This window comes from Eurypyga helias, unplaced genomic scaffold (genome assembly GCF_000690775.1).
Source record: "Eurypyga helias isolate BGI_N326 unplaced genomic scaffold, ASM69077v1 scaffold372, whole genome shotgun sequence".
NCBI lineage: Eukaryota > Metazoa > Chordata > Aves > Eurypygiformes > Eurypygidae > Eurypyga > Eurypyga helias.
Window position 1 is genome coordinate 1 of NW_010235045.1, and position 65,900 is coordinate 65,900.

Consider the following 65,900-nt stretch of genomic DNA (forward strand, 5'->3'; position numbering starts at 1 on the left):
CTTTTTGTGTTTGAGCTTGTCCAGGTTCTACTTGTTCATCCACACAGGCTTCCTGGCATTTTTGCCTGACTTCCTCTTTGTTGGGATGCATCACTCCTGAGCTTGGAGGAGGTGATCCGTGAATATCAACCAGGTTTCCTGGGCCCCTCTTCCCTTCAGAGCTTTATCCCATGGTACTCTACTATGCAGATGCCTGGACCCACCTTCTGCATACAGGGCTGCCACCTGCCCCTGCCCCAGGAGAGAGGTCAGGACGCATCCTGCAGCCTGAGGCCTGCACCACAGCCTCTCCCTTCAGCAGCTCTGTCTGGGTGGAGGCATCAGCCATCGCTGGGGTAGGTGGTGCAAACCCCCTTGCCGGAGCTGCAGCCTTTGCTGTCCCCCAAGCTCTTCCTAATTGCACCTCGTGTTTTCATTTCTCTTCAAAGTTTGAGCCTCACTTCAAACAGCTGGTAATGGAGGGAGTAGGGACAAGGCAGAGAGAGAGATGAGACGCTAGGACACCTGCTGATGTAGCTGATCAGCTTCACAAGACCAGTGTAGTAAGCGGTACTCTTCGAAGAGGTGCAGTAATTTACTTGCTCTTGGCACCAGATGGCAGCAGGGGAGGATTTAATAGGTCTCTCGCAAGCCGGGTTCCTCCCTGGGTCTTTTGGAGGATCCAAATACTACGTGTAATAGCAACACTTCCCCTAAAAGTACCTTTAAGTAGGGGGTTTCTGTGATGTGGAATCTCATTTTGTTGCCTCATGAAAATTCGATTTGCTTTGGTGAAAAGAACAACAGGATACTGAGGAGGGTTTTTAAAAAAAAGGCGAGAAAAAAGTCACTGCATGATCTTATAAAGCAAAAAGCAAAAAAGTCCTCTGTCTCCAAGTGCAACTCAGTGTTTCTCTAAGCCCCACATCCCTGCAGATGCAGAACCCCCAGTTACTTCTGTCAGACTTGCTTGTGTGAAATTCTGTTACCTGTGGTATCCTGCCCAAATATTCTGTTCCTTTAAAAACAGTACTCAGCAGGGATTATATTCATAGTCTGTGAGGGTGTGATTCCGACATCTTTGCCCAGAGCACACTGCAATTTCACAGTGAGCAGGATAAACAGAGTTTACTTCAGTTTAGTTCTTTGAATGTGAGAAAAAAATCATAATGGGGAAAGGAATTAATCTCTGTTACAAAATCTGTTGTAATTCTCTGAAAATGTCATGCCATAAGCAGGAAAAAAATTACGTGTATTTGAGAAACAGTTTACACAAACCTCATAAAATCACATTTTAATTATGTATCAGCCATCAGCAATTCACATGAGCCATTTGCTTCAAGAGAGTTTATCAAAACTGAAAATAAACAGCCTGATGGTCAATAATAATATAGCTCCAAAACATATGTAATCAATAGTGAATGATTTCAAAAGAATAAAGCTCCATAAATATCTTATTGTGCAGAAGTTTTGTGAGTAAAGGTGCCTAGGGGGGGTTGTTTTCATTGAAGCTGGTGTGCTGCTTTGTGGATGCCTATTGAATTGTCTTAAAATTTGCAAGGATGTATAAAAGGAATGTGGGGATTGCTTGCTAATGGGAAAGTAATAATGAAAAAGTATCAGCTGTAGTGTAAAACAGTGTATCTGCAAAAAGAAAATAATTCAGAATAGAATTTAGCTGTTAAAAAATAAAGATTGATCAATTCTTTTGAATCTATAAACATAATGCTGCTACTGTGGCTTGATGGGGGCATGGGAGTTCCTTCCTTGTGGCATAATGTTACCTTGTTTTCCTTCCTTTCTGTGGTGGATACCTGCAGCCTTAGATTTGCACGTTCTGTTGTCAAAGTTGTTATTGATACTACATACTGTCTTCAGGGAAAATCAGAGACTTTTTGCATTAAGCTCTATTAAAAAAAAAATCATCTTAAAAGAAACCCTCTGAGCAGCACAGAGGCACAGAATAAGAGCTGAGCTCCCAAACACATAGAAACTATATTACAGAGAAAGGACATAAGTCCCTACATCCTGGTCTCAAGTCAGCACCTGAGACACCTCTTTTTGCTTGGATCATTCTTCTTAAAGTTGTTCTTTGCTACAGAATTGCTTCCATTAGTCAAAAACTATAGTTGTAAAGTAAATCCGGCTAAGGAAGGGCTCACACACTGACAAGTGATTGCTAGCACATCCCTCAGATGGTTTTGGCCTGGATCAGCTATCACTGCTTCAGTGCTTGGACATGATTTGGGGTCTAGCTGGGTCAGAGTTTATTCCTGATTGACAGTTTGGATGTGGTCCTGCTTGTTTGGAAGAAAGCTGTAGGGAAGTGTAGCTATGTTATCACTGTAGCTGAAAGGAGGCTGAACTGTGGAGGTCCAGTTGGCATTAGATCCTGAGAACAGTCCCTGACCATTTACTTTACTAGTGTACAAACTAGGTAAAGGGTCTTTGACTTGGTATGGAGCCAGATGAGATGGCAAATGAGACACAGAATAGCAAGTCCAGTCCATTGCTGCCATGTGAATTCCCGCTGAGAGTTACTGGCAAGGGACAATCACCAGCAGTGACAAAGCCAAGGTAACTGGCATGCCCAGTTTTTTGTAGGAGTAATGGACAATGTGGAAACCGTGGCTGAGGTGGTGGATAGTAACTGGTTACCAGAGAAAAAGGTTTGTGACCATGAACTCTCAGTGGGGCAGGATGGAAAAGATGTATCTCTCTTGCTACAGGCTCCAGGGTGCGACTTCACTGAGATCTTTCTAAAGGAGAAAGAAGGCCTTTGATATCTCATTACCAAAGTAGGTGATCTTCCTACTGACTTCAATAAGGTCCTCAAAGTATGATACCACATTAACAAATGGAGGAAAGTTTGGGAAATCCCTATTGCTTGGTTTATATTCAGTCATCTCTTCATTTGTTGTGACTGTGCTGTTTGTAAGCCTGAGAAGTCTTCTTATTTTCTAAGAAAATGTAAAGTTTTTAGGACTCTGTAATGGTCCTCAATCACAAAATACAAGTTTTTATTTTTGCACTTCCCAGTTTCACTATTTCTTTACCCAAATGGACATTCAAGTGTTTATATATGTAATTTAGACATAGAGGTATGAACCTGATTGTTCAGATGAAAGAAAAAGTTGCCAGCTAACTTAAAAGTGTAAAAATGATCTTCCTGGTTTAGCTGGATTTTTGATAGTTGTCATGCTACCTTTCGTTGTTGCATCCATAGTGGTGTCCATAGACAGTACATAAACCACACTGGTTCTTTAGTTGTTGTTTTGCTTAAGTGTTTTCAATAATATATTATGCTTTTTAAGTTCCAACTACCATTTTATTTATGCTCATTTTGTCATTTTTGGCAGGTCACTGGAATTTTTTTGTAAAACACTGTGTGTGATTTGCTTAGGTTCTTAAAGAAAGAGATTACATGATAAAGACATCAAGACAAGACCTCTTTGTACTGCTACAAAAGCATAAATGGGAGCCTAGAGGTAGACAAGGATTCTCTAGATTTAGAGGAATGGAGATGACTTTGCAAAGTGGCTTTCTATCAGCTGGAAGGCTTTATGGAGGCAGAACAGGGACATTTCCTAAGTGCTGAACCAGATGTCTAGATACATGTTTTTGTATGGTATATACGCCCAATATCATAATCTTTCTGGAAGTCTCACTAAGGCTTTGATGAATAATAGTAATACATGCTTTCTGTCCCTTATACCATTGTGTTCAGTCTGCTGCTTAAGTGTACCTGTCCCTTCAAAGAAACACAGCAGAGCGTTTGGAATGTGCTGATACAGGTCAAAGCTGAGCTTGTTTCAGATTGAAAGGAAAATTACCATGGATTTGTTTCTCTTTAGCGCATGTGCTCACTGCTGACTTCAGGGCTGTCTTTCTCTTAAACTGAGTTCTTCAGCAGCCCTACATGAAATAATTTTCTGTGTTTACATTCTCTGGTGCTGCTAACAAGTCTACAGTTAAAAAAAAAAACAAAACACCCAGGGGACTCTGTAGCCTGCTAGATTTATTAATTATTCTGCACATAGAATTTCCCAGTGCATCTTTCAGGTGCCTGTGTTCCTGATGACTCTTTGGCAGAGTCTCACAGCCCTAGGTAGTTTGTCCTGGCTTTAGGAGAGTAAGCAGAAAGTAACACCGTGGAGGTAAGCTCTGTCCTGTGTTTTAGCTGAACTCAGCTGCCAGTGTGAGGAAGGAGAACCTTGTCATCTCATAGTACTAGTGGCTGTTCTGGAGCATGTCTTGGGCCTTCAGGGAGTAACCTCAGTGTAATTTCCAGTATAAAAACAGGTGAAAGAGACTGGCAATACCTCAGATGGGAACATAGACAACAGAGCCATATGCAACAAAACTATCACAGAAATTGCTATATTTACTATTCAATATATTACTCATTACTTTTTGGAATTATGTTTCTCAGAACTTAGGTGGTTAAGATAAAGTACCCAGTACTTACAGAACCAGAAATGCCAAATGAAGCCAGTATACCTTCTTTATGTGCTGCTATATGTGATTAGTTAGTTCCTGAATGAGAGGTGATACTGTTTGATACTTAGTGTTTTGTTCCAACTGCTTTGTAATATCTCCAGTGCACTTAAAAATAAAAGATTATAAAAGATCATGCAGTGTGGTGAGGCTATCAGTTGTAGCATTGTGAATTTTTGAATGGTCCATCCCAATGTGCAGGAAATCAAATGAAGGTGATCCTAGAGGAATGTAGGGACACTGTCAGAACATACAAGGATGGGCTTAGAAAAGGCAAAACCCACCTGGAGCTGAATCTGGTGAGGGACCTTAAAGGACAACCTGATGGACTTCTACAAGTATATCAGCAGCAAAATGAAGATGAGGGAAAATGTGTGCACACTGGTGAATGGTGCAGGGAATCTCTTTCATAACTTTCTCCTAGACAAGATGATGAAGTACGGGCTAAAAAACTGGACAGTGAGATTGATTGAAGACTGGCTGATGAGCTACCAGGCTCAAACATTTGTGATCAGCAGTGCAGTCCACCTGGAGGCTGGTGACTAGTGGTGCGCCTGCCAGGGAACAGCAAGGGCCAACTGCTCTGAGGCACTGGGAGCCAGCACAGTAACATGGCCCATAGGGCAAGGGCCCCACCAGCCAGGGCCCAGTTCAGAGTACCTGAACAAAGTCACCAGAACAAGCTTGAGGATGGCAGCTGTGTCATTTGATAGGTTTGTGATGACAGGGCAGGTCTGAGATTAAGCTGGGAAGTCAATCTACAGGTCTAGTGATCATGAGGGAGTGATGAGGCAAGTGCAAGGTCAAGCCAGGAAGTCAGGTCAGAGATGAGGGTTAAGATCAAGAGAGTCCATAGCGATGCACAGTTATGAGAGAGCTGGGTACAGATACAACATCATTCAGGCAGGGACCCGAAGTCCAGATAAGAGGTTAGGTGGAGCTCCTGGGCTCATGGGCAGGGCTCTGGGTGTAAGCCCCTGGTGAAGCTCATCAGGGTGATGAAGGCATATAAACACACTTAGGCCTCTGGCAGGACCTTAGGGGTCAACACATGGCCAATTGCATTTAACATGTTAATTACTGACCTAACGAGGTCAGTAGATCAAGGGAAGTGATCCTTACACTCTACTCAGCACTGGTGATGCTGCACCTGGAGTGCTGGGCTCCATGCTACAAAAGAGACATGGAGATACTACAGTAAGGGCTGTGAAGGTGATTGAGGGAGGTGGGGGCTGAGAGAGTTGGGACTGCTCAGCCTGGAAATGCTGAGGAGCAGCAAGGGCTGGCTGCTTCCTGCAGGATGGGGAGTTCTGGGGGACAACACGGTGAGCTGGGCTGTTGCCAGTTAAGGCTTAGTCCCACAGTAACCTAGAAGAATGATTAGGGCAGACCCAGACATCATGGCTGGGTTTATCAGGCATGTTTGTGGTGATGAGGCAGGTCTGAGTTGAAGCCAGGAAGTCAATCCAAAGCTGGATCAACAGGTTCTATGTCTGGGCACAGGAACAACTACAGTGAGTTGGAGACCAGTATTCCTCTCACAAAACTCAAGCATGACCTAAAGCCCCTGGGCTGTGCTGAAATGGGGCTCTAGGCCTATGAGGAGGCCCTAGGTGAGGCTGGTCAGGGCCACTAAGTAAGGCCTGTGGGTGCCCTCAGGGCCCTGACAGGAGGACAGTGTGTGTGTGGTGAACCTTATCAATGTGTATAAATACCTCAGTGGAGGGTGTAAAGAAGGAGTTAAACTTTTTTTCGTGGTGTCCAGGTGCAAACTTTTTTGTGAAGGTGGTCTAGCGCTGAATGTGTTGCCTGCAGAGGAAGGAGACTCCATCCTTGGAGGTTTCCAGATGCACAGGATGTGGTCCTTTGAAGCCTGCTTTTGTTGACTGCTCTGAGCCGGAGGACTGTATTAGATCTCCAGAGGTCCCTTTCAGCCTCAACTGGTCTGTGAGTTTTCTCAAGTCTGTGGTCTGTACTTGTTAACAACAAGCAGAATCTAATTTCTCATTTTGCCGCAGAGCATACAGGGGTTAGAAAAGGTCGCTTCTGGAAGGGGAGAAAGGAAATGGTTTCCAGGTTATTTCTGTTAAAGAGGGAGAGTTCAGGGTCTGTCCAAGCTGTCAGTATTCTCAGGAAAACCACAGTGAGTGAATAGGAGGTCAGAGGCAGGTCCTTGCTATCAAGCAGGGCATTTCCCTGCTGCACTGTTACACAAGGTTTTCTGTGCGATGTGGCTCTGTGTGCGTGTATGCAAAGTACTAAACCTCCCATGAGGCAGATAGCTCACATGCAGTCAGGGGAGTGATGTACGAAGAACAAAATACAACAAATAATTGTACACAGTACAGTGGTGGGGAATACTACCCAACAAGTGGCTTCTGTGGCTGGGCTGGGTAGGAGTAGGAGCTGTACATGATTGTGCAGGGCAGCCAGGTGATTCTTCATGGGCTGCCAGTGTGCTAGTCATGCTCTACCTCTGAACTGCCCTGGAAGTATATTATACTCCAGAGAGCAGAATGGCATGTTTTGAGCCACCTTTGTCTTTTAGACCTTCTCTTTTGCACACATTAGTTGCCATATTCTGTGGCTTATGTCACTGCATGTTAAATAGAGTTACTTGACAGATAGGACACCCAGCTGTAGGGTGTGCTGTGTAGGATCAGCCCAGCTGCTGTTCTGAATCACATGGAATCAATACTAGCCAGGAACAAGAATGCCAGGATTTTGATGTTTGTTCATTACAACCTGCAGGTTTGTTTTTTGCTTATTGCAGTGTTCATAATATCAAGAAATGCAACTCCCTGGTATTTTAGCAGATTCAGGTTTTGATAACACTTCATAGTTATGAGTTCCAAGCACTGCATTTCTTATTTTGAAGTAAAGGGTGGTGGATTAACCTTTCAGATGTGCAGGTGTGCTTTTCTGAAGTGTTTGTTTCTGCTGAGATGTTTTGACATATTATGGTGGTTTCCCCCCCCACCCCCATTGCTAGTATTAACAACAGCATATATCAAAATGTGTAGAATGATAGCTGTGGATATCAATTCTATTTTGCTTTGTCTGATCCTAGTTGAATGGTTGTGTTAATTGACTTATCTCAGTAATGAATCCATGTTAGGATAATAATCAAACTCTTTGCTTAGGTCACAGATGAGTACTTGCACTTAAAAGGTATTTGCCATGCATCTGTTTCCATCAGTGCTGTGTGTATTGAGAAGCTTCTGCATACCTGTAAAGCATGACTAATGATGACATCCAACTGACCTAATTACCACAAGTGTTTTATATTACAGGCTTGGCTGCATTATTTTAATTTTTACAGATGCTAGCAGTTTAGATCTTTGATTAACTGATTAATTAGAAACAGTGAATTTTGAACTGGAACATTGTCTTGATGATACACATTGACAAACTCAAAGGTTCATTTTCCTTGTGGTTTGCTTCCCAAACTTTTGTCAGGTTTTTTCTGTCAGAAATTATGAGGCCAGAACTGTGTAATATGATCAGAGTCTGGCCTCCTAAATAACATGGGTCATAAAGTAACCCCAGCTATTTCATTTGCACTGATGCTTACTTTTCAGGAAAGGGTGCTAGTCTGTGTTAAATATCAACAGCTGATTAACAGCCTGCCACAGCTCTTCCTGAACTGACTCAAACAGATACAAATTTGCACCTCCCTGAATTTGCTGAAAGCTAGTTACTAGCCAGGAAACCTATGTTTTTATTACTACACTAAGTTCGAGAGTTCAGTATCGTGCTTTGGTTGTGTTTGGGTTGTTTTGAGGTTTTGGGGTTTTTTGTTGGTTTTTTTGTTGTTGTTGTATGTGGGGTTTTGGTGGGTGTGTGTTTTTTGTTGTTTTTGCCTTTTTTTTTTTTTTAGTCTGCATTCTTAGGGTTGATATAATTTAGCCATCTAAAAATTAAGCATTTAACCTAAGTTAGGAATTTGGCCTCTCTCAAAGGAGAAAGATGGACACTACTTCAAGGTGATTTATTAAACTTGTCTGAGGATGTTTGTTTCTGTGGAGAGGCACATCCCTTTCTAGTTATTGCACAGTGCACCTCAGTTTTGACACCTACATCCTAGGACTAAATTAAGACTTTTGGTCACAAAATTACTCTTGGACATTATTTCAGCTGATTATCCTCTATGACCCTGTAGGTTTTTTTTTTTTCCAGAGATGGCTTTCCAAGAGATCATCTTTTTTCTAGGCTGTTTTCATATTGTCTCAGCATAGCTTTCACTCTTTGTTCTTATACAGGTATCTTCATATTTAGTCATATTAAACCAGTTATTTGATTTCACCAAGATTTGTATTCGTCACTGTCCTTTTCGATATTTAACAATTCTCCAACCTTTACTCTATCTGCAGTCATTATCCAGTATTATTTTATGTTTTCACCAGGCAGCAGCAAAAAATGTTAATTAGTGTAGGACTGAGAATTGATTCTTGTGTAACCCCATTAGGGTTGCTGTGGCATTAATTTGTAGGTGATTTGCTGGTTCAGTGACATTTATGATAAACGCTGAAGAGTTGGATGTTTGTTCATGATAGCTAGTTAAAAATGCATCCCAGTGATCAAATATTTATAATGAGCTGAAGATTGTCAACTTCATTTCAGAATGAGATTTTCATGTTTCTAGCAAAGGGAACCTTTAAGTAACAGTTGTAGGTCAACCTCACTGTGAAGGTTTTAAGTCAGCCTAAGAGCAAGCCACTTCTCTTGCTAGGAATAAGCATTTCCCTTAAGAAGCTGAGTAAGTTTCATTTAGGGGGAAGAGTAGTCATTTAGAGAGATGAGGTAGGGATCAGTCACAGGTCTTCTGAGCCTTTTACAGTCACTGGGCCTGCTGGACACTGCTCCAGCCAGCACTGCAATATTCTCCTTCCCCTCATTTCCATCTTTGCAGGGTTGAAATACCAGGGAAAGCAATGGGTGTAGGCCTATGGGAGAGCAGACTGGTACCAGAGTGAGACAGGTAGGTGTGGGGATGTCCAAACTGCTAAAGTGCTAAATTTCCATTTCAGTTTCTAGCCTCCATGGTTTATTTTTCCAGGGCGCCTTCTTTACATGAACTGCTCAAGAAAACTTAGATTAAAACTTAGATTTAATTTGTGGCAGGATCGCACTGGCCTAACTTCAGAGAACTGCAGAGTCTGACCTTCTGTTTTCAATGACCTGAGTTCCTGAACACTTTTGAAACTTCCCCATATGTGTTATTATGGAAAAATATTTTTCAGCCAATTTACAAACAGCTAGCTTTACAATAGAACTTTCCCAAGTAAACACAGACAAAAGAAGAGACAAAGAGTAATAGAAGATCCCTTCTTATAGCAGAGGACAGAGTGGTGCTTGCTGATACCTGAGAGGTGGATTTCTTTCCCCTGTTAACAGAAAATTTGCTCACTGCTCTGGCTAAATACAGATTTTAGAATTTTTTCCTACCTGAATTCATCTTAAATTTTTGCATCCTTTCCAATGGATTCTAAAATCTGTTTGGGTTCTTTTTGTGAGATGTCCTCATAAATGTAGGTGTTGTCTGAGGTTCACAGTCTCGTAGTGAGCTGCAAAGCTCCTTTCCCTGCTGTGTGCCTACAAACCTACACAGATGTGCACATTCTTGATGCCGCCCTACCCTGTGGATCCAGGTGAGGGACTGTAAGAGCTGTCTGTATGTTTAATGCAACTCTTCAGTATGGAATGATCTTGAATGGAATGAGCAGTGTAGGGTTGCACATTGTGTGCTGAATCATTCTTACTTTCCTTCTCATTACTTTTCATTTTCAGACTAACCATTTTTTTGTCAGGGTATGGTAACTATGCTTTGGTTTACATATATGCATTTTTGTAACCAAGGCAATGAACCTAATCTGGTTGCTTGCACTTACTCATTCTCATGAAAAATTCTTCGGAATCTCTTCTGAGCTACTCTTAGAAGAAGACTGAAAATCTTCACATGTGATAATAGGTGTGAGAAAGCAAACTCTTTAGACTTGGCAAAATCTCATATGTATTTAATTCATAATTGCCATATCCATGTCCGTGACTATTGCTATTGTTGTGTGGTGATGTTTTGAACTATGTTGACGTACTGTCTGTCATACAGTCAGTCCCAGATGAAGACTGGGACAGTGCATCGAACTAGGCATTGAGCGAACCCTGACAAAAACCCTGACTTTGTTGTCCCTGAAAAAGACAAATAGCTGAGCTGACAAACAGAAACTTAGAAAGCCCTAGGAAAATAGGTTTAATTAGCATAATTTTTCAACAAAATACTTTATTCCAGCACTTTTCCTCCAAAGGATGCATTGTGTTCCGAGATTTGCGTTTGCATTTCAGAATTAGGAAGCTGAGTGTAAGCTGTGATCTCTGCATCCTTAATGAGGCCTAGTTGGATAATGCTGGGAAACTAAGTATGTTTAGCTCTTCCATCTTTTAAAAGGTTCAAGTGGCAGGAGACCTCTTCCTCTTCAGAGAAGTTGCTTTCATTGTTTTATCATATTCTGGGGGATGAGGGAGTATGCAATCACAGAAAGTAAAGTATCAGAGTTTGGCAGTCTGTTTGACCAGGTCATGTGGAGAACTTTGAAAAGGCAGCTTTCATTTCCTACTGCTCAGGATTTTTTCAAATAAGAAAAAGAAGGAAGCAAATGTAATGAAAACATAATTGTGCTTCATTTTATGCCTTGCTGAAAATGCTTTTACTTGGTTATACTACAGAGTTGCCATTGTTTGCTCTAGCAAAATTTTGGGTTCAAAATGCAAAGGATTTCTCTAGGTAAAGTGCAAATGCTGTGTATCTTTTCTCTCCTTTTATTTTTTTTTTTATCATTTAATTGGCAAATGAATAATGACAAAGGATCTGTAAGTGATAACTGAAATAATTCCTAAATAAATGCAAATTAAATAATACAAATACTGGAGGGCAACTCTTTTCTGCAATATGAAGACATTCAATAGACTACATAAGAACTATTTTTCTCTCCATGGTGAAGTAGTAAAGATTGCTTTCATTTTGTATTGTTCCTCAGCAGTGTTTTCAAATACAGTTTTTAATATGGAAGAGAGCATTGCCAGAGCTAGCAGCATATGCTTAGTGTTTGTTTTGTGGACGGGTGCTGTCCTTTTTGCATTTCACTTATTCCATGCTATTTCTTTCCTGCCTTAATTTTGCAAGCAGGTAGAATACTGAAATGCTCAGGACTCCTCCTGCCCTCGAAGAGGGGTGGAAGGCGGAAAGGGTTGTATCATTCTATGTACTTGTGCCAATGACAAACAAAGCCAGTGTCTTGAGTTGGTTGCTGGCAAATTGCAGCATTAGAGTTGCAGGATAAAGAGGACATTTTAAAACACCAGGATTTTATTTTGAGGACAATGTGCATTTCCAGTTTGCCAACATGGGTAGTGTCCATTTAGTTTTTACTACATATTCTAATACACTGAATTAGAGTCGGTGGCAGTAAAATAAAATCTGTCTTGTGTCTCTTTTCATCCAACTCCATGAACTAATCAACCATATTGACTGAAGGGAAAATGTGGAAAGAGTCTTAAGGCAAATTTCCACTTCCCTGGACACAGTTACTCTGTGCCAGACAGAGGCAAGTTTGTGCAACCCAAAAGTTGCTCGACATTAAGTGATTTTTCAAGTCTCTAAAGATGGTGTTAGGTTTGCTCTGATTTTTGAAAGCTCTGCAGACCCATCAGAGCAGTTGGGAGGCAGCTAACTGTAACCGTGTACAGGCAGTTGTGTGCAGATGAGAAGGTTTGGTTGCAGCTGTGGAGGTTCAAGAAGCTGCACACCCTTTGTCTTAGCCTGCTCTGTGAGGAGGGATAATGGCTGTTACGGAAGCTCTGTGCACCCATAAATCCCTTTATGAGGCAGTAATTCCTCTTGTGGTTGCCTACATTGATTTTTAGATCATACACCCCAGATCAGGCTTGAAATAATCAAACCTGTGTCTTGAAAAATCTTGGTATGTTTTGCTTACAGCTTCTTTATTAATTGCTGAGAGATTTACTGTAGCTTAGGAATCAGGTAGCGAGAATTTGAGTTAATTTTACAGCTTTCTTACTCAGTGGAGTGTGATGCCATTATTTCTGCGTTGTGTTATTCTCAGAGTAAGTTTCAGGTCTTTTTACACCTGAGAGGCACTAAGCATCACAGGTGATGTTAGGACTGCACATTTGGCTTGCACTTTAGGGCTGGCAAGAGAAGGATTATACCATCTGGTCTTGAGAAGTGCTTAGCATCTCCAGCAAGACATTGGATAAGTTCCAGTGAAGGTCACTGGAGAATTGATGCTGCCGAACATTGCGGCAGAATTGCCCATTGCATGGCATCTGGTATGCATATAATGTGAACATTATTTGTGGTCTTTTCTAAGCTGTAGAAACTTCTCAGGCTTGCCAGAACACACAAGCCAATGTGTGCTGGTTACAGTGAATGCTAGAATAGCCAGGCCAAACACAGTTTAACCTCCTAGTCTTTCAGAGGTACGCAGAGATTATACAATGTAGTGATGCACGCCCCTGTTGCCGGTCTTATCCCTAGTGCTGTTGAGATATTTCATTAGTACTTGGAGCAGTTTAGCAAACTCCCCACTGTAGAAACAGTATTACATGCAATTTTTTTGCTTGTTTTCTCCTGCAGATGAGTAGCTTGGTTCAAGGTTATTAAAACCATAAAGCTGTCCGGTGAGCATTACTGATCACACAGTGCAAAAGAGTCTTATGTTTGCTACTTTTACCTTTGGCTTTTTTTAACTCATAATCATTGAGTAGAATGAACTGAATATGATTTAAAAACTTATATAGAAGAAAAATTATCTCAGCCCCAAAATTATCATTCACAACAAACTCTTAAAACCAGTTCTTGAATATGAGGGGCAGATTTTTTTTTTTGCTATAGTTCAAGAAAACAGCAGAGGTAGCTATTAGTGGCACTATGGTATGTTTTGTGACATGGGAAAAGGATTAACAAGTGGAGAATTATATTAAAAAGTGATCAAACACAAAGATTTTTGAACACATATTTTGTACATGAAGGTGGCTGAATCACTCACTGGCCCAGTGTAACGTTTTATGTCAAAACATGCAACAGGCAGACACAGGTTTAAGAGTGTCCAGTCACAGGCATAACATGAAGATTCACAGGCAAGAGTCTGGGTCGCTATTGCCATATGTTTAGTTGAATTTTTTTCCCTTTTTCTGTTTTGCTTTGATACTTTGTTTCATTAGCAGCAATAAACTGTTCAATGTTGAAAATTGGATTGGACAAGCGGACGAGGCTTGAGAGAAATGATAGAAAGAGTAGCCACTGTGAACTGTGAAATGTACGTATGAAAAAAAATCTCAAAAATGTATTATTTATAGCTGGATCTACTGCTTGACATGTGGCATTCTTTGTTCAGTGTGAGTATTGCCTCAGTGCCCTAACATGAAGTTATGGGGCACTGTGACTTTGCAGATGTCGTATGTCAGTCGAGATGTGCAAGTGAGATCTTAACCTCTAGCCATCAGAAATTGTCTCATGGTGTTTTAAACAAGAAAAGAGATCATACCAATTCCAGCTGGGCCTAATCCACTTACCCAAATCATCCTGCTAATTGAATTGTGGGTGTTCTTCATTGCTTTCTGCTATAAAAAGGTGTTGCTGAACGCCATCATCTGTTGGTGAATAATACAAGCTCCATGGATGGTTTATGTAATTCAAGGAGAGCAGAACAGGAAATAGTGCCCAGTCCCTGCACAGCCACACCTATCGCTGTAATTAAAATGTCGCTATCCTGACTGCCAAAAGGAACTTTAACACAAAAGATAGTGATAGAAAAGAGAAGAAACGATTTTTTTGTTTCATGTCAAACCCTTAAAAATATTTTTTGCCCTCTGTGGTTTCTCTTCCCCCACCCCCCCGGGAAACTTTTTTATATCTCTCTTATCTTCTGAAAAGTTATAGGGTACACAAGAAGTTGCTGCTCAGCATTTCAGAACCTCATTATGTCTGGAGAGATGCTGAGCTCGGCAGGGTGAATAGAAGGCATTTAGGTAATCAAGCAGAAATACAGTTTAACTATCTCTTAGTTATTTTATCAGTGGGTGGCATTGGCAAGAATCTGGAGCAAGAAGTTTGCAGTGCTAGCTGATTTGAAAAGGGGTTTTTCAGAGTGGTTATACATAGTGGTATAATCAATGGTAGTACACAGTAGGAAGCTGCACCTCTGAAAGTTTAATGCTTTATAAATTTGTCAATTCAAAAAGAAAAAACCAACAAAAAACCGTCCACATACACATCCCATTTCTGCTATAGGGTAACTGATGTGTGACCCTAGAGAAGAAAGTATTTGTTGGTAGATTGAAGATTGAAGATTTGTTGGTAGATTGAGAAGAAGTATTGTTGGTAGATTATTTTTAAAGGAAGAAGTGGGTTAATTTAACTATTTTTTTGTTTGTTTTCTGGATTGTTTTAGAATTCTGTGATTCACAGCTATCCAGCTGTCACAGCTAAGATGCTAATGATCTTTGTCTGGTTTTATTGTTTTGTCTATTGAGAGCATTCAGTGTTTTTCCAAGAGGCATAGAAATATTAATTCTGATTCTTTGTGGATCCATCTGTGAATTTTAGTTCTGATTCTGAATCTGAGGTAATTTTTCTTAAGTCTTGCATAACTCCATAATGAATTTGAGCAAGAAGCCTCATGGAACATCATCTCTTGTGGTTGGTCTGATTGATATGTGAGTATTTCTATGGCATTGACTTTTCCTTTGGAGTGAGTAGTCCACAAGGTTAGTATTTGCCATGGGGTTGATCTGCAGAAGAAAGAACAATTGGTACCAGCAGGCAAATAGTCCATAGGATTGTTATGTGTAGCATACTCGCCCACTGTACTCTGTTCCTTGAGGATTCTCAACATATTATAATTCCCACTGTACAGAGCTGGATGGGTTTTAGGTACAGCTGGATCCTCCCCTGGGTGGTGCAGGGAAATGCATGTTTCTCAACAGCGCTAATAATCCTTCTACCAAAGAACAGCCTCAGAGGGAGATGGTGTTGGTTGTATCAGTGTTGCCTCAGGGCCTACGTTTTACGTGGGGAACATAAAAACTGGGAACAATTGCAAGTGGGATATTGCATATTAACATATTCTCTCACTTGCTTTCCTCTCTCCTGCTGTTTTCTTAATGATCTGTATTGAATGTTGACAGTGGGTTGGTTGCAGTTGTTTTCCACTGCTCACTGCTTGCCCACTAACGAACTTCCTACTGACAGCAATTATGACTTTTTTGCTGGCTATGCTTATAGGCTTTGATCCCAGCATATTCTGCCCTCTTTTCTACTCACTTTGGCTACATAGCACAGGTGAGAAGACACTGAAGAAGCTCATGCGTATGATGCCACATACATGTGTATGTGTGGTGCTGTTCTTAAGCCGATATGCTTTGTTTCTTACTAGGATGTTGTAGTCCAAGCAGTTTTAAACTATATTTACTCGAATATGTTCTGAAAACAGAACAGACCTAGCAATCAGATCTTTGTGTGAGTTTGTCTGCACAGAGTTTGCCTGCAGTGTACACCTACAGAAGTGTGACCACAGTACGTGGCCAGCTGGAAGCCTGCGTGAGGAACACAGAGAAAGGTGTGCTTGTACGGGTACACTTAGCTCAGCTGACGGGGTCTCAGTGACACTGTTTTATGTAGCTTGTCAACCACAGAGGCTAAGGCCACATGTCTGGCTAGGCAAAACTTTGAAGTGCCTTGGCCCCATTCAGGTTAGTGTCAACTGGGCGAGACTGAATCTGGGTTTCACTGCTTGTGTCATCTTTCCCATCTGTAAGTTACCACTTGGGATACCTGCGTTCCTACCTCTCTTGTCATGTGTTAAACATTCATTATGAACTAGCCTTAAAATGTGAATAAAAAGGGTAACAGATACATTAAACCAATGCTTTACTTGAATAGCATCGCTGTGCCATTTTTGGGCAGCTGACTCTCCCCTCTGTATTTGGTATCTCAAGGATTACAAGAAATAAATTCCTTTATAGTTGCATTTGACTTGCGATGTTTTAAATGAGTGGCTGGATTATATACCTCCTTAGTGAAATATTCAGTGCATCTCATTTTGTTGTTGTTGCAGCAGTCACTGAAAAGAAGAGGGAGTAAAGACCTGCCAAAATCAGAAAAAAAGTCGCAGCAGACACCAACAGAGGTATGTTGTAGTAACAGAAGCCTGGATTCTCATATGGAGGCTTCAGGGACACTGAGGAAATTATAGATTTGCATAGATAGATTTGTACTTTTCTTGCTTGTTTGCTTTGCTCTTTGTTTTCCTGTATGCTGTGAAAGAGAGCTCTTACCCCAGATCTGTAGTCAGGCAACACTGTGTCAAGGACCACCTAAACAAACTGCTGGTGCTGCAACAGAACCCACCAGTTTTCATGTACTCCATATTTTAGGCAAAATAATGGGAGCACCGGTGAAACAAGATTATAAGCTCTTTGTGTGCTGATTTAAGGATTTTAACACTGTTAGGTCTGTTAGTGTTGCAAGCCTAGAAAATATACAGATTTTTTACAAGCCCTCAACCCTACAATGTATTTTCTGGGGACTGTGCAAACTTTACTGGCAAGTAGAATGGTCTTTTCCCCTCTTTTAAATTTAAATATTTATTTCCCTATCTTTTCATTTATTGATCAGTGGAAAAAAATGATTGCAGGAAAATCTCTTAGTAGCTATGTAGCTTCGATTGTGAATCTTGTAATTTAAGACCATCCACTGGAGCTCTCCTCTTTTACAAGTTTCTTCAAATGCTTTTCTTTTTTCTAAGGAGGACAATGAAGACCTGAAATGCCAGCTGCAGTTTGTCAAAGAAGAAGCAGCCTTGATGAGGAAGAAAATGGCTAAGATTGATAAAGAGAAAGACAGATTTGAACATGAGCTGCAAAAATATAGATCGTTTTATGGGGATTTGGACAGTCCCTTGCCAAAAGGTGAAGCAGGTGGGCCACCTACCACAAGAGAAGCTGAACTCAAGCTTCGATTGAGACTTGTGGAGGAGGAAGCTAATATTCTTGGGAGGAAAATAGTGGAGCTAGAAGTAGAAAATAGAGGACTGAAAGCAGAGCTTGATGATTTAAGAGGAGATGATTTCTCAGGGACTGCTAACCCTCTCCTGGGAGAGCAGAGTGAATCCCTGTCAGAATTACGACAGCATTTGCAGCTAGTAGAAGATGAAACAGAATTGCTGAGGAGAAATTTAGCTGATGTAGAAGAACAAAACAAGCGCATAACAGCTGAGCTGAACAAATACAAGTACAAGTCTGGGGCCCACGAGAGCTCTAGACACCATGATAATGCCAAGACAGAAGCATTACAGGAGGAGCTGAAAGCTGCACGAATGCAGATCAATGAGCTGAGTGGGAAAGTCATGCAACTCCAGTATGAGAACAGAGTCTTAATGTCCAACATGCAACGCTATGACTTGGCCTCTCATCTTGGGATCCGTGGCAGTCCCAGAGACAGCGATGCGGAAAGTGATGCAGGAAAAAAAGAGAGCGATGATGATTCCCGTCCCCCTCACCGCAAAAGGGAAGGCCCCATAGGTGGGGAAAGTGACTCGGAGGAGGTACGCAACATTCGGTGCCTGACACCCACGAGGTCTTTTTATCCGACACCATCTGGGTGGCAGAAAAGCTTCACTGACAGGCAGCAGATGAAGGACATTCGCTCTGAAGCTGAGCGGCTGGGCAAGACAATAGATCGCTTAATTTCTGACACGAGCACCATCATAACAGAGGCGAGAATTTATGTAGCTAACGGGGACCTCTTTGGACTGATGGATGAGGAAGATGATGGCAGCAGAATACGTGAGCACGAGCTTCTTTACCGGATCAATGCACAGATGAAGGCCTTCAGGAAAGAGCTCCAGGCTTTCATTGACAGACTCGAAGTTCCAAAGTCTTCGGACGATCGAAGTGCAGACGAACCTTTGTCAGTGAGTCAGGTAGACTTTTACTTATTACGGCCTACAGGTAAAAAGGCTCTGCCAAATGAATTAAGCCTCAAATTCGATGGATGGCATATGAAAATTCTTTATTCTAGACAGTGGACAAAAATCACTATTTCTTAAATTATTTTAAACCCTCATTTGGCCATATGAAACCTTGTTCTACCAATGAGCCTGTTTATGAACAGTGAGTAAGTTTGGTCTCCTGGAAATTAAAAGAATTATGTTCTAGGAGGTAAAAGATTTTACTCCTTTCTGGCTTTGCAACTACATTTGCCAGAATTGTGCCTTCATTGCCAGTAAAGGCAGTGCAGGCAGCATTTTTGGCACATAAAATAACATAATTGTTTTCTTTGTGGTTGGGTTCCTGTTCAATGAATAGAAAGAAAATCCTATTGATTTTAAACAGGAGGAAACCTTAAGTTTTGAAAATTATAGAGAATATGACAAACCACAGAGAAAAATAAACCATACAAATTTACTTTACAGAGTCACAGAGCCACACCGTAGTGTGAATATTTGAATTGCTGTATCTGATTGTATCTTGTTGAAGGCCTATGGGTCACTGCTTACACACAGCAGTGTGCAGGATCTTTTCTATAGTTCATTTTTATGCAGAATTGTTCCAGAGAGGTTTTGGGGAGCAAATTCTGTGCTGACTCAAGATCTTTTGCCATGAAAAATGAAAATTACCTACCCTTATCATACAATCCTGTAGCTGACAAATCTTGTTATTGCTCATGGTATTATCCAATGTTTTAGCAAGTCTCTTGCTGTGTTAATTTACTTTGTGCTGTTCTGCTAGTTTACAGTCAAAGTTGTTACCAGGTGAAGCTGAAAGCTATTATTTCTTATTCCTATGCTGACTAATTAGTCTTTTGTTTCCTTGTATCAGAAAGTCACAGACGCAGTGAGTTTAAAGCTAATCAATTACTATACATGTGTTGCATGAAATCAAACAGAAATGGTGTTTAGCATGCTCACTTTCTGATCTAGTAATACCTCTGAGCTTGTAGAGCTCCCATTAGCTTAAAGGCAGAGCACTGCATGGGCTTATACAGATTTAAAGCTAACTAACTAGTATTTTCTCTAAATAGATAACATCATAGTTAAATTGGACATTTCAGGGCTTAACCATGCAGAGCTCCTACTGCAGTCAATGGGAGATGGATACTTGGTCCCTCCACAAGCATAGTCTGATTCACTGTTTATTTTGTTGAAACTTTGGACTTGCTATTCCATTAATTGACTGTTCTCTTTGTCTTTGTATTTACTTTCCCAGATGTTCCAGCCTATCATTTTACTTATTCTCATCCTTGTATTATTTTCATCCCTTTCATACACAACAATATTTAAACTTGTCTTCCTTTTTACACTGTTTTTTGTACTGTAAGCCATTCATCATTTACTGTTCATTGTAGTATTATTTTCAGTTTGTTTATTTTGTCCACCCTCCAAGATAAGAAGTGCAAGAGACATAGTTTCTGTAATAGCCACTGCTGTAAAAACACTGAAGACTACTTGTTTACCAAAACCAACCCAAATAAACTGCAAAAAACATACCAAAAAGTCACCCAGTTGAATAGGAAACCCACTCACCACAGTGTTCCAGGTAAGCAAACAGAAAACAGTATTTTTCACTTCATCTGGTTTCATCATTTTTGAATAAAAATTTCCTGAGTGACTGGAACCAATTTAACATTTGTTAATTTGCACCAAATCGGAAGGAAAACAGAAATGTTCGGAGTAGGTGTGAGGAGTCTGTTCCTTTCCACTCCTAGAAAAAGAATTTGTATTCTAGCCACATATGAATGGTAAAACCACATTTGATGTGTGTTCTGCAGTTTTATGTCACAGCTTGTGTATGTTTTGCATGATTGTGACGATGTTTGTCAGCACGGTATGGTTAGACATCACTTAGGGGAAAAAATCAGAATGGTTAGTATATACTTTTTCCACTCTCTCTGGAAATGTGGCAAGGAGCTGGAGCTCCTGAGAATGAGATGCGTGAGGAGGAGGTATCAGAGTAGGTGAGGAGTCTTCTGGGAGGTGTAGGTTGGCTGCATTCTCTCTGTGCTGTAGAAAAATGGTCGCGCTACAACCTGACTTGAACTGAAGAGAGAGATACTAGTCACCTTGTCTCATGTCAAATATCTTTTCCTAACACCATAATTTATCAGATAAAATTTTCAAGTCTGTAGCTGCCAGGGCTCTGGATTGTCTCTCTAGGTTTCCGAATGAGTTTTGAATGAACATGGTAACTCTTGGCTTGCTGAGTGACCTGTCTAACCATGCCATTGGTGGCGAACGACCATAGGTGAGGGAAGCTTGTGTGTGCATCAGTAGTCACTGAATATTCCCGTCCTGCCTACGAGAGGCTGTACTGAGAGTGCAGGTGACTTGTGATCTTTCTATCACACTGAACATAGACAGTTCCTACAAACAGTAGATCCCCCACTATGACAACCTCATCTGGAATGCCCTATGTAGCTCAGTTTTCTGTTTTATTCAACCAATATTGAAACCACCGAGTCCCATAAATGTGAGTTCTCCAAAGGTGATAATTTACAAGTAAGTATATTAATGAAACTTCTTTGTGCAGATGCCATGATAAAAAAAATCTAGTAATAAATAAAGCCACTGTTTTTTCTAGCTGGCAATAAGGATTCCCTTTGAATTACTATGCTAGCACTCCATTCACGTAACCTATTCCCCAGTGAGAACAATTTGTCTCTGTGCCTGGGTTATGCTCTGCTACCTGAAAGAATAGAGAGACACTGTGTTGAGGGAAACCTCTGAGAGGGAAGCAGATTTGGTGATTAAGTTTATTTTATGAGAACCAAAAAAAAAACCCTAAGGTCACAATATTCAGTATTAAATGAAGCTTGTGTTTTCTTCCATGTTTGTCTAGCTTTCCCTCAGCATATTCTGCAGGAGTAGTAACCTTGATCAGTTATATCACTTAACCTTGATTTAGTCCAAATACTTATTCCTACCAGGGGATGTTGTTGTCATTATTTATTTTGTAGTTAGTAAGACATGTCTAAATGAAATTATAATCAGTATATGCGAGATTAACAGATAGCCTTGCCTGGTGTCCTGGTTAAATAGAGAGTCAGGCCCAAAGTAATTTTGAGCTACCATATTTTATGCTCCATTGCCTCAAAAATTAAGTTCTACATATTAGAGACTATTATGGCAAGATAAGGTGAAGTATATTATCACTTCACAGTGAATTTCTGTAACGGTAAAGCTAGTTATCAAATAACTGGGAAAAGGCCCTTTTGCTGCTTTCCTCTCAGCAACTGATACAAGAAATTCTTCAGCAACTGCTTGAAAAATTTTTTCCCCATGAATTTGCAATTTGGACATTAAAGTATAATAACTTGAGGCTTAAATTTGTCATATCAAATCTTAGCACAAGACTGACTTTTTGAGTTCCTGTTTTAGTGTCTCCCTTGGGGAAAGAAAAGATCATTTGGGTTTTCTTAAATGTTACTGACTGAATCCCATAAAATAGAAAAAATCATACTTAAATCTGAAGTTCTGGATTTTCAGATTTTAACCTACGCTCGTTTATACCTTTCTCAGCCTTGTATGTAATAAAGATGAGTAGAGAGGGTTTGATTTACACCAAGTGTTATCAGTAACAGTACTACTGTAAGGTAGTAGGAAAGTTTAACACCCTGAATTCATACATTGAATTCATCTTGGAAGTAATTGGGACAGATGCTTCTTCCTCAGAAATCAGAAAAGGTGAGTATGAACCTCTTGAGACAAAAGGTGGAGATAACCTCTGCACAGTGCAATATAATTGCACTGGCAATTATAACCTTGTTGATTTCTCACACTGTTTTTTCTTGCATATAGCTGGAGCTAATTCTGTCAGGCATCAGCAAAGCAAACTGAAGCTGAGACCTTTTTGGGACATGTTTGGAGCTACTGCACAGGCTACAATCTGAAATTAAGGCATACGAAGTAATTTTAGAAGCTTCCCACAGTCTTTGAATCTGTGATGAGCAAGGAGAACGGTGAGGACCCCTGCAAACCTCAGGGGTTTTTTTTGAGAAGTCTCAATGGGAGATGAGATGTTTTTAATTTCCTGCATTTAGCTTGAGTGATTGGCACTGCTTATCTGTTTTGTACCAGATATCGCAGAGAAGTTCACAGCCCTCCACTTTTCATTATTTTAAAAGCTGCCGAGAAAGATAATAAAATCAGTATGGTCATCTATCCATAGCCAGAAGGATAGCATCTAGGCAAAGAGATAAATGTTCTGTGTCTTGTTAAACTGAAATAACTTGGTCTCACAAAGAAATGCAAGAAAGGGAGCGGATTCTGCCCAATCGATTACTGGCCTGGTGGGCAAAGTCCACCTCACAGGTGACTGAGTAAATGCAGCTGAACACATCTACATCCTCTAGCAGGAGTGTGTGGGATCAGGTGGGGCAAAGCCAGGCAGAACACTGCTGATTCCTTAGATTCTGTCTGCTGCATAGCATCTAATTCTGATGGGTGATAAAAAGAATATAAGGTTTTGCTTTTACATGGCAACGAGTTGGATATTCCAGGTTACCTATCAGTTCAAATCTAAGTTATTCCAATAGCAGATTCATTGTTCCCATTTTGGAATATTCTGACAAAATATTAATATTCTGGCAAAAATATTGAATTTGAACCCTGAGATGGGCTTAATTCTATATTTCTCTGAGAGATTAAATTTCTATTTCCTATGTTCCCCAGGAATTAATTCCCTGTTCTTTCAGAAACAAGAGATATTGCATCTATAGGTCTGAGATTTTTAGACTTATGTAAATCGGCAGTAAGTCCAGTGAATTTTTATGTCACTTAGAAAATAGATTAATTTTTTCCTTTAACACAACCAGATGAAAATTTTATATTTGTTTCATATTTACAGTCAGTTCTGAATGCTCTGAAAAAATACCTCTGCAAATATTTTCCTTACTGTTACTGAAAAATTCCTATGGTACTAGAATGATCATCTCCAGGATCAGAGATAATTCTTTCAAACAAAAATATCTGTGCCTGAAGCTCCAGTTAGAGTAAGTGTCTGCTGACACATGTCACCAGTGCTTCAGAATCAAAACTAGAAGAGAGCAGGTGCTATAATGCAGAAATATGCCTGGCAGTTGGAAAATAGAAAATTGCCAAAAAACATGGCTGTCTAAATATGTGCTATAAAAAGAGGTGAACTGCACATGAACTTTGGGAGTTGTTTACGAAAACAAGCAGAGCTTTAGGATACTAGATGCCCTTCCCCTTAATCACCCCAGAATCTGATAGGTGAGTAGAAGACTTCTAAAGGCATCAGTATCAGGGACGTAATTCCCATTGGCTTACATTTCTGTCTCTGATGTAATGCCAGGGGAAGTGATATTCAAACCCAACTTTTGCCATTACACATGCAGTTGCCTATGGGGAAAATTACAGTGGCTCTATTTAAAGTAAACATCTAAAGTATCTGCCACCGATTTCCAATGTAACCTTGGAAAAGTGACATAACACTTTGTTGGCTCTGTTTCTCCGCTAAGTTTTATGCTACTGCAGAAGTGCACAATAGTAACAGGAGATTGAATCTGTATTTCCTTCTGCCCACTTCCTGATTTATATATCCACTCCTGAGATATATAGGAGATATATAGAGGCTGAGGAATTTCTTCAGCAACATTCAGTCATGTACTTGGTCATCTTTGTTCACTTTTTAGATCATCTTTGAAATTTTCACAAATAGCCTAAGTCCCATTATTTATGTTACGTGGGAACAGAATAAGCACCCAACTAATGTATTCACTGAGACTTACAGCTAGCCCATATAAGGAGAAAAAATGTGTTTTCCCTGAAACCTGCTTCAGTATTTACTATAAAATGCACCCAGAGCTAAAATCCTTATGCTGTGCATGGATTTGCCAGGATTATTGTGGTGTAAAAGGTAACATCATTCAGAAATCTGATGTTGTGTCTGGGTTGATTACAGTGGCAGCAGTGCTGTTCTTCCTTCTTGTTAACAATTGTATGTGGACACAGCAAAATGGGGATGCCGTAACCAGGCTAGTACAGCAGAGCTGAAGGTGCCCTAAAATGATCTTGAGTGCAGACTATTAACCAGAATACACACTACCCTGAGTATGTAATCAGACTATAGCCTGTGCTGAAACTCAAGCTCCTTCATCTTCAGTCTTGCATGGTGAAGAGAAATTTAGCAGAGGGCTTCTTTAAAATGCCCTTGCACCCTTTGTTGTTGAGGTGCTGACTTTTAGCACAAGCAGAGCTGATACCAGGTATGGACAAAGTACGCTTTGCCTGTGGAAGCGGTGTGTCAGATGTAATAAACCTGCAATAGCCTTCCTGCTTATTTTGCCTGTGCTAGAGGCCAGAATGCCACAAGTACTGCCTGCTTTGACTGCTGCTGTGGGGGGATAATTTTTTTTCCCCAAAAGTCACTATTGCTACACTTAAGGGTGTCCAGAGTGATGAGCCCAGGTTTTCAGAGTTTGCTTCATGTTTTCTTTGTCCCAACCATTCTGTGCCTTTCCCACATCAGGGTGAGTTTAACATGGCCCTTTGACCGATGAGTGGGGTCCAGCTTGTGTCTTATGAGCCCCTCAGTCTCACACATTTTGAATTCCTCATGCTGACAGAAATGTAGGATTTTGCCTGAGTGAGAACTCAAGCCTGGAATTTAGTCCATTGTTTTCTTTGTTTACTGTGTTTTCCTTCAAAGAGTTCATGTAACAAGACAAGGGACATTGAATTAGCAATATTAAAGACACAAGAATAATACACCTATGCTGATGGCTAAGAGTGAAACCCCATGTCTTAAGTCTGTCTTCGTTTGCAGTGGCGCAGCTGTGCTGTCTTTAGGGAGGAGGCAGCGCTGTGGCACCCAGCCCCCTGCTGTGGGCTCAGTTCTGCTCCCAGGCACTGAGGCTTCACTCCCAGCCATGTCAGCTGGTGTGTTTGGACATAATCTCCCAAAAGAAAGTCACACTGTTGCTTTATGAGCAGGGAATTTTTAAATCCTCAGAGTTCAGAGGCTGAGGAATTTCTTCAGCAACATTCAGTCATGTACTTGGTCATCTTTGTTCACTTTTTAGATCATCTTTGAAATTTTCACAAATAGCCTAAGTCCCATTATTTATGTTACGTGGGAACAGAATAAGCACCCAACTAATGTATTCACTGAGACTTACAGCTAGCCCATATAAGGAGAAAAAATGTGTTTTCCCTGAAACCTGCTTCAGTATTTACTATAAAATGCACCCAGAGCTAAAATCCTTATGCTGTGCATGGATTTTATCACAGACAAAACCTTATTGTTCTAAAAAGGAGAGTGCTGACGAAGCAAAGGATGTGTGAATCCTCATATTGTGTCCTTCATCTCAGTGATCCTCTTGTCATCAGCTGCTCCGCCCACAAAAAAGTATGTCACTCCTGCTTAGTGCATTCAAAGACACCCATCTGACAGCAGAATTTGTCCAGAGTTTTATGCTGCATGTGTCAAGTATTTTGTGGCCCTTCTCCAGGTGCACATAGGGACGAATGTTCCCTGAAATGTCAGTTTTCTGACACTGTGATTGGTGGTCTCAATCACCGTCCATGGACGCATCCAAGCACGAGTACCTGGCAGGGCAGTAGTAATGCGCGTGGAGCTTCTGCCCAGGGGTCTCTCCCAGTGTGCCAAATGAGAGCAATCATCTCATACGTGGTGCAGCAGTAGAGAGACTGTGGTAGGCAGGGATGCAAGGAGCCAGAGGAGCTCCCTGTGCCTACGGCTCAGCAGGGGGAGCAGCTAAATTTCACCATGCCGGCTTCAGGGTCTGCCGTGGACTTGCTGAATCATTTTTGTCACGCGCATTCCCATCCCTCGCCCCATGCCAACACTTGCTATGGAAACTCCCGGTGCTTAAATCCAGGCTGAGGTGGTTTTGGACCTTCCTTCCTAGACTTGTGCCAGGGATGAGTTTCCCTGCGCAAGGGAGATTCTCCATCCAACTTGAAGCACTTTGTTTTGCTGACACACAAAGTATCTTAACAGACTGGAGAATCTGATCCAGAAACCTTATAAAGTAGCAGGAATACTTGGGTATATCCCAAAGAAACCATTATCACCACTCTCAGAATGCAAGACAGTAGCATTACACAGTGCCCAATAATTCTGCACTTCATAAGCGATAGTGCGTTTAGAATACAGAAAAAGATTTCAGGGAGGAGTGGTTTGGTTTTAGCTCTTTAAGATAGCTGTTAACCAACAAAACTGCTGCTTTAAACAAACTCCCTTTACAAAGCAGTTTATGAGGATCAAGTTGCAAAGCTCAAAATGATTATACTAAAAAATATAACCCTGAAAACTGGGTCTGAAAGGCAGCAAAGAATCTTCCTTTACAACATGGACGCTAATAAAAGAAACCTAGAATTGCCTATTGTCATAGTTTTAATATTAACACTGGCTGCTTTGGCAAGCTTTAAAGACTGGACTGCACTATGAAACCTAAAAACGTCCTGGACTTGGAGTTGTTTACACAAAATATGAGGAGATATAAAGTTACAGAGCTGGGGGTTGGAAGAGATGGCTTTAAAACCATCCTCCGTGCACTGACGTCACGTGGAAGCCAGCTGCTGGGATGATGCTGAACGGAACTGTTTTTCAGTTTGCAAAAGTTGCGGAGTTATTCAAAGAGAGTTGCAAATGCTGCCCCAGTTGAAAGGTTGTGTCTTGCTTAGCGTTCTTATTTCTTTTAAAGATCAAGATTCTCAGAACTGGATCCAGCTAGCTATGCATTTCACTGCTTTCACTGCTGTTTAGAAACGGACTGAAAAAACTTCTGAAGGATTTCTTATTCGATGAAAGGTATGGTTATGGTTTATTTTAAATCAGTGGTTTTGAACAGTTAAGATTAATAAAGAAAACAAATTACTAGTGTGGCAAAGAGTTATTTAAACAGCTCTCTGATGTTATGTGCATGTAATGTAGTGTTCATGTATGTTATATTTGGTCTTTACTCTTAGAGAAAGACTCTTAATTAGTTTAGTCTGTTTCTTCAGATCAGGAGCAGATAGATCAACATAACAGGGGTGACAGGTAGCATTGTGAGCACTCAAGTCTGCCTTTCTTTCTTTCCTTCTTTCTTTCCTTCTTTCCTTTCTCACTCTTTTCCTCAACTGTAGTTTCTTTTTATGTATAAAGTGCACAGTATTGTGACACATGGCACACTTTTATAGTTGAACATTACATAAATTTACAATTTTCTTAGTCATCCAAAATACAACATTTTGTTGGAAACACAATGTAATCACTGTTTTAAATGTAAAATCAAGGAAAGATATGTGTATTTGAATGGTTGTGCACATCCAGTCTAATTAATCTCTGTTGAAAAATAACATCTCAGCTGATGCCACTGCAGATTATTTTCAGAAGGTGAGAGGTTGGTTGCAAACTATTTTGCATTGTTAATATGTGAATAGAAAGGGCACGAGTAAGACATGGAGCATAACATAAACATCAAATAGTTGCTTAAAACATTTTTGCTTGAGAGGATGGAGGGATAAAGGAAAAGTTAAGGGAAAATGCAGCTGATGTAGATGAAATTGATTATTTGCTTGAATTTGATTGCTGTAATGAGCTTATGACCTTGTCCAGGACATGCAGAAAGTGCCAATGCTGCAAGAGCACAGATACTGTTCTGATCCACACAGCAAATTATAATGTGGCATTTTGAATCCCTTTAGGTTGCTTAAGCCATGTGAGATACCCGTGGGGACATCTCGGTGTACTGTACAAACAGAGGGTATACTACCAGGACTACAAATTGGATTTTATTGCTAGTAGCGAAAAAACACCAAAAAAAACCCCAAACCCACAAAACACCCAAAAACCCACAACAAAGAAACCCCAACATCAAGAAAAAAGTATAAGGGAGAGAGTCATAGAAATAGGAGTTAAAATTCTCTGATGCATTTATCCACAATACAATAGCAGCAAAACTGTGTAGTTATCCAGCTGCTAACATCAATAAACATGAGTTTTCTTAGGAGAATTTATGTCAAAAGGAAATCAGAGAAGCATCAGAAATAATACAAGCTTTTTGCAGATCTTAGAGCTACAAATTATTATCTGTAACTTCCGTAACCTCTTCCAAGACTTGATTTCATTTTGATGGTCTCCAAACTCTTTTTATAATCAGAGTCCCATATGTAACAACTTGGGAGTGGTTAAGATGAATGCAAAGATGGCAATAGTAGTTCCCAGCACTAAGAAATCACAAGGGGCCTTCTCAGTGCTATATGCATGCTTGAAAAGAGTATATATATATACACACATATATATTACACAAATATACATCATATACAAAATATAGATCATATAAAAAGATATATATGATATATAAATATGTATCCTTTTGTATAAGATATATGTGATATATGTGATATATATATCTTTTTGTATATGTAAAAAGTTAGTATATAGTACTGACTACCTTTCTAGTAATATGCTGCTGATTGAAACATGGTCATGTCTGTAGATAGATTATGCCTGCCTGTCTTGTTAATGACTTTACAGCATTTATATTTTTATGACATGTATTTGAAGGATTTTATTGGAGCAGATAGTTGACTTTTTTTTTTTTTTTCCTCAGGAATGTGGTGAAAGGTTATAAAGGCATAAATGTAGTCAAAAAAAAAAGGAAAAAAGAAAATGACTGCACTAAAAATTGAAACATTTGAATCAGCAAAGTGAGAAAGTATTACAGAGGTTTTAAAGTTCATTAGAACTAGGTGTTTAGATTGCAACGGGTCTTAAGTGCAGTGGAGTTATTTTGAGTTGTTTTTTGGTCAGCACTTCCTGAAGCCTGGCACAAAGCTGAAACGTTGGCCTGGAGAGGTGCAGTCTCTATAGCCTGGCTGCTTTCCCTAAGAAACCATGAGCAAACCAGTGCTTGACTTCTTTTGTAATGAGAATGCCATGCAGTCTTTCAACAGTGCTTAGTTTCAAGGAAATTTATGTTTTTATAAAGCTGTATGTTTTTAGGCAGGTGGGAGAAGGAAGGTCTGAAACCTGTTTGTAGATAGTTGGGGGACAGATTGCCATTTCAGAGCTCCATGGCAGGTGTGAATCAGAGGTTGAAAGACTAAGCTCCAATGCCACGTTATGTAGTGACATGGTTACACCGTTGTGAAATGGGCTGACAGGGATGTTTGAAGCTTGTTCTCGAAGTCCTCCATCCAAAATAGCTTGGGGTAAATGGTTTTGCAACCCCTGAGCGGGGATTGGGCCTATGATCGCTGTCAGGTGAGACATCCTATAGCAGGACTTCATATGACCCAAAGACCTGGGTAACCCGTTGGGCTTGAGCTGAGCTCTTCTGTGTACATGTTCATGAAAGAAGCTGACTCCAAGTTTGGCATCAGCTTCCCAGTCAGCTGAAATAACGCAGACACTGGTAAGCAGTGATTACACAGTAGCTGCAGCTGAATCAACAAGACTTGTCCAATAAAATACAGGATGGGGAAGAACGTTGTGTGAAGCTCAAGAATGGATTTTCACTATATCAAAGAAAATGTGGGCAATAAAATGGGCAGTTCCTGTGAGTTGACAGTCACTGACCATCAGCCAGGGAAATTAAAAATTCCAGGATGGCAAGCTGGGCTTACCCCTAGTTAACTCTCTGGTAATTCATTTGCGTTGGTTTCTGGCAGGAGACCAAAGCAATGCAGAGGTGTTTTGTGACTAGAACTAGACTCAGTGTCCACCAACAGCTGGCTCTCAGTTATCAAACTCAAGTATCTATGTGTGTGTACCAGCCACTATACCACAGCAGCCATCGTGACTGAATGAATGAGCGTTATTTCCGCCTTGCTGGCATAGTAGATGTGCTGATCGGAGTGGAGTTTCTATTATAAAGCCTAAAAAAGCAAGAGGAACACGGGGACCACAAAATGTGTAACTGTTTTGCTCCGAAGTCAGATGAGCAGATCCAAAATTTATCCCTGAAAATATACATGTTTAGTGGTTCAATTAATAATTTTTCATTCACAGATACTAAGATGCTAAAGACTTCTGAAGGGGAAGGAGAAACCAAAGCACAAATTAGTTAAACATTCTGAGCAAGGTTTTGAACTAGATTTGAGTTATTGGGGAATACTTTTTAGTTTTCCCTATGCTGGCCCGAGAACTGACATTTATAGATTTAGATTTTTAAATCCAAAATACATTAACCCTTTATAGTGACCTACAATTCTTTATATAGTAGAATGATGCTTTCTACTCTCTATATATGTTTGTTACCTGCTATTAGGTTTCCTCTCCTGTTTTCCTTCATGGATTCTACAGCACTCATAGAGCCATGAGAATTTTCTGCATGTATCAAGTTTACAGCCTTCAATTGCGACAAGAATGTCACTGTCGTGTCACATGCATGTGTGAAAGGATTACATGAGCAAACATGATACCTTTACACTTGCAGTTGTCTTTTGAACAAACATAACAACAGTTTTCACCCTCGAGGGCGGATATTGTAGGGACCCCAGATCCTGAAGTGCCATTCAATATCATTCAGACTTAAATCTCACTGAAAAGAGGTTTATACTGAAGAGTAATGGCAAAGATGCAAAGTGATCATGGTACACAGCCCACTGTGGCAGACGTTCCTGAATTCTATGATGCCGGGTGTGTGTCCCTCGTCCCCTTTCCAGACTGGGTCTCTGTGACATTGGGTTTGTGTCCTATAATGCTTAGTTCCAGTCACACTCCAGATATATATCATGCAATTGCATGTTTCTGTTCGCTGTAAGTGCATTTCAATGAATTATTTTGGGGGTTTGCTTGGTTGGTTGTTTGGGTTTTTTTTCGATGAAAGGTCGAATCAAACACAAGTAAGACTTATTCTGATAAACTTTCAGGAAACATTCAGGGAAGAAAGAAGAAGAGCAGAGCTGTCTTCTTGCTGTTACACAGACTGTAACCATGGACCTGCGCAAACAGCTGGAGAATACTGAGAGGAACTGGAATAAAGAGAAGATGGAATTGCTGGAGAGATTTGACAACGAAAGGAAAGAATGGGAATGTCAGTGGAAGGTCATGCAGAAGAAAATAGAAGAGGTATTTTTAAACAAAACTCTGAACACTAACATTTTCACTTGAGTCCTATCAGTGTCTGGGGGTCGCTTCAATTTACTTTTTATCTGAATTGTATCCTGTTTCTTATCTGTCAGTGGAAGTTTCTAATAGCTGATGGTAGGATGCAAAGCCTGGGGTTAAGCAGTATTTGCAATTACTCATTTCACACTCATGAATACAAAGCAGGAGGTAAAATGTCACTTTATGTGAAGTTTGCTATGATACTGTTGGCTGTATCTACTGCTGCTAGTTCTGCTGGGCATGAGCCACACTGCTCATTTTATGCATGCTTGTTTCAAGTACAGATATGCTGAACGACTACATATATGGGGTTTAGGAAAATGCATATTTAGCAGCAAAATCCTATGTAGAATAATTCTCTGGCAAAAGGAATTACATGGCACAGTTGTGCTGGGGTAAACGGTAACATTAAAAAAAATGTCATACATTAAATGCTGGATGATGCAGAATGGTTCTGGCTAGAACCTGCTCCATTTATGGACAGCTTTTAGTAGAGAAAACAGCTACAGTAAATAGCATGAAAGTCATGACACCTCTCATATTTACACATAGTAACAAACACTCTCTGCCATTTCTAATGCATCTCCTTCCAGAAATAGTTTAAGTAATTATTTATTACACTTTTATCCCCAAATTGCCACTGCAGCAGAACCCTCTGGCACTCTCTAATGTATAAATTGAATCTGCCTTGGCAACATACAGAAGCAAGTTTTTCACCACTGAGCTTCCAACATTTTTCATTCTAATATACACATGGAGTAGTTTTGCTTGCTCTCTGCCAACACTGTCCTGTGGCTGAGCAACACAGGAATGTATGGCAGAGATTGCGCACATGAAAGTATGAGAAGAGAAATGATCAGAGCCAAAAGAACTGGAGCCATACACTGCCTGTTAAACCAGCCTGCAGCATAACTAACTCCATAATGTCAGCTCTCTTACGTTTTACCTGCAGTTCTGGCAGATTTTGGTATGATAGTCTTAGCATGAAAGACACATTTTGTCATTTCTGTTAGGACGTTTCTGTGTTGTTTTACCTAATTTCACCACCAAGGTGAGAGTGCTTCAGAAGTTAGTGATGTGATCTCTGTGTGCAGTTGAATTTAATTTTGTTAGGTATATGAGCTGTTTTGGAATGGTGGCAATGTGTTCTGAAAAGGTATTCTGGCTATTAGTGGTCCTGACAGTGGCAACGAAGACCATGTTTTTTTTCCACATGTTTTATTAGCATATGGATTAGGAAAGTGTGGCAGAGACAGAAAAACAGAGAAAGAATGGAATGGGACTGAGGGGAAGCAAATGAAGCAAATCTCTGGGTACGGCAGGACTGGGATGAAACTGCAGATGATACCCCAAGGTTATCGGTATCCTCAGGTGCCTTAAACTGTGTCTATAGCTGCCCTTGATTTCAGTTGTCCCACATTTCTTTGCCAACATGGCTGGAGAAAAGGGGAGATACCTTTTAAACACCATCATCTGTAGAGGGATTTCCTCAATAAAAACATCTTGTGCTTGTGCTGCCTTATCAGCTTGTATTTTCATTTGGTAGTTTTCTCTAACCTACCAAAACCTAACTTAATTCCTGGAATGCTCCAGGGAGACCTATGTGTTTTAGGAGAACGTATTGTTGAGATTTGAAGTAGTATCCTGGCCTTCTTACTGCTATGCTGAGTCCGTATGAGGCCCTTGTTTCTTGGAAATTACAACATGCAGCCCTCGGGTTCATGGAAGCAGCTGGGCTTTGGGACTGAAATCTGAAAGCCCAGGATGAGGCCAAATGTCAAGTCTCTGAACGTGAGAATACTCCTAATCCACAGCACTACCCATGAAATGGCCACATGCTCTTCTTGTTATTCTTTTTCACTGTCCTTCCAAAAACTGTTGTGTTGGCCTTGTGCACTGCAAGAGGGCAGGCAGATGGCTGTTCAGACGTGCCTGCTCTGCGCTTATTAGAGAAAGTTCAGGATGAATGTTTACAAAGAGCCATGAGACGCTTGGCACTGAAAATGATACTGTAAGCAGAAGAGGTTTTTATGATGTTGCTATTTTTCCTAATTTATAATTTATCACAGTTCCCCAATTTGAATGTGCTGGGTGACAGGAATTAACACCTTTTCATTTAGTAATGGAGCCACTGGATCTCGGCAGACAGCACGAAAGAAGATGAGAGGTTGACAGCACATTGCCAAACAATACCATTCTGCAGTACTGATTTATCACTTCAGTCATAGGGAAGAATTCCACTTGCCTGAGAACCAGAAAGGTCTGCTCTAGCGCAGAAGACGCTGCATGTGATGAGAATTCACTTCCCCTCCTTCAACTAATACACTTTAACAGTCTGTAACATAGTCAGAGCCCTAGCTCTCTCCCTCCCTCCCATTCCCCATCCACCGGATCAGGGCTGTGGCCACTGCATAGTGTGCTGATGTTATTTGGAAGATGACCATACAGCTTCTGGCTCAAGGCAGGGCAACTGACCTTGTGAGATCTCTTCCAATCCCATCTTATGGGTGGAAGCTGTACATTAAATCCACAGCAAAGAGTTTGTGAATGGCAACAGCCCTTTCCTCATCCTGTGACGATAACAGTCTGTGGACCATCATGCTGTGTGTCTCGACACTTTGCTACTTATTCATGTAGAGAATGTTTCTACTTGGTGCTACTGAGTGAAGCATCATTCAAACCCGAAGATGAATATGTTCTTTTACCATAAAGTTTATCACAGGAGCATGATTTCATGGAAGGTTCAATTGTGTTTTTCAGCTTTACCAGGAGGTAAAACTTAGAAGGGAGAGCAATATGAACGTCCATGATAACAAGGCCATTCAGACCAAGATGCTGCAGCTGTCCATGCATTCCCCTGCTTTGGAAGATAGTGACGCAGTGGAGCTGAACTATCAACACAATGTGGCAAATGACAGGATGGGAAAAGGGAGTTTCCCCAGTAAAACAGGACATGACTGTAAAGAAACCAGAGCCAAAAGCAGAAACAATACTCTGTTAATGGACAATCTGGCCTTTGAGAACCACGAGGAACCTGAAGACAGCCTCAGCATCAAAACTTCCAAGAAAAATGCCAAGAATTATATTGGTGATCTCAATGTAGTAAGTAAAGTATGAGATGTTTCAGTTACAAGGTTGAGGAAAATACTGAGGGCTTTGGCCTGCCAGGCTAACCTTAAGAACTGATTTCCCTGATTTTAGCTTTCCAGCAAGGCACTGTCTCTGCTTCTTCCTCAGTTTGCTAGTGATGAATGTCATCTCACTGTTTAAATGTGTTAACCGTATGTTCTTTACCTCCATTCATAACCTGGGGGCACCTCTGTATCTTTCCTTGTGCTGTTTTCCTCTGCTGTGAGTCTTAAATGCAATTCTCCATTAGTTTCAAAATATTTCTGGAGATACCATTTAAAAGGCTTAGGCTAAAGGACTGTTTTTATATTTATAAAGGCTCTTAAAGAACTTGCCAGAGTCAGTGAAGAATTATGCAGCTATCAAGAGGAAATTCGAAAGAAGTCCAACCACAGAAGGTAAAAACATATTTGGACTCTTCATATTAGAGGAAGAAAAATTTAATAATGAGACTGTGTTTCTGTTCACTTTGAAGGGGTGTTTGCTGTTGAATTTCTGAGGAGTTGGGTAGTGCCTGTCCTCCTAGTATTTCAGGGCTCAGCATAAAACATTCCAATGAAATATACTGAAATATGATACAAGGGCACCTTCTACTAGCAAAATGGAGTTTATCAATAGAACCTACAAAATTAAATTAATAATTATATGAGGTGTAATTGTACTTGTTTCTAATGGTTATGTAGAGGATTGGGAAAGTGAACAGGTATTTCTCTCTGCCCTTGGCCCGTATCCATGCAGTTTTATACAACACTGTATGGATTTGTTAGGCTGGGAGCCTAACATTAAACTCAGCTCTAGGCTTAACTGTGGGGGATGTGCCAGGGACTGACAATCCAAGAGTGGAAAGAAGGCAAGAGAAGGAAGAACAACCACACATTTGTACTAGCGGGAAGATGGTAAGCCAGAGCCTGACAAGTACAGCAAATGAATATTCCACCATCTGTTCAAAATTCAGTGTTCATGGTCTCCTTTAGCAAGACAAACACCAGTCTTCCTCTCGAGTTGTGCAGAAATTCCTATAATGTAAGACTGAGCCTGTGGCGTGACAGCATGCACACCATGAAAGAGACTGATAAAGGCTGTGTCTCAGCTATGCTGAAACCCCATAGAAGCTTGACAAGCTCTTCTCAGACTCTCCCAAAAAGCAGAGGGACTTCTTACACTCCCGCATGCAATCAGTTGGTAGTCTGTCACTAATTTATTATCATAGCTGGGTTAGTGTTTGTATCTTCGCAGCAAATAGATTCGCAGCTGATGCATAGCTTCTAAATTCTCGCTGAGAAAGGTCATTTTTTAATAGATATCAAAAGTCGCATTTGTACTGTCATATGTAACATCCTACACAAGGGATGCACCATGTCCTAAAGCTGTCTTCATTCAGTTCATAGTCAGGTAGGGTCTTACTGGAGTCATTAGAACTCACAAGATCCCACTGTCCTTACTGTAGGATAGGTAAGACAACAAGCAGTCATCTACAAAAACTCAGAAAAAGAATTTTAGTGGCAAGGGAAAATAATAAAAGATTCCCTTTGCTGAGCTTTCTTCAAATTCTTCATGTATGTTTCAAACATGCTGGGTTGATCAGCTGCAGCCAAACTGCTCCCAAATCTTCTTAAGCAGCCGGTGTTAAAACACCTGCTCGAGGGGAGAATGAATCCATGCCGAGGTCCCCTGGGGGAATACCCTTATTGCTCATCCCTAAAACATCTCTCCTTTTATTTCCAGAATGAAGTCACTTCCTTTCCTGGGGGAATTTGAGGAAACCCAAAACACAGTTATTCTGCCTGAGATGAACCATGTGTCCAGCAATGAATCACAGACTTCAGTTGCTTTTGAAACAGAGGAACATAATAATAGGAAGAATCTGGTGAGCTCCACCAAGGCCTTGAAGGACACGTCTTACGGTGGTCTTACTGGTGACAGAGGAACAGACTTCAGACTTTGGCAAAAGAAAGAAGCTCCACCAGTTCCTCCACGGAGCACTTCTCGGCACCTAACAAACTCACTTTCTGCAGTCGTACAGCTTTCTGAAGTACCAGTAAGAGATACAGGCATCCAAAGCAATTGCAAGGCCCAGGACTGTAGGGGTGGAAGGAAACAGATGAATCCCTCACCTACAAGCCAGTCCGAAACTGCAGCAGCCTGTGCAAATGAAGGGCAGGCTGCGAAAGGTCCTGTGATGGTAACTGCTGCAATACCAGTAACCAAAACTGAGTGCAATATACCAACAAGTTTCTGCCACAACACGTGGGCGTATGATGTGGGCAAACTTGGAAAGGACAGTAGGGGTGAGCCTTCCCCACTGTCAGCCCAAAAGAGTTGTTCAGATGGAAATATGGCCCAAAGCAACAAGATGCACCGGAAACAAAACCCCAAGTCTCACAGCAGCCCTCATTACAGTAATGACTTTTATGCCCCTGCTACCCTGCACAATGATCTTGTGGGAGACTCTAGGTGTACTTTGGGAAAGACCCAAAGAAATGAAACTTTAGCGGCGAAGATCGATGAGTTTAACCGGACTGTGTTTCACACCGGTAAACGTAGCAATACTTTGCAAGAAAACCAGGTGCCTCGAACAGCCTCAGAAGATCACAAACCCTGCAGCCCACTGTGCGACTCTGCTGTTAGCAGGACTGAAACTGTAAATACATCTGCTGCTTCAAATCCCAAATTCTCTGCAGCGAAGGAGCAAGAGACCAGCAACCCCAGCAAAGCTGTCGGAACGGCAGGGCAACAAAAGCAGATAAACGGACTTCCAAATGCTAGTGGTTACAGGCACATGCTTCACGAGCATGACTGGAGACCAAGTAATTTATCCGGTCGCCCGCGTTCAGCTGACTCAAGGTCGAACTATGGTGTTGTTGAAAAGCTTCTGAAAAACTATGAAAAATCAACAGTGACTTCTCCGTGCAATGCAAAATGCTGCAAAGATAAGTGGACACGGGCAAATTCTGAATTCACCGATGGGGGTTGTGAGACATTGAGTCAGTATTTAGAAATGCTCCAGATTGAGCAACGAAAGCAAGAATTTCCGAGGAATCCAGCCAGGCATATTGGGCAGCAACTCAAGCAAGGAAAAGAGAGACAGAAGTTACCAGAGGTAAGGTGCATCAGAACGGCTAGAACAAAATTCAGTTTCATACCAAGCTTTAGATTCTAAAATGAGGCAGACTATCGTGATATTGTAAATAATTATGTAAAAATAGACACTTTTGGCCAGGATCTGGATGAGTCAGGAGTATTTCCTCTGAAAATAATAGAGTTGTGGAAGGGCAAAAGCATGTAAGTAAGAATGACCCATGAAGATGTGTGCCAGATTTCGATCTCTGCTGCTGTTGTGTAAAGCTAGATTTTTACTGCAGTGCAGTTATTCAAGGACTGCACTAGTGAAAACTGCAGTCAGGTTTTAACTCCCTCCCTCCTTCCTTTAGTTGGCGATTTATTTCATAAGCTTTCCCTAGAGGCTTAAGCACGCTTGGCCATGTCAAAATGCTAGAGGGCTTAAATAACATTCTGCAGCATCTTGAATCAGGATTTCCTTGGAACCACATATGAAAAAGAGTATTACAGCTCCATAAAATTTCCAGTAACAAAGCGACCTTCTCTTATGCATGTCTCACTTCCAGGCTTCTCCTATACATTCAAGCATAGGCTCACAGAAACAGCAGAGTATGGCATGACTAATTAATTCATATTTGGCTGAATTTTATTTGCAGAAGTTTAGAAATATGGCCTTTGCCAACATTGTTTCTTAAGGAAACGAGAAACAGATGGGTTTGGAAATATACTGTAAGATGCAGGTTCTGTAAAAGGCCACAAAGAAAGAAAAATCATTTTTCTGAAGATCTTTGCCAACAAACACAGAGATATGCCCTTAGAGTCTCAGAAAAGAGAAGGCAAATGTGTTTGGAGCTGTGGAACTTAAATGGGTTCAGCCTGTCAGCTGCTATGCCTTAAACTGTCACAGATTCACAGACTTCAGTGGAGGCATGTGGATTTAAACAGCTGAGAATCCGACCATGCAGATTTTCTTCTGCATGTCTTTCTGACAGCCTTGCAGTGATGCAACATCTCACTTAGCAGACAGATCTTTACTGGAGCACAGAAAGAAAACACCATGAAGCTTCTGAGTTCTTTTTCATCCAATGGACTTTTGTCAGGAAAACAAATTTTCATCAGTGAATATGTAGGGAAGAAATAATGACTAGATAGTGACTGACTTTACATTGATGTAAGCCCAGAATAACTTTACTAAGCCAATTGGATTTGTTTTTCTCCACAGGCTCGCACTTCATGTTGTCCTTTCTCTCTGTCCAAACCATGTAAAACGTTGCCTAATGAGGGGGTACCATCTTAGGTCCAGCAGCATTCATGTCACAAAGATGCAAAGAACTGCACATGACTTGAGGCATTTGGTTTATTTTCATTATTCCCAATTTACATCAATGTAGCTACAATCAAAATCTGTTGGTTTTCCTGTGTCTGTAGGGCCCTGCCTGTAGGCATGACACCACATTAAAACACCAGCATTCTGAACTAGTTACCAAGCGTCAACAGCTTCACGCTGTGCTAATGGAAACAGAGTTCTCTGCAAGAGGCGACTGCTGAAATAGGATCTAGCCAAAAATACCTAAAAAGTATGTAGACTTTACTCCAGTAATGTAAGATGGTATTCTGAGTTCTACGTTTAGAACAGTATACAGTGTTCTTTGGAAAAAAAACTTCCAAAAAGGCAGAGAAATGAGAAGTGAATGTCGGTTTTGGCTTGCATTAACATTTTATACCTTTCCTTGTGTCTGACACTTGTCTCCATATATTTTAAACCCCAGCCGCTGTGAGAATCCCTATACATAGAAATAGCTGTTCTTCTGCATTCTGCGCATTACTGTGCTCCTTTTATAGCTTCAGACCACCTGTTTTGAGGTCACCCCAAATGCCTTCCTACATTCCCGCTGCATTCCGCAAAAGCTGTAACTTGTTAAAGTGAGGAATTGCCTTTGTGTTCTAGATATCTCTGCCAGCTAGATGTTCAAGTGGGAAGGGTTTCTCCCGCCCTGCTCGGCCAGCCAATCGACGCTTACCTTCCAGATGGGCATCCAGATCGCCGTCAGCACCGCCTGCTCTCAGAAGGACGGCATACAACTGCTCTGTCTCCTTTCGGTCAGAGACCTCCGTAGTCTGAACCCAGAGCTGGGTTGGATGGTGTCGTGAAAGCTTCACGCCTCATTGTAGCTGTGTTCAGTATGTGCTCTAGCAACCGGTTCTACACTGCTGTATCTTGTCCAAGGATGACCCCCGCCACATGCCGGACCAAACACTTTGAATCTTAGGTCATCATCACCATGGTCTTCAGTGTTTTTATTGAGATGAAATAACCATACCCCTGGTTTTCTCTGTTATTTTGGCAATAGCTCACAAGGAATTTCTTTTGAATGGCATCTTCTTTAATTTGCCGATCAGTTTTGAGTTGAAACAATATGTATAGTGCTGTATATTCTGACTCTTCTGCAAACAGCAGAACGTAAAGCTGTATGCATGATCATGTGTTCGTAAGTGCATGTGTTGGACTAGGAAGTATACAGGTCTGTATTTAGAAGCGACAAACTGTGCTAGTGTCGACATTGAAATTACAACCTATATGCCTACATACATATACTTTCTGTTTATTTTAAAAAGTTTGAAATATACAGTCCTGATGACATTTATATTTTGTATATCTTTTACATAGGTTCACAGGTGTAGTATTTAATGTACAAAAAAACCTAAATATGCATTTCTGTGACTGATTGCAGCGATAATGCCTTGCACAATATGTATCTGAAGCAGACTAGCTCGACTGACTCATCAGTCATGCTTCATGGCATCCTCGTTCGGTTTCCTAACCTTTATGATGCTAGGTCAAAATGCCCAAACATATTTTTTCTGAATTAAAGTATTATATGATTTGTAATACATTAGCCTTTTTCAGCACCAGAGACATTCCTGAAATGTTCCAATCCCTTTAAAAAGCTTAAATGTGCCATTATATATATAGCATACTGTAAACACTTCGGTAGTTTCAACTAGTGTAACATACAATTTATGAAGGGAAGAAAAGGGTTGTATATGCTCAATTCTGTAAAACTTATTTTTCCTTCTAACGGTATACTTTGAGGTTTGGCAACGTCAGATAACAATGGACTTGTTTACTTTCACTCGAGGCAGGAGAACAAGGACCATTGTTGTTCCCAGTGCTGCAGCCACACTCCTTTTTTACTCTTCTCCTAGACTAGAGTGCCTGAGCCACTGGCTAATTACTGCTCCCGGGCTGACTCGTGGCAGTCAGTTACGACGTTTACTTGCGCTCTGGCAACGAGCCACACCTAGTACAGAAATATTGCGTCGGGGTATGACCACAGTGGTGCCCGAAATCCTAGACACATGGCGTTGGAAGTCTGCTTTTGCCATCTCCTGACTTGGCATTGCGGGCCATCTGAATGATGTGCGCAGAGCCTGGCTTGTTCATTCCCCCAGCGTGAAAGAAATACGGATGCTACACAGACTCTTGCTGAACCTTCAGAAAGACAGTGTCCTTCATCCTGGAATTTTTGCACCCTTCTCTAGGCTGTTGCTGGATGCGCAGTGTGGTAATGATGATAATTGTTACCTTTAAACAGCATGTCTAGGTTCAAAGGAGTAAAGAGGCACTTCTTCAACATCAGCCTTATCTTGTCTTGTAACTTTTCTTCTTCTCCTGGAGAAACATAGTGTGTTCAAAGGAATTTCCTAAATCATCCCGGGATCCATTAATGTGCGCATCTTATTATGTGAATGTAAAAAGGATTTCAGAGAGAGTGTAGGCTTTTGTCCTAGTGAATTGTATGTGTGGCAATATAGGGAAAGTTAGTTGTGCTTAATTTGGTAGTGATCTATTGTCCTACTCCAGTCATATTGGGAATTCACACTTTTTCCTTCCTTTTAGGGCCTCCTTCTTTCCTCTGCACAACTTTTGTTTTGCGGAGAGAGAAAAGAGGAGGCCCTGTGTTCTGAGCAGTACAGCCTGTTGGGTAGTATCAGTAACTTTTCAGGCATGCCAGTATGGGAGTGAGCAGGCGTTACAGCCATAAATCCCACCCTGTCACACCATTGTGGCTGCCTGCATGGCAAAAATACGCTCAGAGTAATTTCCCCGATCTAGACGTCTGGTCCTTTCTAGGTGTGAGCAGTGGGGAAACCCCACAACAATATACAAAGGCTTCAAACAGGTAGACAATTCATCAAAATGTACCTAGACATTATTGCAAAGTTATTACTGGAAAAGATACAGGAACATAAAATCTTGAAGAAAATTTAAAGTTTGGATAAAGACAAAAATCTGTGTGCCTGAGTGAAAAATCGAGTACTATAAATTTGCCTGTTTGCCCTAATTTATAGACTGCACTCCATTAACTTCCTTAGAACTAGAAAAATCAGAGACGATTCATAGTGAATTTGGATCATGGTGAAGATTCTGGCTAACTGTGGAAATCAGCAAACCAAAATGCCTTGCAAACTGACCTTTTAAATGCCTAAGTAGCTGGGCAGCTTTAAATGCCTAAGGCTGAGGAAAGGGTAATATGAGAGAATTGTTAAAAAATGGTTCTTGATTTCAGTCAGTGTTGACTGCAATAAAACTTCTTGAAACTACCTTCATGGTAAAGTTAAGCAGTTTTGTTCTGAAGAATGGTGGGGCACTTTTGTTTGAAGGATGTAACTATGAAAGCGTTTCCCTTGATTAGTGAGTGAAGGTGTATCTTTAGTTCCCTTCAATTTCTTTGATCACCTTTCACATATATCACACTGCTGAATAACGGAGAAAGGATCAAATACCTGCAACATTCCCTGATGTATGTAAGTTTAATGAACAGAAGGTTTTTGAAATAAACTGATAGGTCAAGGACAAGTCCATTTTGTCAAGATTTTCTGTGTCCATCTCGTTACAGGCATTGTTTCTGGTGCCCAAAAGTATCAAAACTGGTGATTTGGGTCTGTAGGCGGCCTGCTGGACATACCAATTTTAGAAAATTGCCACTGACACTGTTTAAATATTCTCTTCAGCTGCACTCGTAACGGGGCCAGTGCACTGTGGTGGACTTCATAGTTCCCAGAACTGTAATTACTGCACCATAGCAATGTCCTTATTGCACTTATTTGCTATAGGGGGAAGAGCTCCATTGGACTTTCAGGTTCCCCCATGTTGTCTCTGACAAGGAAATATCGTTGCCTTGGAAGCTCCGAAGCAAGAGACTCTCTGTACACACACTCACACGCTCATGCAAGAACCACCAATGGTCTAAGTGTAACTTGACTTTTCTAGTAATCCTAGTGTTACCTATGGAAGCAGTGAGTTTTGTAAGTCTGTTTTTCAAACAGGTTTTTTATATTATTCCTCCATTTGCTGTCTGACGTCATAATGCAGTTACAGGTTCTTCTTACTTGTGCTCTGAACAAGTCCAAGATTCTCTTCGTTGCATGTTTATGGGTGTTGGTGCTGAAATAAATGCAACAGGGAGTTTTCAAACTCCCTGCACACACAGAGTCAGATGCCCATTGAAATGAGGACATACCTAGGCACCAGCTGGCTGGTAGTTAGTTGACAGAAAGCATCACCCTCCGTCACACTGGGAGATGGAACCATAATCTTTCCCTGAGACCCTTTCAGGAAGGAGCATGGCAGGGTAGAAACACATGGAGAGGAGTCGGTTAGACCTTACCTACATACGCAATATAGCAGGCCACCTGAAGGCTAGAAAACTGGTCTGACTCAGAGCCTCTGCTAGAGGCAGGAGTAGAGGAAAGAAGCTCCTTTAAAACCTCTGTATATCATTCCTCAGAATACATTTCCACTAAATGTTATATCTTTCCCGTGTTAGTGATAACTTCTTAGGTACCTTTAAGGTGTTGTGGTAGGGAATGAACCTTCACTGTTCTCCAGCAACATGATTATCTTTCACTATTATTCATACTGTAAGGGGGTTAGCAAAGAATTGACAATCAGTGTAATATAATTTTCCAGAGCATTCAATTTATTTCTGCAGTTGTCAATTAAAAAAAACCCCAACAACTTGTAAATAGGGATTTTGTAGCCAAATGGCTTCAGTGGCATTTTAGCAAAGATCTACAGCAACCCAGCAGGCAGGCCATTTCCCTTAGAGTTTAGTTATTTCTGGACCAAGCCTAAATTTCCTAGCATACAAGAACTTGTGCAATTCTCACAGTGCTGCTATGCAAAGAATTTCTTGGGTATGAGATCTGTAATATACAACTCTGCCCATTATACTGCTGATATTCTCTGCTGGACTAATCGGTAATGGTGTCTTTGGTCATGTACATACTCTTTAAACCAGAAGGCAGAATGCATTTGCTCTAAATGCACCAAGTCAAAGTTGTTCCCACCCCTCTGCCATTCCCAGTGGATGTATATTTTTATGTGGTTTATTGTCATTGGTCTATATGTGTGTGCCACACCATAGGTCTTTCTCTTCTTATCGCAGTCAAAATATTTTTTGGATGGCCAATAGTAAAAAGTGCTGATGTTACTGTTGCCATTCACAAATGTATTGGATCTTCATGTATTGTTTTTTATCAAATGCACGTCCTTCATCAACTGTCAGTGGCATACATTACACAAAACTTGTGCTCTTGTTCTATGGAATGATGATTAATCTGCTTTTGAAGTTTGCTTCTAGCCCTCTCCCTCGCACTTTTTCTGTTTTGTGCAGTCCTTGCATCAGCGGAGACTTGTTTCTGATGTGTACGGTTGATTCAGCTGATGTGTGGCTATGGGAGCTCATACCTAAGGGTGCCTTGCTAATGGTGTTACTCTCAAAAGAATTGTATCAGAATTCCCATGGAGTAAGAGAGATTGAACCCTCAATATGATCAAGGTGAAAGTGTCCAAATAAAAACCAGAAAGAAAGCAGAAGGATCAAAAAGGAGGGTGCAACACTTGTAGTAAATGTTGTGGCTAGTTCTTTCATAGAATCATAGAATCACAGAATGGTTTGGGTTGGAAGGGACCTTAAAGATCAGCTATTTCCACCCCCACTGCCATGGGCAGGGACACCTTGCACTAGACCAGGTTGCTCAAAGCCACATCCAGCCTGGCCTTGAAGACATCCAGGGATGGGGCATCCACAACATCTCTGGGCAACCTGTTCCAGTGCCTCACCACCCTCTCTGTGAAGACTTTCTTCCTGACATCTAATCTAAACCTCCCTGATTTCAATTTATACCCATTACCCCTTGTCCTATCACTACAGGCTCTTGTAAAAAGTCCTCTCCCAGTACCCTTGTAGGCCCCCTTCAGGTACTGGAAAGCTGCAATGAGGTCTCCTCGGAGCCTCCTCTTCTCCAGGCTGAACAAGCCCAGTTCTCGCAGCCTTTCGTCATAGGAGAGGTGCTCCAGCCCTCTGAGCATCTTCGTGGCCTCCTCTGGACTCGCTCCAACAGGTCCATGTCCTTCTGATATTGAGGGCTCCACAGCTGGACGCAGCACTCCAGGTGGGGAGTTCTTTGCTTCTAATGGAAGGCCCCTCGGTGCTGCCCACTTCATACCAGCAGAAACTTGCAGTGATGTACTGTCTTATGTCAGTCAGCGTCTTTGCATATACACTTTTCCTGCTCTGCGGGCCCTTAGCTGCAAGAGGTCCTGCTGGGCTGACGTTGGAAATGTCAGGTTAACACCAGTCCTTCCTCTTCCCGTATCTGATGGTACAGCGCCTATTGAAGAATGCCCATTTCATTTGTTAATCCTTTCTGTGGCAGCAGTCGGTTTTGTCAGCAGGTCCATGAAGGTGCTCCCAGCACGAACATGATGGAATGCACAACATATTGTGTCTTCCACCCATGCCAGCTTTTCAGCGCTGCACCAGGGCACACTCTGGCACGCTCCTGGAATGGGAAGATTCCTGGAAAATAGATGTGAACCAACCTTGTGCTTCAGTACAACAAGACCCAGGCTGTACACCTACTCCACTGGTCGTGCTGGGCAGCATGACTAGGGTACAGGCAGCTTCAGTCCTCCGTACAGGATGTTTTTTATCACACAGGGACAAAAATACAGTCTTACACTCTTTTGCAGAGGGATGCCCTTCTCTAGAGACATCTGGGGAACAAAGAAGAAGCAGAACCTGTCCTAGGGTAGGGCATCTCCTGAATTTGGGTCAGATCCATCTCATGTAGTGTTAAATCCCTTGCTACTTTTGAGGGAAAAGAAAAAGTGTGTGAGTGTGTATGTGCGAAGTGAGTGCAATACACCAACTAGTGTTTATTCTTACAGTTTTCCTGGTGTCTATGCAGGGGCTGCTGTTTTATGCCTTTTCTCTAGTAGTTTACAATGTTTCTGTTTAAGGGTCCAGAGTTTGATTCTTTCCAGTGGTGCATGTTTATGTGTGCATGGCCAAGATTCACTGTAGGAGAAAGTCCATATATTTTACACTTTTAAGTCAGATTATCTAATGTGTGAGCCCAAAATGCATGGCTCTATTGCATGAGATAATGTTTCCCTTTGCTATGGAGTAGATGTGATCCCAATAGGAGCTGGGGTAAGAGAGCAGGCACTGCACAGACATGTCCAAGGCATGTAATACAGGTAAGCAAGCTGTACTGGCTGATATTGATGGGTGAGCTAAAACCCTTTGACTAGTCCCTCTGGGAAAGTGAGAGGTTCTTGAATATTCAGTCTCTGTGGATGCACAGACTTCTTCTAACTTGGTAACGTGTTCCAGGGATCTTAGTGCTAAGGAGCATGGTTTTGATTGCCCCTGCAACTGGAGGCATGCAACTGCCTGTGGCTGATGTGCCTGCATAGTCCTTTGCCAGTGGCCTTCAAATTTCCCTGGTTTACTGCAGCTGGAAGAATTTCTGGCATCACCAAATCATATTGACAGTAGAAAAGGACTTTCATTAAAGAAAATTGCACTCATATGTGAACTCTGCAAACATGACACTGCCAGCTGGCATGAGGACACAGAAAATCATGCTGAGTTTTGCTTCTACATCACAAGATTGTCTGCAGCAGGTCAGCTTTCCTGGTACCAGATATGATACAGAGCTGCTTAAGATGCCATTGATGTAAGTGCACCACGGGTGTATGTGCGCCTTTGGTCTGCTTGTTTCTTTGCAGAATCTACCTAGTTTCCACAAAGATATTCTGGTTAGTTTGGGAGTCTGGGATTCTTTTTTTTCCAAAATCACTTGAAGGCAGTTGAGCTTCCCAAGCTATTGCTGGTGAGAAGTTACACAGGGGGTTCTTCTGAATGTGAAATGTCTGCTCAGAGAAGTAGCTGGCTACCAAAGGAGGTTAAAATGTTCACAGGCCACAGGCTGTCCTATACACTGTCACATCTCCTGTGTATCTGTGTGTCTTTGTACATATATATATGTATACACACGTATACAACACACGTTAGCAACGTTCCCTCCAGGAAGCCCCACAGTATCCAGAGCAGCTGGTTTTGCTGTACCACAGTGTTTACTCCGTATAGGAGTACCACAGTCAGATACGTAGTGCGTACAGATTAATGGTGTCTCACGCTGCATGTAAACAGACTCCTCCCCAAGGATGGTACTGAAATGCTTTACATTAATAACAGCACGCCACTTATGGGGACACAGCAGTTTCTGAAAGCCCATTTTCATGAAAGTAAATGCAATCAAATCTTTTAATGAAAAAAATGTACTTATGCATGTCACTTTTTCCTTCCAAATATTGTAAGCCTACTTTATGACTCTGATCCTGATTTTGCCTCTTGTACTGCAGGGGAAAAAAAAAAAAAAAAGAAACAGAGGTAGTCAGAAAAATCCTCTAGCTCAGGCACTGCAGAATGACTGGGGCTGGTCTCCCTGTCCATGGGCATGAGACTTTCCCAGCTTAAGACTGAACAGTACTGTCCATGCAGAGAAGCTGAACTGCCATTTCTCCTGTCTGTAGTTTTACTCCTTCCTTCCCTCTCCTTCCACTGGGAGCTGAAGATTCAGCCACCCAAGGAGAAGAGAGATAGGCCTGGTAAACAGAGCTGCCTGGAAACTTCTCTTTACTTTCCAACTTCTCTTCTGCCGGCCTCCAGACCTGCAAAACACAGGACGTTTCCACAGACCAGCTCCGAGAAGCCAGAGAAAGATGCCTTTTGTGCTCCTTCTGCAAGAAGCACTGAAGCAGCCAGTTTGGGGCTGATATTTTAAGGGTTTGGTTGGTGTTTTTTTTTTTTTTTGCTCTTGTAGTGTGGAGAAAGCTTTTGCCTCTTCTGTGTGGGAAAAGTCCACCTCTTGGATGGGTTTCTGCAATTTTAATTCATTTTACAACAAAATTTCACAGTTTGGACAGAAAGTGAAGAATTCCTTATTCTCATTTGGAAGTTAGCCACAAGCTGAACTGGATGTACAAAGGTCCAAGAAGAATTTAAAACTGTTTGAAAATCTCCAGCCTAAGTGACCTGCAGTCAGCCCACCAAGGTTTTTACAACTGAACTGTCTCTTTAAGCTTGGCTCTGGGAAATAAACCAACTTGTCCGTTGCACTGAGTGGAAAGTGGATGATGAAAGTAATTTGCAACACTCAGAAATGAAGATAATAGCAGTCTGGTGATTTAAGTAGCACTATGCTTCTTGTACAGCCTCCTATGAATACTTACGTGTTAGATACTGTGTTTTTCCTAGGATGCCACTCAGAGACAGCGCAAATGTCTTCTGGTGTAGACTGCTGTGTTTCATAGGAGGTATGCATTTAAATATGCCTGGGAGAACCAGGCTGATGTAATGCTGGAGACACCATCGCTGTGATCTGCAACATCTGAGAAAATCAAAGCTCACTAATTCAGACTGTCTGCTTTCCATTTGTGTCTCTATACACACACAAATATGAGCACATTGCATGTACATATACACACACTGATCAATGTTTTTACTGCTTCCTTCTTGCTCTTGTGCTGTCCCTACGCTGTATGGAAACAGCAACAGTGGGGCCTGCGCACAGTTACAGTCAGTCTTAGATAAACTGGAACACATAGTGGTGTTACACTGGACTTGGGATTTCAACCAAAATCTCGGTGAAAGGAAATGTTGAGGTATTTTAGGGTAGGGAGTTCAACCAAATTATCATTCACTTCAGCTAAAGTATTCCTAATCCTTTCTCGTGCTATTCTGTTCAAACATTATAGGTTTCATAGAATCACAGAATGGTTTGGGTTGGAATGGACCTTAAAGATCATCTAGTTCCAACCCCCCTGCCATGGGCAGGGACACCTTCCACTAGACCAGGTTGCTCAAAGCCTCATCCAGCCTGGCCTTGAACACTTCCAGGGATGGGGCATCCACAGCTTCTCTGGGCAACCTGTTCTGGTGCTTCACCACCCTCTCCATGAAGAACTTCTTTCTGATATCTAATCTAAACCTCCCCTAAACTAAAAAGTTTGCAGCTATCTTTACAGGACCTGTTTGAGTATATTCATATTTTTCCCTACCTACATTTTCTTGTGATCTGGAGAAAGACAGGCTGTAGAAAAAGGACTTTGAAAAAGATTGAAGATTTCCCAAATTCAGGATAATTGGATTCAGTTCATTCACTTGGCACACAGTGGTCAAATGTAAACTGTGTCTGACCGGAATTTATTGAAAGTTGGAGAGGAACTGAGTCTTCAAGTTTAGTCTAATCTCTGTTTGAACCTCCCTAAAATCCAAACACAAATCTCAAATTAATCTGCCAGTTCTGTTACCTCCCTTAGAGTTTGAATTTTGAATGACTGCAGAGAGAAACTTCAGATTTTACATGCACGTGTAAGTAGTATCACCTTACAAGAAGAGACTACAACGAATATCAAAGCACTTCATGCAGCTCAAAATTTCCTGCTAGTATTTCACACTGGTGATCTCCACTCTAGCCTGTGAGACCAACTGTGTAAAAGCCATGAACCCCAACACCCACAGGAGAAGGAACAGCAACAACAAATCCATCAAAAGAACCCCACAGAAAAGTCCAAGCTTCAACCACATATGGGAGATCTCTACTAAAACAAGGAAGCAGACACCAGCTGTGCTGTGTGGGCTTCAGCCCCCACAGCTTATTGCCACAGGTGGATGTGGAAAAGGGGTGGTCTCTTCCTCTTACGCAGAGAAGCATTAAAGGGACTTCTCCCTGTCCATAGCTGGATTCTCAGGTTTACACCAACTTTCCTGAAAAAACAACAACAAGCAGAGCTGAATTGAAATCAGCTCCTGTGCAATGAGTGGATACTGATGTCGTTAGTCATTGTCTTCATTCCAGAACTCCTTGCTTTTACTACTGACCAAGAAAGGCAGGAGGAAACAGGGGTTGTCTTGCCACCCATAGCAAGTTTAGGATTGCCAAAGGGTGAATCTTACAGAGTTTCTATTCCTAAACACAGTAAAAAACCCAACTGCCTGAGTTCTAGTCTTTCTGAAATGCTATGTGTACACTCCTGGTCACCATTGACTGAAATTGGTTTTCATTACAATGATCTTGCCTGCCGTTGACTAATTGAGGATTACAGAAAAGGCCAGCTGCAGCAGGTCAGGAAAAAGGAAACGACATTCATGAATTTCTTATTTCTTTGGCAATGACACAGGAGTTTGGTTTTCATCACACACACCGCTTTTAGCTTTCAGTTGGGTCAAGAGGAGAGGGTATTCATCATTGTCCATCATTTCAGACAGGTCTTGATCTGCAAAATTACTTAATGCTATCACACACCAAGAATTTCTGAACACTAGACTTGGTTTGGAGGTAGAATAAATGACTGTGTTGCAGCTAAGTCATAAATGTGGGGGTTGGGAAGATCACTCTTCTCCCCACTGGCAGCTTACACTGCGAAAGCATGCTAGAGATGAGATGTTAAATCTTAAAGCACAGCACGAGTATGTGCTGTGTCTTCTGCAGCCCTGTGGAGCAAGCAATAACATTACTGTTTTTGAAGTGAAGGAAAATGAAGCAGAAAAAGAAACAGCAGCAAACTCCTGACTTGCTGGGGGGAAGTGGGAGGAAGGAAGTGAAGCAGAAGATGAGAGCAGGAACAGCTGTAGCAATGTAAGATGTGCCATGGTCTTTTTTACTGCCCTTTCAAGAGGGAACCAGTCAAGCCTCCACCACCTTACAAGCCAAATGCTCAGACTGACATCAGCTCACCTAACGCTGGGGAAGGGAAAACTGATTTCTTACTGAAGGGCATGAGGGAGTTGTATGATTCCAAGCAGCTCTTCCTGGGAAGGCGTGTGCCTCCCGGGGAGGGAGGTGAGGCAGCTGGTGAGCGCAGGCACCTGCCACTGGGCCAGAATCGTCGTGCTTGCTGTGACGGCTCACTGCAGCCTCAGCAGATTTGCCCTGCCCAGAAGGGTGCTCCAGTCCAAAGATGTTACCGAGCCATTAGCACACCCTTCTCGTGGTACAGAAGGCTTTCCGTCACCACTGCCCCAGTCGAGCGGGTCAGATCTGATAGTTCATTAGCCTGGCCTGAAACAGCGCCTAAGGTGTTCCAGTACGTGCCCTGCAATAGGTCTGGCAACGTATTGATTTGTTCTAGCCAAAGGCAGAACAGCCAAGGGGGTGGTAAGAATCAGTCCCCAGTGACCTGTACCAGGCTATCTGAGGGTAAGTGGCAGGTGTCTGGCTACAGCACTGTGAAGATGAGGAGGCAAACCTGTACTCTGAGCTTTGCATCCTGCTTCTTCTCCGTGTGGGACCTCTGTCTCTTAGACCTCTCTCCCCCCCAGCATGAAATACCAACTCATCAAGTAGTTCAGAGCTGTACTGTGTTAACACTAGATCTCACTGAAGACTGAGGAGATCCTATTTTTCCTGCTTAGGCTCAGTTCACAGTGAGTAACTTAAGGGGTTGGGTGCAGTCTTTAGTTACTTTCATAGATTAGCATGGAAAGAATTTATTAGAGATTTGGTCATTATCTCAAGTAATTTCATAACTCTGTCCAGCTTGTTCCAGCCAGTCAACTGTGTAGCAATTGTGTAAGCAATTCTGCAAACCTGTATTCACAATCTGAAGAGCCTTTTTTCAAAATTGATGTATGTTCTATAGAGGTTCATCCTTGTACGAACATTTCTGGTCTAACAACTGTGCATTTACTATTAGTTTTCTGTTCTTGTTCATCTGTAGGGGCTTAATCCAAAGAACAGAAACAGCAGCAAGATGGATCATGAGGCGGGGCCTCTGGAGGTCTGTGCTCAGTTGTGTTTGGTCCACCAGGACGTGCCTTACCTGATCTTGCCCAAACCACTGGTTGAGATTCTCAGAGGAACCCAGTGCTTGTTTGTCTCTACGGGAGTGAGTGAGGCGCTTGCATAGTTCTGCAGGCCTCGGCTTTCCTTCCCCTTGTGCGAAATCATGGTTATAATACTACTTTCTTTGGCTGACTGGTCTGTTGAGATCATGTTAGTCACTCTGCGGTCATAGCAGAGAGACAATAGGAACTCCGTTACAGTGCGAAGGAATAGTAACAAATCCAAGATCCACTGAAATCATTAGAAGCCTTTTCTATCTTGGATCATGCTCTGTGTGTTTAAGATCAACTTTCAGCTGACATTTCCTAACACTGAATTTGTGATAATACTGAGGAAAGGAGCCATGAAAGGAAGACCTGAACAGATGCAAAGAGAATTCCTCTCTTTGATTAACAAATACCTCCTGATTACGCTTTGGAAAAATTTGCTGAGTGTTTGTCCTAGCTCTGGGAAAATGTTGTGACTGTCCCAAAGGCCCGTCTTGCAGGCTGTCATCAAATGAACATCTTATTAAGAAGGTAATGGATAAAGTAATTAAAATATTGCTGAATCTACCATATAAGGCATATTGGATGCAAAACCAAACTGGTCTGTGTCTGTCTGTATGAGTTAACAGATTCCATGCAGCAGGTTCCAAATCTGCAATACTTTATTCTCCTGCCCCTGATTAAGGTCTTGGATCCACACAACTCTCACATTTAATTGCAATCCTCTCAGTTAAAAACACGTCTTTAATCAAGTGCGGGGCAGCCACAGTTAGCACAATCAGATGTTCTAATGAAAGAAAGAAGTTGTAGGCGCTGCCAGCAGAGCTCACACAAAGCGTGCTGAAAAGGCAGGCAAGCTGATGGCTGGAAAAGTTTCTGTCTCTTCTCTTCTCTTTAATCACCCCTCCCCTCTCCTGCTGACATTTTCTAACTCAGTAGAACCTGCCAAATCGCAGATGGCTGTGGGGCCTGCATGAATCAGAATAAAACAAGGAAGCTAGTATTTGTAGGAGAGATTGGAACAGCAACAAATAAGACTGACCTGATTATGTCAGCATGGTTGGACATAATGCCAAACTGTGTCTTCTGATACTTGCTGTGGGATTTATATGGGAGTATATACTGCAGCACGCAGTCAGAAAGTGCTGCATCCCCATTTTTCTCCTCTGGTGTGAATCTAGTAACTGATCCTGCTGGTTTCTGAATTTTGCTATACCACATGCCTCAAACACAGTTTGCAGGGGCAGCAATACAAATTCTGGCAATGTTTGCTCACACAGTCATAAGCATAGATATTCTGCTACCAAGATTTTTAAGTCCTGTGCAACCAATATTCCATTTTGATGAAGATGTAATATTGCATGCTGGGACCTGTAGTTTCATCACGGTATCTGTGTAAGGAAGATAAGGATGAACACGTTGTTGACAACAGGTGGCTCCTAGGCTGAGGCCACTTTTGCTACGTTTTCTATTGAAGGTCCATGCTGGAGAAGAAGTATGGGTATGAGTTCAGTCACTGAATTTTAAAGAACATGGGATGGGAGAGGAAAGCTGAGTCACAGGCAAGACCAGCCAAGTACTGCTACTGCTCTACTGACTCTGTGGCATTAGAATAACCTCCTCCAGGAGTAGGACTGCTGCTGCAGTACAAGCCCAGCTAGACCTTGGCAGCAGTCAGCAGTATCGTGTGCTTCGGGGGAAGGAGAAAAATATTAAAAAATACAGCAAGCAAACAACAACAAGAACAAATACGCTCAGAAGTAGGAACATGAGTTAAATTGTTCTGAAGGTAATGTTTCTTCTATTCTTGGACAGAGGAATATGTATCTATGCCCACTGATAGAATGTCCCTTTTATATCTTTTGGATGGAATGCAGTGCCATTGTCCCCACTTTGTAGCTGGAGAGCAGAGGCACGGAGAGACCCATGTTTTAAAGGCACTGAACTGTGCCATTCCAGAGAACTCTCATGGGAGTCAGGTTTCCAAACCACGTTTCAGCATCTGGCCAGCTATTGTCTTTCCTCCCTCCCTGGCCAAACTGAGATTACAGAGTAGAGAAGAAAACTGAACTCACACCCACTATTATAGCTACATCCCCACCAAATGAGGTTGGGATTTGGGCCCCGCTTACTTGTAGTGTTACAACTCTGGAAACTCCTTGAAGTTTTACGCATATGTAACTTGCATTTCTGCCTTAAGAGGTGCCTGCATTTAATGTCAACACAGTTAGCTGTGCATATGGTGAAAATGCACATTTTTTCACCTGCTTTTCTTTCATTCCTCACCCTGCTCTTATGAGAGAAAGACAGTGAATGCTACTTCCTGATTCACTTTCTCTGCCTGGGTCATTTTATGTGCTTCTAGTCTTGTTTCTTTTTATTCTTATCTTTTTATTGTTCTCTATGCTGACACCAAGACAATTCCTAACATGGATTACCGATGCCCTGGTGCAGATCCACACCAGGCATGCACTGAGCTGAGAGATGCTAAGCCACCAAATGGCACTTTGTGGTCATCTCAGAGTCACTTCAACACAGCTTAGTCATGGAATTAGCACCTGGCTCCCAGTTAGTGAGCCCGGCGGGTACACATGGTACCTCTGAAAGCTGATTTTCAAGAAGCTCAAGCCTTTCACTTGCAGGCAGTGAAATTATCATGTCTATTTGTTACTCATGTGGTTAGAAAATACACATACAAAAGAATAACCTTTCCTTTTAGAAACTTGTCATTTTGTTTTGTATAGCAGTGGGCAGCAAATGCTAATGAGAGATGAAAAACCATCACACAGACTAAATGACATGTCTCTTTCTGCAGCCAAATTTAACTTACATTAAAGTCCATGGGAGTTTTGCCAATGACTAGTAGAAATACTAGAAGTACCTCAGGGTCAGACAGAGTGAAACTATATAGGGAAAAATCTAGCTAAAAGCTGTACCCGAAATATATACATACAAGTTAGTCCTGCTCATAAGAAATTCACTGGCTGGGCTTGCTCAGGAGCAGCCCCCGGACTAACCACAGGGCTGAGTTAACCCTGCCAACACCACCTGCCAGTGGGAGTTCCTTGGGATGTGACTCCAGGGAGAGCCAGATGGTGCTCCCTGATGTGAGCCCTCCACCACAGCAGCTTCCTTGGAATACCTCCCTGCTGTGCAACCATCCTACATGGCCCCATTGCTACTGGTGGTGGCAGACCATGGGTGGAAAGGGTTTGATCCTGGATCCTGCCTAGGAATAATCACCTTAGCTCTTCCTAGAAGAGTCACCTGCCATGGGGCAAGTAAGGGTTGAAAGGATCCTGAGTTCAAGCCAAAAGCAGGGATACAGTATCATGCTGCACAGGTATGAGGTACATTACCCCCTGTTCTGAAACACGCTGCTCTGAAATCTTTGTGGTACAGCCCCATTTAAAGTTGCTTGTTTTCTTTTTTCATAAAATATAACCCTCTCCCCCTTTAGAGTAGATCATAATTAAAGCATGCAGATGCAGAACACAGAATCCTATTGCTTAGACCTTGATCCTGTTTAGTGGTTCTAATCCCTGGCTTCATTAAGGAAGTGTTTAAGTGGATAATTTTATTCCAGAAAGTGAACCGGTCTCTTAGATTATCAGAGGGCAGTGTTCTGCCAAGCTAGGGTTCAGAAAAAGATGCCCTTTAAAATAGGGTAGACTAAATAAAGCAGGAGGGTAATACATGCTGGGTAATTGCCTAAAAACATCCGAATACTAAGAGAAATGAATTTTAATCTGAGAAACACAAATCTAGTTGAGTACTTTCTGGAGGCACCAGGGAAGATTTGGACTGTATCGTGCCAGACACATCTAAACACACATGGAACAGATCTCGTGGGCATGAACAATATACAGCATTAAATGGACAAGACAGGAAACCAAAAAAAAATTGTTTGCCCTTGTGCTGAAAGTTCCTCCTGTAGGCAGAATCAGATGGAAACTCTCTCTAGAAATGTTATAACTAAAATATTTGTAACTACCACATCTCCAAATACTCTAGAGTAATTTAGCACACCAAGAGGCATCCTACACCCTGCATTTCTTTGTCATGTGTAGTTATGTGCAGACAAACATTAAAAGACACTTCTACTGCAAAATGAGATGAACCCTCTTCCGCATCACCTCACAGGTTCATGAAGTTCAAAAGACCAGCAACGACTAATTTTTGAATGATTAGGTCATAGCAGTGGTACTAACTGTGGTATGGTATTGAAAGTATCAAGTGTGACTGCCTCCTACCATTGTGTGCTTACATATTCACCCCGGGGATGCCATTTACATAGTCGTGGTCCTTATGTCTCTATGGGCCTCAGTACTGCCTGTGAAATGATATAGCATTGCCAGCAGTGGAGGAGGAGGATGTCACTAACTGACCACGTTAGTTTAGCTTATGTGGCATGTTAGATCCCCAAAGCACTGGGCAAGCAGTGATTTGGTAATGTGAATTCACATTTCATGTCAGAATAACCATTGGATGTCTCTAGTAAAAGTATAACTTGGTATCTGTGCTTGCTTTGGGTACTGGAGTACTACCAAGACTTTCCAAAGGGAAGAAAAAACAACTTTTGGCAACATGTGTATCCCAATAATGCACAGTTTCTCTGGCAATCAGGCTCCAGACATTAGCACCTTTCCAGGACACAGTCACAGTCCATAATCTCAGCAGCCAAGGTACAGACTAAGAGCAAGCCAACCTCATCTTTCTCAAAGGCAAAGCTATTTGGGGATCCAGCCTGCCAATACCACACTGATGGATATTTTCAGGCCCTAGCTTCTGATGTTTGTAACTCACTGACAGCAATGAGTTTCACCAAAGGATAACTGTGTCCAAGAGACAAATGAATCTGAGGCTGCCTTATATTTCAGTCTTGATTGCTACCTATTTCTCTCGCTGCCTCGCAGTCTCTCTCTGCATGTTTCTCTCCCTGCCTGGCAGTTGAAAAAAGCAAGAAAGCACAAGTAGTGTCTTCAGATTTGCCACTTTATGGAGACAGAGAAGAACTTTATAGTATTAGTTGCTGTAGGCAACCTCCGTGTAGATGTGAATGTCCTCCTGGAAGATGAAATGTGTTCTGCCTCTGCTTTCCACCTCCCAACAAATCCTCACCAGCTGTCAGAAAGCATTAAGTGCTCTAGAAAAAACAGGGACATAAATGCTGCTATGGAAGAGAGATGTAAATGAAATTATAATAATTACCATTGTACTTACCACACTGCAGTATATAATTGAAGGTGTTCTGGTTTGTTGGTTTTTTTTTAAGCATTAGCTAGGCTTTTAAATCTATTGGGAAAGAAAGATAAAACATGCACTTGTTTCTCATCATTTCAGTTCTGAAGGGTGAAAATCACTGCAAGTTGAAACTATGTGCTTATCCCAGGTCCCGTTCCCATTAAGTGTTAGTATACAGTATGTGGATTTTGTTTGCTGGTGCTCTGAGCATTTGAAGTCTGCAGGTTGATCATGTTCTGTGAAAGTTTTGCTCAAGCTCACATGGACACGCGAGGTCTCTACCACATGACTAAACTGTTGATTAATTGCCATGTGTCAGCTAAGACCTGGGTTTCACTGTTAATCCTCTGTGTACCAGCTGCTAGCCTGCCACAGACACAAGGTAATGCAACACAGCTCAGCCCGTTGTGAAAATAAAACCGCGTGCCCACGGACTGCAGTCAGACCTAGCAATGGAGGGGTTAGGAAACTTGGGGGGTTTTTCCTCCCTCTCTCTGCCACTCATCTGCTGTGTGACTTTGGGCAAATCACTTTGACCTGTCGTCTTCCCCTCTTCCCTTTTACTTTTCTTCTCTCTCTTGTTCACTCAGGTTAAAAGATCTTGAAGGACCATACACACTTGGCATCTCCAGACTTCCCCATACGAAGAAGTTATGTTTGGGGGGATTATGTACAGCTAGGATACCAACCTTTCGGTTCATATGACCTCTTGTGAAGACAGCCATATAGGTTAAGTAGTGCAAGTTCAACAAAGGGACTACAGATTGACTGCAGCAAGACCAGTGAATGGTACAGTGCCTGAGTGCAGAAAACAATAGCCATTAGTCTGAAATATTCCTAAGTGAATCTGACTCCCCACTGAACCACCGCTGTGAGTCACAGCAGTTCTGCAATGTAAATACTTTTCTCAATCAGAGACAATAAAATATAATTGGAGTCAGCTTGTTGTTATTGATTAGAACATAATGCATTAGAAAGCATCCTTTCCATACACTCTATTTATAGTGTCTGCATCATGGAACAGTCGTTACAGCTTTTCCATCCTCGTTGTACAATCATGAACAAAGCATTAAATACACATTCTTGTTAGCACACTAACTCAGGCGTGTCCAAAATGACAGGGACTAAAGCCAGTCAGAGAATTTAGCATTTAGCATTTCTGTAAGAATCTATCCAAGTAGAGTGAAATGCAAGGAAAAAGGGGTGTGATTTAGCAAGGAGTGTTGACTTTCTCTATATGGAGAGTGCTACAGATTGAAGACATGGTATGTATATTTACACTGCCAAAAACATTTACAGGGCAGATGGCACTGCATGAGCCTTTTCTCCCTGCAAAAATGGCTCTGTGCCTAGCTCTGCAGCTTTCCCTCCACTCCCTCCATGAACCTGCAGTCCCAGGAGAGCCTTTCCCAAAGATTCTTGCAGTGGAGACCCAATTCGCTTCAGTCAGCTGGATGAGGTACACACTAACAGGCACACGAGCAGGGCAGGACCTGCAGGCTAATGCAGGGCAACGGCAGGCACAACTAGAGAGAAACTAACGTGCTGCCAAAATACTCTTCCTACCCCTCGCTTTGGATGCCACGGAAGGTTCAAGCCTGAGATTGCTGTCTTCAGAGCTGTTGCTGCAGGCTGGTAATAGTGCAGGATCACACGAAGCCTCTGAGCTCGTCTGCTTTCTGCAGAGGACGCAGGAAGTTGCGATCTCTAGACTGAGCCATACTTAGGCCGAGACTGACGCCATGACATCAAGATGCCTTCCCAAGGGAAACAGCAACTGGTAATGCTCTTGAAGAAGTCCATTTGGTCTAATGTTTGCAGTGACGTCACAGACCCCCAAAGGTGAGGTTAGCAGGTGCTTACTATCATGCAGAACCCTCCCTTGAGATTGGAAGCAGGTAGTTAGTTAATAATCAGGGTCCCAAGGTGACCACAGGCGACAGTGACGGGAACGCTCAACTGAAAAAGAAACTAAGTGTGTTACTGGAGATACTTGTAACAATTCTTTCAAGTTCCTGTAATCCCATATAGTCCTTATTTTGTCCCTGTTTGCACCCTAGCAAAGCTATGCGGAGCTAAACTGGAGTGATTCATCCAGGAGGGGTCTGTATTTCGGTGGAAATTACTTTAGGAGTGTGATTTATTCTGATTGTTAGTTGTAATTATCTACTTTTCTGTCAGAGAAAGTGAGTAGTATTTAAAAGTGAGTAGCAAACAGCAGTGGAAGAAGACCTACAATAAACTGTTGTTTACTAGCCATGAGCAAATACAGCTTGCTCCAGATTGTGCATCCTTCTGCTACAGCAGACTCTGGACCTCAGAGCACCACAGAGCAACGTGCACCTGCTATAAATAGCCACTGAGGGCTGTTTGAGAGTCTTCTGAAGGTGCTAAACATTTTTTTCAGGACTAGATCTTTCATTTGTCCTTCACAGTATGACACGGCATGAAATTATATTACTATGATACATTGGCTTGGATATTTTGGGCCTGGGTGTCATTTAGAGCAAAAGAGGCAGTAAAAGCACCAACCAAGTTGGTACAGAATTTATGTCTACTTCAAGGTCTTTCACACTTCCTGTATCATGTGAAATGTGCCAAGGGCAACCACGTTCCTCTGTGATGTGCTGCTTGTGCTCTGTGTTCCCTGTGGCCTCAGTGGCACCTGTGAGCAGGACCATGGAGCTGTGCTTCTGCTTCCTCTCTGCAGCAGCCTTCATCCCATACCTCCAGTGACCACGATCTGTCAAGAGCTTCCAGATGTTAAAGTGTCTCCAAGCTGAAAGCAAAATATATATCCAGAGGAAAGAATGCATGTTGTTCCCAAAGCACAGGGCAAAGTGCAGGAGGGGCTGCTGGCATGGGTAAAGCCTGGCTGGATCATCTCACACCAGGTTCCTGCAGGTCCCAGGAGAACACATGGGTCCCATTCTTCACTACGTGTGGCCCATGGGGTTATGCTGAGCAGTCTCCAGACCCATGTGAAAGATTAGCATCTGTTGCATCTGCAGGGAATGGTTTGAGGCTAGCTGTGGGAAGGTGGGCACTATCTTTTGGTCCATGCAGTGTGCTATGAGTTTGATTTAAGAATGATGCTGTGTCAGGAGGTGGCCCACAGCAGCTTGCGAGTGTGCTAGAGCACACACAAGTTGCCGTACAGCAAGGGCAGGATCTGCACAAACACACTAACTTTCACAGGGAGACAAGCCAAAGGACATACGTCATCTCCAAGGGATGACAAGAGCTCTCATTGTTTTTTATGGGCCAGAGCTGGGTTGACTACATGGCTCTTAACTCAGACAAGCCAAAGCTGTCAAACTCAGAAGCTCCTGCTGGCCTGTTGCTTGACACAGAGGACATTGTCCAACAAGGGCTGAATTGTTCACCAGCTACTTCTCATGAACTTCCTCATAGTGCCTGAACTCAAGTGGAAAGGGCAAATACATCCTTGGAGGATTTTTGTCCTGGTGCTGCTTCCCTGGCACCTGACAGACTGACAGGCATCAGAGCATGCAGCAGTTGAACCGAAGAGAAGGTCACCACGAAAGGAAGCCAAAAGATCAGGCACCATTCCAGGCATGGCTGCTGATATATAAAATATAATCCAATTGGCATGCAAACCCTTGTAGCTGCCAAACATATCCCATGAAGAGCTCAGGGTGGTCTCCTGGGCTGGACGACTGAAAGGAAAAAATGCACTAATGGCAGCAAGACAGGGAAGTCTTGCCAAGTCAGGACAAATATCATGTGTGTACCAGTTCCCATGCCCGTGAAGACAGCTCTGTTATGTCTGTGAGAAAGGATGTACACATGGACATGGTCACACATCCATAGGGACACTCTCAGCTCAGGCACACAGAGCCCAGCGCGCTCACATTAGTGTCTCCCCGCGATGCCGTGGGCGGCAGACGCTGCTGCTGTCTCGGACTGCCGTCTGTGCCGCTGCCAAAAGGCACAATACTCCCGGCCGCACGTTCCCAGCACTAGTGCTCGTGCCCCAGCCTGGCAGGTAGGATCTGGGGAGACGTCCAGCTGAAAACCAACCCAGAGGAAAAACAGACTCATGTTCGGTCTGAGACGCTCCCTGACTCAGTTTGGTGTATATCCCTGCTTCTGCTGGTGGCAGTGCAAAGGAGGCTTTCGACATGTGCAGCAGGGCCGGTCTTGTCCCGTTTGATGACAGTGTGAAATCAGATCTGTGTCACTGCACATGAAACCCCAGTCTGCTTCATGCAGGTCAGACTTGAAGGAGAATTTGAGGGTTTGTTTCAAGGAGACTGTTTGTTTATCCAGACCATGCTTTTAGACTAAAATAGAAATAAGCATTAACCGTGAAGAATTTTATCCCCCTAGGTACTTCGATGAATGTAGGCTGCTGGCTGACCTGGCTTCTCTCCCGTTTTCCCTTCACCCGCCCCTTCCAGCTGTGTCCTGCCCTCTCACTGTAATAGCTCTGGGGTCTGTTGAACCCCATGCTGAGCAGTTCTGCATGTTAAATCCTCAGCATATTAACCCATCAAAAGAAAAGGAATTCTTCCCTAGCAGGGCAGGGTACCAGCACATCTTTTGCACAGCCTCTGACAACCCAGAAAGGAATGGAAACACAGGAGTAAGAGCAGCAAAAGTGGCAGCCTACAAGTAAACCAGTGTGGGCTCCCCCTTTGGAACAACTGCCCAAGAACACAACTGTATTTGGTTTGCGTGACCAGGTTGTGGAAACGGGGGTGCTACAGTGGTGGTTTCTGTGAGCCAATGCCAGCCGGCACTAAGACAGTCGCACTGCTGGCCAAGGCTGGGCTCATCGGCAACAGTGGGAGTGCCTCTGGGATAACGTGTTTGAGAAGAGGGGAAAAAAATGCACAGGGTAAGAGAAATTGCAGCCAGAGAGAGAGAGAGAGATACGAGAGGAACAGCTCTGCAGACACCCAGGTCAGTGGAGAAGGAGGGGGAGGAGGTGCCCCAGGCCCGGAGCAGGGATTCTCCGGCAGCCCGTGATGCAGACCATGGTGAGGCCGGCTGTGCCCCTGCAGACACGGACGGCCACAGCAGAGATGCCCTCCCTGCAGCCTGGGGAGGACCCTATGCTGGAGCAGCGGGATGCCTGAAGGAGGCTGTGACTCATGGGAAGGCCACACTGGAGCAGAATCCTGGCAGGACTTGTGACCCTGTGGAGAGAGGAGTCCAGGCTGGAGCAGGTTTGCTGGCAGGACTCATGACCCAGCGGGAGACCCATGCTGGTGCAGGCTGCTCCTGAAGGACTGTACTCCGTGGGAGGGACCCACGCTGGAGCAGTGTATGAACTGCAGCCCATGGGAAGGGCTCATGTTGGAGAAATTCATGGAGGACTGTCTCCCGTGGGAGGGACCCCATGCTGGAGCAGGGGCAGAGTGTGAGGAGTCCTCCCCCTGAGGAGGAAGGAGCAGCAGAGATGACATGTGATGGACTGATCACAACACCCATTCCCCATCCCCCTGCAGCACTGTCGCGGAGGAGGTAGAGAAAAGCAAGGGTTAGGTTGAGCCTGGGAAGAAGGGAGGGATAGGGGGAAGCTGTTTTAAGATCTGGTTTTTGTTCTCTTCTGCTCTGATTTGATTGGCAATAAATTAAATTAGTTTTCCCCAAGTCAAGTCTGTTTTGCTCATGACAGTAATTGGTCAGTGATCCCCCTGTCCTTGTCTCAACCAACGAGCTTTTTGTTATATTTTCTCTCCCTGCCCAGCTGAGGAGGGCAGTGACAGAGCAGCTTTGGTGGGCACCTGGCCTCCAGCCAGGGTCGACCCACCACAACATCACCTTTTGGTCTGAAACACTGCATTTCCTGACCTGTTTTGTGAATGGCAAAAATAGAGAAAGGCAAGTTAAAGTCCAGCCTTTGATCTTACTGTTGGTTTGAAGTTATTTCTGAGTGAAACAATCACAGTTTAAAAAGGCAGTGGATTTACTTTCTTGGCGTGCTTTCTCTTGGTGACCAGCAGAAAGGAGGTATTGAAATGAGAGATGCCTTGTCCAGCTGGTGCAGTTGATTGATATTTGGTATAAATTCCATCTTGAGGAATAACCAATTAAATGGATCATGTGCCCTACAGTGTGAATTTTTTTAACCTACAAAGCACAAAGCCTTGACGTCTTGAGCAGAATAGGAAGGAGTGGGCACTCACCAGCCTGCCACAACATCGAGCTCTGTGCCCATGAAGTCCAGTTTCTGTTGACTCCCAGGAAGGCACATGATGATTCCTCTTTGTTTTCTGCTGTCAACGCACATTTAGTTCATATGCTCATCCCGGGTTTTTGACTCCACAAACTTCAGCATCGCAACATGCTGTGAAGCCTTCCTGGGTTGCTCCTCTTGTTTTCATGAGTTTCGCTAACAGCAGCTGGTGGCTGCACCCGTCGGATCAGAAGTGCACACCACATCCCTAGTTTGCAATCATGTCTCTTGGGCAGTCGTCTTTTAGGACAGGCAAAACTGTCAGGAGTTGTGCACTCTTGAAGGTAGAACTTCAATAGGCTGATTTCCTGATGTCTTTTCTCCGTGTACGTACCCTGTAGTGGGAGGGGGAACAGCCCTGTGCAGCCCTCTCTCTCTTTCATCCAGAGGGCAGCAATTCATGGCCTACAGGAGGCTTAGTCCTGCACATATCTCCCATCTGCACAGGGCGACACCAAGTTTAGTACTTGGTTTTGTATTTGTTTCTGCTAATCAGCTTTTATGTTCTGGTTCTCCCTTTCATTTGTTCACGCGTGGTCTCATTCTTTTCTCCTTACTCTACACTTTGTTTCTTTCCATTATGTTTTTGTCTACCAGGAAAAGTGTTGTTTACAGTTGCACCTTTCCCTAATGCAACATGCAGCCCTGCATTCCCTTCTCCCCATACCACTATCCATTTGCTACTGGCTTGACCCAGACTGGTCACCCAGTTTCTGGGAGCTGTTTTGAACTGCAACGAAAAACTGTGTACATGCTTGAAATGTCAGTACGTGCACAGACTTCAGATTGCCATTAATGGGCATTCAGAGGCCAGAGAACTTCCCTGAAATTCAAATCAACTTTAAGCCAATAGTTTTTGATAATAAATTACATCAAGATATAAAATAATACTGGAAATGAATAAGCACGTACATTTCCTTTCCCAATATGTTCCATTAACTTTCATTTTTTCTGCTCTTTTCTAGAAAGACATAAATCTGTGAATTAATGATCAGTTCTGTCCCTGCAAAGACTGGGAACTAATGCCTGGGGCGTGTTGAGTGCATTGTCATGGAGGACTACTCCGACTGTGTGCGCACATGTGTCTACACATGTGACAGGTATGTGAGAGTGTGGTTTCACCAAAGGTGGCAGATGCAAGCCTTGTATTGTAACAGAGCAGATTTTCCCTAAAAAAAGGTTCAGTTCTTGAGCACAGAAATATCCTAAATACACACATTGGCATTTTCAGGTTTTTCTTTCAGTGTTCATGCTTCCAAAAAGAAAAGAAATCCCCAAAGCTCTAAACCAAAAAATACTGTTACAGAAAATACACTTCGATTTTTTGAGTGCTCCAGTGACTGCCCAGTGTCCCACCTTCCCGGATTACCAAGCCTCACACCAAGCTGCAAGGCTATCTTTCTTGTACTGGAAGGACATGAGAATGAAGACGGCAAGTGGCACTGGAAACTCTAGGTCACCATCCTATGCCTGACCTGAATGCCTGCGAGACAACAATAAAAATATTTATCTGCCCTCGGTGTTCTGATAATTCATTAATTAGAATTTGTATTGCACTCTCAAATTCTCTGGTGGGGAGCAGGACCCAGCGGTTACCCTGAGCAGGAGTAGCAGGAGCGATTTTAGCCATGCAGGAAGGACTGGTTTGGTGGCTGAATGCCAAAATGGGCCCATTGCCATCATGCCAAGTACTCAAAAGTTCAAAGGTATTTTGTGGGTCGCATTACTTTGGCCACTTCTCCCCATCTAAAATTGAAATCTGATGTGTTTTTTGGAAGAGGCAGCTTCCCTTCATCCAGCAGGACTGTTTTCATTGCAAACAAACCTCTCACAGTAGGGCTGGAGCCTGCGCTGCTTTGTGCCTGTTGGCTCTGACAGCGGTTCCCCAGGGCGGCACGGAGGTGGATGGAGTGTGCCAATGCCTCCAGCCAGCAGCTTGCTCCAGCATGGCGGCAGCCCCCCAGCAGGCTGTCCAGACCCCATGGCCCCATGCAAATCCTGTGCTGCATTGGTGCCAGACCCACTGGAGCATGAGCTAATGCAGGAGGAGGGCGACGGATGGGGACCCCAGCTCTGGCAGTGACCAAAGGAGGCATGAGAGAGGGCAGGGGGCAGTGGATGGAGGCAGTGGGGAGTGGAAGGGGGGAGCCGTGCAAGGAAAGCCCCCAGGAAGATAAATGGGGATAGGGAGGGATGCTGGAGGGCTGCTGAGCAGAGGGATGGAGAGCTGGAGGACAAGATAAGGATGAGGGGCTAGGAATGGGAAAAGATAGTGACACAGGAAACCCTTGAAAGGACAACAGAGAAGGGAAGATAAGGAGCCAGGGTGATTTCAGAGTCCCAGGAGGGAAATCAAATGCTAGGAAATGGAAGGAACTGTCTGGGGGGACAGAGGGACCCAGGGAGCTGACTCACAGCAGGAACGGCCTGTG

The 65,900-nt window shown here is 42.4% G+C and overlaps 2 protein-coding genes across 2 annotated transcripts; both read left to right on the top strand.

The window, feature by feature from the left end:
* The first annotated feature begins 2,588 nt into the window (after window positions 1-2,588).
* Window positions 2,589-20,061, top strand: LOC104505865 (protein SOGA3-like). The gene is made up of 6 exons (XM_010146607.1): window positions 2,589-2,648; window positions 15,779-15,835; window positions 16,611-16,682; window positions 17,301-18,467; window positions 19,375-19,389; window positions 19,939-20,061. Exons 1-6 carry the CDS (start codon window positions 2,589-2,591, stop codon window positions 20,059-20,061), a joined length of 1,494 nt encoding a protein of 497 aa, XP_010144909.1.
* On the top strand, window positions 19,193-40,413 carry KIAA0408 (KIAA0408 ortholog). The gene is made up of 7 exons (XM_010146606.1): window positions 19,193-20,091; window positions 27,242-27,348; window positions 31,398-31,596; window positions 34,396-34,737; window positions 35,083-35,162; window positions 36,490-37,864; window positions 39,773-40,413. Exons 3-7 carry the CDS (start codon window positions 31,462-31,464, stop codon window positions 39,944-39,946), a joined length of 2,106 nt encoding a protein of 701 aa, XP_010144908.1. The 5' UTR covers window positions 19,193-20,091; window positions 27,242-27,348; window positions 31,398-31,461; the 3' UTR covers window positions 39,947-40,413.
* The last annotated feature ends 25,487 nt before the right edge of the window (window positions 40,414-65,900 follow it).

What these genes read in the sequence shown, in the direction of transcription:
- LOC104505865 (XM_010146607.1), top strand. Translation starts at nt 2,589, where the DNA reads ATGGACAATGTGGAAACCGTGGCTGAGGTGGTGGATAGTAACTGGTTA. An exon ending in ACTGGTTACCAGAGAAAAAG is followed by an intron (nt 2,649 to 15,778) that starts GTTTGTGACCAT and finishes CTATGCTTATAG; the next exon opens with GCTTTGATCCCAGCATATTC. An exon ending in CGCAGCAGACACCAACAGAG is followed by an intron (nt 16,683 to 17,300) that starts GTATGTTGTAGT and finishes CTTTTTTCTAAG; the next exon opens with GAGGACAATGAAGACCTGAA.
- KIAA0408 (XM_010146606.1), top strand. Translation starts at nt 31,462, where the DNA reads ATGGACCTGCGCAAACAGCTGGAGAATACTGAGAGGAACTGGAATAAA. An exon ending in TGCAGAAGAAAATAGAAGAG is followed by an intron (nt 31,597 to 34,395) that starts GTATTTTTAAAC and finishes TGTGTTTTTCAG; the next exon opens with CTTTACCAGGAGGTAAAACT. An exon ending in AAGAAGTCCAACCACAGAAG is followed by an intron (nt 35,163 to 36,489) that starts GTAAAAACATAT and finishes TTTTATTTCCAG; the next exon opens with AATGAAGTCACTTCCTTTCC.